The 72,089-nt window shown below is 40.4% G+C and overlaps 2 protein-coding genes across 3 annotated transcripts in view; one reads left to right on the top strand and one right to left on the bottom strand.

The window, feature by feature from the left end:
* The window catches only part of LOC134628583 (ankyrin repeat domain-containing protein 49-like), a 9,371-nt gene extending 1,995 nt beyond the window's left edge, over window positions 1-7,376 (bottom strand). The window contains exons 1-2 of one of the 2 annotated variants that reach the window (XM_063475294.1): window positions 7,168-7,376; window positions 3,850-4,071 (exon numbers count right to left, since the gene is read on the bottom strand). In XM_063475294.1, coding sequence (XP_063331364.1) covers window positions 3,850-4,062 — 213 coding nt within the window. In that variant the 5' untranslated portion in view covers window positions 4,063-4,071; window positions 7,168-7,376. The remainder of the gene's footprint in view (window positions 1-3,849; window positions 4,072-7,167) is intronic. The other variant, XM_063475293.1, reaches the window with a different exon arrangement.
* Window positions 7,377-19,753: 12,377 nt separating this feature from the next.
* LOC134628582 (G-protein coupled receptor 83-like) lies at window positions 19,754-47,298 on the top strand. Its single transcript, XM_063475292.1, has 4 exons — window positions 19,754-20,176; window positions 22,864-22,989; window positions 43,772-43,905; window positions 46,581-47,298. Exons 1-4 carry the CDS (start codon window positions 19,754-19,756, stop codon window positions 47,296-47,298), a joined length of 1,401 nt encoding a protein of 466 aa, XP_063331362.1.
* The last annotated feature ends 24,791 nt before the right edge of the window (window positions 47,299-72,089 follow it).

Here is a 72,089-nt window from a genome sequence, read left to right as displayed (position 1 = left end):
CACCACTGTAACTACAGACAGACAAAAGATTAATGTAGTTACTGTGATGTCACCAATTTTTAAACCTTAAGGTAAGCATATTTGCAGTTGCCATTTTGATTTACTTCAGTTCAATTTAAATGTTTTTTCACCGTATACCTCTTTTACCTAGTGACTGCCAGCAACCGTTGGCAATACACATTTTTTCCTTGCAGCCGGTGGTTATCAGGGAGTTACCAACCTCCTGCTATGCCTAGGTAACTGGAGCCCAAGTCCAACTGCTAAACGCAATGCAATGCACAAATTATGATTTAAAGACAGTAATGTCAGACTGAAAATCACCCTGCAGAAGGAAGCATTGCCGTTTAAATTATATTCACACATGCACTGTAGCCCCGGATCAGGCGTCAAAAGATCTTCTCTCTGCCAGCTTCCTTGTACAAAGTCAGTGCAAGGTCAAACTGAGAACACAGAAGGCAAAAGTTCTGGGAATTTACATGAGTGGGTGCTGTGCATCCTGCCTCCGACACGTTCTACCCAGCTTCTTAGCTCCAAAGTTAAGCTGACTTTTTCCAGAGGCGAGAACACATCTGATGAAAATCTCCTTTTGTGGGCTACATGTACAAAAAGGAAACTCTGGACAGCTCCATGAAATTATTCTCCTGACATTATCAGGAATAACCATCTGTAAACTGCTCAGATGAATTCTTCTACTCACTCAATCAAGACAAAAATCAAGAAAATTTGTCACGACTCCAAATAACTTTGAATTATTTGGGAATTTATTCCACGCACGAATCTTTTTCAATTATGGTGTGTTGAGGGAAACTGCTGGATGTTGACAGTGTTATAATGCACATAATGAACTGTGATTAAATTAGGCTGACGCAAGTTTAATTATCTGCAAGCGTATATTGTTTTTCATTCAGCTTTTGTGCATCTTTTTAGGGGGTTCAGGCTGTATTAAATGCAGCTGTGTTTCTGTGCTGCTTCGTGCCTCATGGTGTACAAAGTCATGAGATTTTTTTATTCCTCGGTGGAACTTCTGCAATTCTTGACATTTAAATATTGAATTTACCACAAGTCTCAGACAGCAGGTTACTCATACAGCTATACTGGTGTATTAGTATATAGTTCTATAGTTTTTAATCTGGATGGTCACTTTGTAAACTCTGACTGTGTTTTGTTTTTATTTTTTATATAACTGGGGAAAAGGTATTGATGCCTTCTGAGTTTTAAACTTTGAAATTCAAATATAAACACTGCTGCCTGTGAAATGTTTACAACTAGTTCATGAGTTCCCATTTGTGGTTAGAGAGCCATGTGTAATTTTAACTAGAAGAAATAATCATCCTGCCTGTGGTCAACGTCTCTGCGGGATTAGAACAAAAATCTGCCAAAATAAAGGATGTATATGATGAAACTGTGCTTTTATCTTTGTATTTATCCTTAAAGGTGAGGTGTAAAAATAAAGTGAATATACGAAGCTGATTAGTTTTGCCTCTACCCTCACACTTGGATGATGTCCAGCTTCAGTCAGTAGGAATTTTATGCAGTTACTGTTAGTTGCTGCTTAGATCTCGCATCAGGCCAGAGATGTGTAAAATCTGCAATGCTGAGATACGCTGAAAAGTTTAAACATTAAATCTCTCGGTGTGCTGTGTTGCTGGCAGTTTCTTTAGCATTCCTTAATGATACGCCAGAGAAAAATAGAAAAAAGTTAGACAACCACTCGATCATCACGGTATAGCACAGCCAGATAAAACTTCAGGAATATCAATCTTGTCCAATTAGAAAACAGAAACTATTTTCAATCAGTTTTAAGTGCTTGGGTGCAAATGAAAGTGATGACGGGTGCACTGCCGAAGCATCAATGACACAATCCCCCCCAAAAACGAGAGAGGTTTTGCAGGTGGCGTGCACAGACTCCTGCTGCCTCCTTCTCCCTACTGACTGCTTTTTTCCTAGTTCATGCTCTTTGCTCGTGTCTTTGTCAGTACCGTAGCAACAGAGGTTAACTGCAGCCCATTCAAGTTGCACAGGTAGTCCAGCTCCTCCAGGAAACCACATTTCATTACCAGCCACACAAGCTCATAAAACTGGAGTTTTGTCCTGTAATGACTATTTTTCCTGACTTCCTCTTGGCATAATGACTGCCTTAAGCGATGTGGGCAGCAGCTGCTTATTTGCATTTAAAGCCACGCACACTGAAACAGTAGAAACGGATCAAAATCAGAGGGACACATTTCATGGGAAAAATGTTTCACTGTCAAATTTGCAAACTTGACAGTGAAACTTACAGAACACTACATAAAAAATGTCTTTTATGTTTGGTTTTATAATACACGTCTGTGCATAGTGCCGCTGCTGAGAATATAAGAACATGCCGTGTGGTCTGTCAGGGAACATATTTGTTTGACAAACATTTGACTTTAATGCAGTGACTTTAATTTGTGTCCCTAAATGCTGTAATTAGTATTTATTCAGCTCTGCTTCTATCCTGAGATGAAGACTCAAAGGTCATGACTGGTTTGAAATTCATAAAGCATCAGCTTGTGCTGTGATTTTTTCCCAGTGTGTGCCCCCAGGACTTTAATTCAAACTTGAATAAATAGTGTCTAGTAACTGACCAAGAGGGACGCTTGGCCGAGAGATTGCAGGAAATAGACGTGGCAGTCAGTGTATCCTGAACTGAAATTTAGGGGAGACATCAGCAACAGCAAAGACCGGCGACTCTATACCTGCAGTCTTCATTTCCCAGTGACCTTTAAAATTAAAAAAGCTCATGCTTTAAAATAACTTAAGTTTCCAGTTTTACTTAAAACTGTTTTAAAACAGTCAACAAATAGTCAGCAGCAGATGCTACATTGGATAGCTCAGTATCTTACAGAGAAAACCAATGACAAAGAAGGAAAAAGAACAGACTGATCCGCTCGCAGCTGCTGACTGCAAAGAGGAAGATGACGGGAAGGGGGCAGGAGTGTGTGGGGGGGAGCAAAGTGTTGCTTTTAAGATGACAGCAAAGGGAAAAATGTATTTTTGTGGTATTATGTTGAGACCACTGCTGTCGCCATTTTCACGACAGGAAAAAGTCATTTGCAGAAGAAGCTGTACTGCGACAGCCGTTTAATCTCGGTACAATAATAGTGTTAACTCATTTCCTGGTCACTTCTGAGACTGCAGCGTATTTAGGTGAACTTTGTATAAGTTTGGTATCTTTAGTTAAGTAAAGGTCATCTACAGAGAGTTGGGATCAAAACGGGTAAAATTCATCTTAAACTACCACAGATTCTGGTCTGTGGCAAAAATATATATATGTAAAAAAAACCTACAGTAGTTGACAAAAGTGAGCTAAACTGCAGCAGCACAAGATGTTCATGTTGATAGATGCCCAAAGGATGAAAATCAAACCATGTTTCAGCTTAAAGACCTAAATGACTAATGATACCGTTTGTGCTGCAACAGATGGAAGAAAAACACAAAGTTTAACTATTCAGGCTACAATATAAGAGAGGATATTATCTCCTTCCTTTGGGTTCTACTGTAGTTCACGTGGTGAAGGAAGGAAATGAGAAGCAAAAAAACTAAACACTTCTTTTTTTTCTTTTTCTTTTTTACATTATCAAAAATAACAAAAATGCTGCAAAAACGAAGATGAAGCCAGAAGGGAATTGGTACCAGGAAAAATTGGCACTTTGTTTCAATAGATTCACACTTCAAATTAGGTAGCCTGTCAGCAAAGACAGTAGATCACTGTAAAACAATATCATAACATAATATCATTTTCACAAATTTCCTTGAAATAACAATAATGATATTATTTTAAAGCTCTATCGCTCACCCCTAAACTGAAAACAAAACTGGACTTACGCGATTGTTTTCCGCCGCCCACAGAATGAGCTCGTTGGGTTCATCTTTGAGAGCTTCCTCCTTTTCCAGATACCACTCCTCACTGTGCTCCCTCTCCTCTGCCTCTTCTTCATCGTCCTTGCTTCCGGTCCACACGCTGCCAGACCCTCGGGGGATCAGGTGTCCGTGTGTGTCAAGAAGCTCGAGCTGGTTAAAATCTTCTGGAAACTCCATCAGTCGCTGCTTTGGACAGAGAAGACACGTCAGAGTTATTAGTTTGTTCCTCGTGTTCAGGTTGAAGTAGGCACAAACACCAGTGAGCCACCCAAAGAACCAATTAATTTCTGCCTAGTGTTTGTGTAAGACGTGATCTACCAGATCTTTAAAATGTAAGTGCGCAACCGACCTAAAGCCTAGTGGCTCATTTATTTCCCCCAGTTCTTTATAGACCACAGTGGATGAAAAATGTCCAGCATCATTAGGATTACAGAAACGTATCCAGCTGCCGTGCTCGGGCTACCTCACTGCTGACATCGAGTCCCTTTCTTTGCAAAACAGTCATTAGAGAAGAATCTGGCATGCACAGATGGTTGCAGAATTATTTTTGTTCTGTTGCTTCTTAAATGTGATATTTGCACCTCAAGAGTAGACAAACAATAAGCCATCACATCTGTTGTTCCCGTCAGATTCTTTCTTAGCTGTAGCACTGACACAATGAGGGAATTACTAAGTAGAAAAATAATTAAAACCTATTTTGGTAACTGGAATATGTCAAATATAGACCTTTGAAGTTTCTCAAATGTGAGCTGTCATTCCATTATTCCTAGTTTGCAATATCAGAATGGTTAACTGACTGGCAGACTTTACAATAGAAACCATTTTATTGTCATTTTTATTGTCATCAGACATTCTCGCATCAGGTTTTTAGCTTTTTTTTTTTTTTTTTCCTTTCTCCCTTTTATGTCAGTCTAAATTAAATCTCTTTGGTAGGACAAAGCTGACTAATCTCAGTGGTTAAAAAAAATAATTAACTGAGAAATTACTGAAAGGGAAGTGATGAAAATTATAATTGTATCGAAGTAAAAACAACGTTTAATTTTTCAAGGTGTGATCGTAAAGCTTTAAGTGATTGCTGTCTATTAAAATAGGGTTAGGACAATAAATCTGATGAGTTCGGGTGACTCAGGATGTTAGAGCACAACCCTGGTTTGACAGTGTAACCGTTGCGGGTGGACTCTCAGTGCAGGATACTGTAAATGTCAGAACAAAAACAAACATGCTCCTGTTCAGGGGGCTTATCTTCAGGCTTTGATGCTGGGAACTCATCATGGGAAACTTCTGTTTGGTCACCCGGTTGTAGCGTGAAGCTCCGCTCTCATCATTAGTGACACTCAAGTTTGAGGAGAGTGAAAGGGATTTCCAGAAAACTGCACTGGAAACGGTCCAGAGGTGCAGAGAAAGCCGACTTTAAGAGGCATCGGGTGTGTTTTTTAAACTGTTTTTTTTTAATAGGTGGAGTGGCAAACCAATCACACCCTCTATTTTAGATGTGTTTATGATTATTCTGATTGCTAGTTAACTCTCAGTGGACACAACTATTTTAGTGGAGTCATTTCTGAACAGATTTAACACAGGAAAACGTTTCTTAAATGGCTCCATTTATGTTCCACCTTACATATACTCTTTGGTTTATCTATGACCTATCTAACACAATCTAATATTAGACAAAGATAATCCAAATAAATACAAAATGCAATTTTTAAATCATGATTTCATTTATTGAGGAAAAAAAGTCATCCAAAGCTACAAAGATGGAAAGATTATTTTAACCCTACACCTAATAACTGGTTGTGCCACACTTGGGAACCATAACTTCAGTCAAGCATTTGCAATAACTGGGAATGGGCTTTGGCTCACTCTTCTTTGCAGATTTTTTTTTTTTTTTTAAATTCCACCATATTATACATTACATAGGGTTTTAGAGAATAAACAGTGTGTTAAGGTCATGACGACATCTCAGTTGGATTTGAGTGTGGATTTTGACTTGGTCACTCCAAACATTTTTGTTTTGGAGCCTTTAAGAGGTGGACTGCAAATCTTTTTCCTGCTGCAGGACTCAAATGTGTTCGAGCTTCAGGGCATGAACTGAGGGTCAGACATTCTCCTTCAGAATTTTCTGGTAGAGAGCAGAATTCATGGTTCCATCAGTTACGACAAGTCGTCCTGATCCTGAAGCCGCAAAGCAGCACCAGACCATTACACTACTACCACCATGCTTGACTGTTGCTATGACGCTCTTTTTATGAAACTTTTGACTCAGTCCATGGAATATTTTCATCAAGATGTTTTTGGGCGAATGTGAGACAAGTCGTCGTGTTCCTTTTGGTCAGCAGTGGTTTTTGCCTGTTTGTTGTTTTGCAACCTCCTGGATAAGTCGTTGATGTGTTCTTGGAGGAATTCTGGTAAGCTGGCCACTCCTGGGAAAGTTCAGCAGTGAAGCTGGTCATTTTTAGACAGTGCCTCTCACAGCAGTTTGCTGGAGTCCAAAACCTTGGAAATGTCTTTGTAATAATTTCCAGACTGATAGATGAGAAATTGTTTCTCAGGAGTTCTCGAGTTTCTTTAGATTGTGACATGATGTGCTGCTTTTAGAGATCTTTAAATCTACTTCACTTTGAAAAACAGGTTCTATTTACATATTTCCTAATTGAAGAGGTCCAGCAGTAACCAGGTCTTTGCATGGCTAGCTTTCCAAAAAATGTGATTAATGGCATTGAATTTGTGACTTAACAAGGTGGGGAATTACATTTTGACAGTGGCCGGTGAGGTTTTTATAACTTTTGCCCTTAATAAATGAAATCACCACTTAAATACTGCATTTTGTATTTACTCGGGTTACCTTTGTATAGTATTAAAATTTGCTCATCGTTTCACTTGACTGTAAATGCTAAAGAAAAAGAGCCCTGTTAACCTGACTCATGTACATTAAAAATGTATCTTCATCAATGCTTCTTCAGCATTAAGTCTTTATTCATGCTCAAGTGCAAAGCAAAATAATGAAGGGATTAGAACTGGAGCTGTAATGCAAGTCAATGAAAATAAAACATCTTTAAGGGGTCATAAATGACCTGACAACTACCCTATTCCTTGAGAAATGTTCACTTAAAAATGAACATGACAACTTTATCAGAAGACCTCCAAAGGTTGATTCTGTTCATCTGGACGTAGCGTTTTCAGTGGGAGAAACGTTTCGTCACTCATCCAAGTGACTATGAGTGAAACAAAGGAGTTAGATTAATTTTACAAGCAGTTCACGACATTAAAATCACACTTACACACCTGAAACTGTTCCGCCAGATCCCGTTGTGATCTTAGGCTGTTCAAACCGTTGTTGACATTCCGCACCGTGACGTATAGTAGCCGTGTTTTGACGTCACACGTCACTCTTGAGTCCACTATTTGTGAAGCAACTCTCTTCAAAGACCACTGCCGCTAACAGAGACGAATGTAACTGCTCTAACTGCTAGCATAGAAGAGCAAAGCGCAGTACGTTTCACCTCGTCCACACAAAAACACGCTGCAGTGAAGACAAGCGGGATATGTAGTTCTTCACCTAGTTAGCGCCAAGCAGACACGCTATTGAAAGACTACATTACCCATAAACGCTCGCGGAGGGCTACTTCTTCTTTTATTCGATATCTGGTAGTAAAACTGCTGCTTCCGTCTGGCAGAAAAATCGGTGCAGGTGTTGTGCCAAACACCGGTGTTATAAATACAGATTTAATAAACAGTTAGTAGTGAACACGGTGGAAGTGTTGAACATACCGATATCGATACTTTTAAACTTAAAAAGGTAGCTAATGTAGGGGAGAGCAGTGTGCCATGATTTATGAGATGAATTATGATTAGTTTGCAAATTCTGATCACTAAATCACTGTGAGTTTTAGTTTTCACAATAATTTGCTAATAAAAACAAACCTGCTTTTGATTTATTTTGAAAATGTATTTTATGGCAGTCAACTAAAAAAATAATTTATTTAACACAATTTAGTGGGCTACATACCCAACTTAGGGGATAGAAATAAAGTATTGATCCAGTCGCACTGGCACTTATCTGTTACCAATACCAGCGTTTGTATCTATAGTGTAGAGTGATCGGATTGAGCCGCCTGATATCTTTGTGTTTTTTTTTAAAGGAGTGAGACTTTCTGGTAATCTTTTAAAGAGATCTTGAACAATAGTTCTCCAGGCTTTCTAAAGGCTTTTCAAAGTTTTTGTTTGGACACTGGCTGCTTTTTCCACTCATTTTCAGTCCAGTCCTTGTACGTGAACTTTTTCATAGGAATGTTTTAACACGGACCTATGAACCATTCAAACATAAAAATGCACCTGATTCAAGGGGTGAACTGGTGTTGTGTCTGTATAAAAAGGACAACTTAGTTTTAAGTTGTGGGAAAAAAATAATCATTTGTTCTAGTTTCTTTGGTTGGATCCATGAGAAATGTCAAAGTAAACATAATTTGACAGGTATGAAATTTTATTTTTGCACCAACAAGGTGATTTCCAAGACCTGTTAGCTGAAAACTTGACATATCATGTGCAAGGTGTCCTAAAAAAATGTTGAGGAAATTGGACAAAGTGGAGCACAAAAGAAAAAGTGGCAGGCCTAACAAAGTATCTACACCAGATGAACAGTATCTGAAAGTCATGTCTTTCACAATGAGTAAAAAATTCAGAAAAAAATCTGACACAGACCCTGAGAGATGCATCTGGCCCTTCAGCTAATCCGTCTAATCATCAGAAATGGTCTCAGTGGATGTGGTGTCAAGGTGGTGGCTGTCAAGAAGCCATTCTTAATGAAAGGAAAAAGAGAGAAAAGGCTAAGGTATGTTAAATCAGTGGTACCCAACCCCTGGGTCATGGCCCGGTACCAGTCCGTGAGTCGTTTGGTACCGGGCCGCGAGAGTTGAGGGTCGGGTGTGAAATTCATGGTTTTCAGGGTTTTTATTGATTTTTAGAGTTATTTAAAAAAAATCACATTTATCATTAACTCTGTTTCCCGGGGTTTTTTCCCATATGTTATGAATAAATCTTTTTTTTGTTACCAGCACTGATTTTATTTTAATGTATTTATCTGTGACACCTTAAAGGTCGCGAAAATATTGTCGGACATAAACTGGTCCAGGCCACAAAAAAGGTTGGGGGCCGCTGTGTTAAATTACACAAGAACCAGACCTAAAATCATTAGCAACAGGTCTGATGGAGTGATGAATCTAAATTTGAAACATTTGTTTCAAGTCTTTTGAGTGAGTATGTAAGGAGAGGTTGAGGAGAGGTACAAAAGTGAGAGTCTATAGCTAACACAGCAGAGCAACAGTAGAGGCTCTGTCATGGTTCTGTCATGGTTTTTTCCCACAACTTAGAACTAAGTTCTCCATTGGCTGCATTTCAGGCAGTATTATTGGAGCTCTCATCAAAACTGATGGAATTATGAACACAGAAAAGTACTGTTAGATATTGATCCACCATGTAATACCATCTGGAAAGCATCTGATTAACAGCAGCTTAATTTTTCACAGTGACCCCAAACACACTGCCAATGTAATAATAAAAAAAAATCAATAAAAACATTTATTTCTATCCAGGTATGCAATGAAAGGATACATGAATAGAAAAACACACAATAACAACCTGTCTGTCACGGGTTGGCCTCTCCAGAGCTCCGACCTCAGTTTTAGTGAAGCGTTGAAGAGCTCTGAATGTCCTTCAAAGAGCCTGGACACTATTCCTGAAGACTATTTAAAGAAATAACAAGAAAGCTTTCTTAAGAGAGTTCACGTTTCAGACAAAAAACAGATTGTGGTAGTTATTATTTGTTGTTCCTGCATTTTTGTTTTGGGGCAGCGGTAAGATGGCCAGGCTGAAACTATCACTGAATGAATGTCTGGCAATTTGCTGTAGGCCAGACCATCAAAGTTTATAGCACTTAATTATTCTTATTCATGTGTCTTCTTCTTCTTTCAGCTGCTCCCTGTAGGGGTCATCTACCACCATCTCACCCTGACCCCTAACATACTCTAGCTTTTGAGGCATGCCTTTCAAACCAATAAACATTTTTTTCTTTTAAAACAGAACAAAATGTGAATGTGCAGATATCAGCTGTGATGGTATAATTTTGAAGTGGGAGTGTTTAATGCTGGAATCACGTTGTTACTTCATAATTGCTGCTTGTAGTCATGATTCAAAAATCTCACATTAGGAGGGTGAAAGATACAAAATAAACTAACATTGCATAAACTGGCATATTTTATCCACTACATTTTACACTGAGCCCCCGTTAAGTTAAATTAAATTAAATGACTGTGAACTGTAAAATTGCTATTTTGTAATGAGATGATGATTTTGTTTTGGGTTCGTGATAAGTGGTGCCAAAATGATGTAATTTCCACTTGTGGCCACAGAGGTCGCTGTTATCCCTGAAACACCGTGTACTCATGCTTTTCATAATACCTGCTGGAATAACTTTAATTTCGAATAGCTATAAATCACCTTAGCAAATTGTCCTAAATATTTTTCTGCTTTTTATTGTGATATTTAAAAAAATCCTTGCAAAAGACACACATTGTGTGGAATAACAAGAAGCTATGATATAAACATAAAGCTCTTTGTGGAATATTAGTTTTAAAGTCATACTATTTCCATAGGTTTTTTTTTATTTAAAAGGGATTATATAAAGTTTCTGTCACAGTATAATATCTCTGCAGCACCAGGGCATTACAAGTATTTCCTCTGGAGCCTTTATAGCATTTAAACCTCAGCCAAGGATTAATGTTCAGCAGCTGCCTTGTTATCTCCAACACACTCTCTCCGAGGCAAAGGTTGTTCATCCAGTCATTCTGCAAATAACAACACATCCTTTGGAGCTCATTTGAAATGTAATGAAATTAAGCCATTCATAGCAATGTCACAAGAATTTATTCTCATTTTTTGACACATGTCAACACAGCTTGAAAGCTAAAAAAAAAAAAAAAAAAAAGACTTCTTTTCCATCCTGTTAAACTTTTTCTGAGGGCATTTGCACTGAGAGTCGCAAATCAATCAGATGGCTCGACAGCAAGAGAAAAAAAAAATCAGAAAATGAAGAAATAGGCCTGGGCTCTAATTAGTCAACAGAGTGAGTGCATTAGCAACAGGTGCACTCAGGATGGCATCACCCTGGAATTTTTTTAGACATGAAAATCAATCAAACAAACAAAAAAAGCCTGAGAGTGATGGGTACAAAATACGTGGTTTGCAACACTGCAGGTATTGGTAAGTACACTCACATGCAAAAGACTGCATGTGTTTTTCATACTTTCTGCATAGTTTTGATCTAATTATGCAAAAAAGTGTGTGTGGGCAACCGTGCTGACAAATATGTTTTAATTGTACACACACACACACACACACATATATATATATGTATATATATATATATATATATATATATATATATATATATATATATATATATATATCTGTGTGTGTGTGTGTGTGTGTGTGTGTGTGTGTTTCCATGCACTGTAACAAACAAATAAACAAAAAACAAAAAAAACCCCATCTAAGATAATACTAAAAGTCTCCCAACCAGCTACCAACACACATTCATAACTGAATGCCAATTAGACGCCACACTAGCTGGATGTGGATGCGAGTGTCTCAGTAAAGTAAGTACAAATGTTTTATGTGTCTACATATGATCTTGTGAGTTGAACTTTGGGAACCTGTGTTATTGGTGATCTGATGTTTGCTTGTGCTTTGGCTGGGAAACTACCACAAAGCTCTGCAGTAATAGAGGAGATGTCTTTGTGCAGCTGTAATGATGCTGCTGATCCCTTGTTAAAGCAGTATGTTACTGCTTGCTCCTGCTCAAAGCAGAGCCAGAGCAAAAACCCAGACGTTACTGTATGCATTATATGATGACAATGTGCCCTCTGTGCAGCACTTCAGAAATGAGATGTTTACTGACGCTGACCCTCCATCCTTCAGTTTGCTGAGAGGTCCCTGTAAACACAGGTGAGTCTGTATCCCTTCTCTTGCGACTCTAGTAGAAAATGAGAACTTAAAAAAGTTAAAATGCCATTAATTGGGCAAAATATAAAGAAATTCAACTCTTAATCTCTCTCCCTCTCACTCTGGAGGTCCCTCTACCAGGTCTGGTATAAAGAGTCAATACGCCATGTTTTTCAAAGGCTGCCAAACATGGCAGATTCACTTCAGAAGGTAGTAAGCTGTTGTGCTGCATTTCTGTTTGATAAAATTTGGTCGAGATACACTTGAGAATCTTTTAGAAAAGGTACAATTGCTGTTAGTGACTCACTGGTTGTTATTTATTCACAGTTTTATTTCTGGTTTTCAGGCAGTGTTTACATGTTTTACTCTGGATTTATGAAAAGGAAGAGAAAATATTCTAAAAATGTGTCTCCTATTCAAGGAGCCCAAGGCCAATGAGTTTGGCCTTACAGTTTTATAGCTGTTTATAACTGGTAACATGTCAGGTGTACATGTCAGGAATGTTAGTTTATAAAGAGAAAAATCTCACATTCCCCTAATTCCTTTGCACAAATACAGCATGTATACAATAATGCCCTTCCTTTTCCACTGAGCAAGTTGTATTTGAGAATGTGAGCATCACATTTTTTTAGCATTTCTGCTGGCCAGTGCAATTAGTTGGCCAGGGAGATAAACAATCCACGCTCGCCAAAACTGACCAGATCTCACCAAAAACAGATGGATAGAAAACACTGGGCCAGAGAAAAAACATGCATAATTTATTTTTGGGTGGGATGTCGCCTTAAAAGAGGATTTTAAAACTTTTTTAAAAAAATTCAGTTTGGCACTGTCATCTTATGTTTTTTTCATGCCGCAGGAGGAAGAAGCCTCTTAAAGATGTTGCTCGGCAGATTTAGTTGGCTTCGTGTAGAGCCAGGTTAGTCTTTCCCCGTGTTTGAAGTAAGATAACAGACGGTTGTTGCCACTTTATATTCAGTGTACAAATGAGAAAGCAGGAGTGGTAGCCTTCTTCTCTCTTAACTCTTTGCCAGAAAATGCATAAATTTACCAACACTTTTGAACTGTTATTTTACAAAAACAATGACAGATATTAAAATGGCTATGAGCAAAATTCCAATAAGAAAAAAGCCACTAAGTGAGTCTCTTTGGTCCTTTACTATTAAGGCTCTTCATATATAGATCAAGACGTGATGTTGCAAAGAACCTTTAAAGTAATCAGTAAAGTCTTATTAATGCTCACGTTGGTCTGGTTCACTAAAGCATTTGATAATTCACTTTATTAGCAGTGATAAATATCCAGACAGTGAGCATCCTTGAGAGGTACTCACTGTGGTGGAGCTCATGTAATAGTTTTCATTGCCTCTTGTCAGTCACTGTAGTGCACAGTCTTACTCTTACCATCCATCCATCCACCCATTTCTGCTGATCCTTTCAGGGTGGCTGGGAGCAGGCATAGGAGCCTATGCCTGCTGGGTGAGAAGCAGGCTACACCCTGCATAGGCTGCCAGTGTATTGCATAGCTGACACACAGAGACAGACAACCATTCACACATGCATTAATACCTATTTGCAGTCATCAGTTAACCTCATTCACTGGGTTGGATGAGATTCACTTTGACTTCCTTCCTGGAAGATGTGCTCCAGAATAAGGGAATCAAACTACTAAATTTTCGCTGGGACGGTGGATGATGTGGTTCTTTTGGTTTAATCAGGTGGTGGCCTCAAGGATCTGAATCAGATATGACAACTGACACATGCAGTTGTGAAGCCATTGTTTTCTACCAGAAAAAGGTGGTGGCCCCAACTTTTTCTGGATGAATTTAAGTACCTTAAGTACCAGGAAATTGACAGACAGATTGATGCAGCATCTACAGTGATGTGGATGATGTACTGTACTGATCTGTAGTGCTGAAGCGAGAGCTGAGAGTTATGTTGATCAGTAGAGCCAGTACTCTTCCACATCAAAAGGAGCCAGTTGAAGTGTTTTAGGTATGTTATGCTGTGAGGAAGCCCCGCGGCAGGCCCAGGATACGCTGGAGCAGATACATGTCTTGGCTGGCTTGGAAACACCTTGGAGGTAGGCAGGGAGAGGGAAGTCTGACTCTGTATAAGCTGTAGAAAATGGCTGGAAGGAGTTAACCTAACATACATGTCTCTGGACTGTGGGAGGAAGCCTGAGTACTCTGAAATGCAAAGATGCTAGAAGGTGCATTCAAACTCAGGATCTTCCTGCTGCAAGGCGACAGCTCTCACTTCCACACTACCACGCTCTTACCACTCTTAAAATATTACACATGCAAGCCATTTACAGGCTCTCTTTGACCATCATCTTTAATTGAATGTTGATTGAATAAAAATGCTAAGAGCATAATGTTCAATCTAAGTGGAGAGTGAAAAAGAACATGCAAATGTTTTGCATAAATAAAAAAATTGAATGATTGAATTAATAGTGAACATCTGGCCCCATGTCCTCCCATTTTCAATGCTTCCTTTTATCATCATTCATCAGTTCCACATTAAGATAACAGATATTTGTGGGAATGAATGGACGTGTGAATGAATCTCACGCCACTACTGCTCTTGTATTATTTTTTTTCCACACAAATTATTACTTGTTCACTTGAAATATGACTCAAATGGTGGCTCATGATGCAAATGAGTGACGAGTCTGTGACTCCTAAGTAAGCCTAAACACTGCGATGAATTTTATTATCCACATCATGTTCATATCTGAGACAATCATACCAGGTTACAGCGTAGCAGCTTTGCAGAACTAATATTTTGCAGCATGTACCGATCAGCCAAACCTTTGAACTAGATGATCACTTCTGCTTGATGATCAAAATACCTGCAGGCAGACGCTGTGTGGACTGGAAGAGTGGAGCTCAGTTTGCTGAGTGCGTGTTGTGATTGTATTCATTCGATATATATTTGTAATGACCTTCCATTTGTAACATTTCCTTGTGCCATTCACACTATCAGTAGAAAATCAAGAAAACTCCTTTCATGGTTCATTTAGTATTATAATATTAGAAATATTTCAACGAGCTCAATAATTTTCTACGTTTTTTTTTCTACAAGAGACCCACCAGCCTGCTGGCTCATATTTATCCTTTCAAGGAGGGACTTTTGTTCTCTGTAATGCATGTGAAAATCATAATACCGCACAGCAAAACCTCCTCAGAAACAACAACACCAAAACGTTCCATATGCAGTGCAAACTGGTTTCTCGAGGCTTTATGTTGAGGAGTGTTAAAGCAGCTTTTTAGCGTTTTACAGTCTGATTCTATGCTCATTAAATTTGGCCTAATAGTGAGGAGTTGCGAGATGGAGACAGTTAATCAGGATTTTGCAATTGCTTTCCAAAACATACTCCAGCCCATCTGCTTTCTACGAGGGCTGGTTCAAGCCTCTGGGGCCACGGGGCAGAAATGAATGCTGCAGGACCCCAGAGACTGAACGAGATTAGCCATCTCTGGTTCTGTTGCATCGATTTAAATCCAATTTTTAAAACTATCCATCCATTACTTTTATTTAAGTGCAGTGCTAATTACCAGGGGCATATGCTGAACTTGAGGCTCCTGCGTCTTGCAAGCCATATACCACATACAGGCTCAGAGTGAAGCCAATTTAATGCCTTGGTATCCTCTGCTCAAGACAAGTCAACTTCTTTTCATGGTAGAGGAATTTAGATAAGTGAAGCAACAGTTCAGTATTTTTGATCATTAATGGGTGTCTTATCCTCTCGTCTCTGACATCTGTTTGTGGCTTTTCGTACTGCTCCCGCCAGTGTTTCTCTCACTTTTCCCATCCTTTCAGCCTCCGACTCTTCTGTACTGAGTGGCATTTAAAAACACTGCAGCAGACACTGTAATTGCATGGAAGCAGACTGTCAGAACACCTGTTGATTTAATAACATTAACAGTTTATTTATTTGATACTTTAATTTTAATCTATTTTTCTGAGAGTTTTTGCAGCACACTGAGCTTATGCACTAAACCAGTACAAATAAAACAAAACTGTTTGCATCTATAGTGTAAAAATCTGAATCTTGTGAGCACTGGAATCTATTTATCACCTGCGTTATGTGTGTTTGTCTTTTCCTGTCCTTAATTTACATATATAATTTATGCTGGTATCCCATTTCTCCTCCCAGCAGTCCAAGCCTCTTCATGGCTAATTTCACTGCTATTATCACTCTCAGCAGGGGACTGCGTTATTTGCTACTCTGAGACTGATACTACTTTATGAGCCAGGTATATTTGACTGCATATACAATGCTTATAAAAGGTATTCACCCCCCTAGAATGTTTCACCCTTTCAATGCTTTAATACGTGAGATCATGGTCAAAACAATGGTCAAGCTTCTTTCATGTTTATAAAATGATGCCAATTAATTAAAAGAATATATAGTAAAATAAACATTTGATCTTTAAAGTGACTGACCTAATTTGTCAGAGGTCCAGCTGATTCCAGCAGTTGGGGAAATGGAGATCACCTGAGTGCATCTACCATGTATCAAGCAACTGTAGTATAAAACCACCTGTATCTGTAAGGTCCAGACTCTGGTTCATCAGCTGCTGCAAAAAGAAAACATAAAGCAACTCAGAAAACTCACAGTCCTTGAAAGTTGGGAGTTGGCTACAAAACGATTTCCAACTCACTGGATATCCCACAGAGTTCAGGTAAGTCCATCATTAAGAAATGGAATAAGTATGGCAGTTGTCTAAATTTGCCTAGAGCTGCTCATCCTCGCAAACAGAGTGACTGGAGAAGAAAAAGACCAGTGATGGAGGCCACCAGGTCACCTGTGTCCACTCTGAAGGACTTAAAAGCTTCAGGGGCATAGATAGAAGAGACTGTACATTCAACTACTGTTGCCTGGGTTCTTCACCAGTGAAAGCTGTATGGGAGAGTAGCAAAGAAGCATGGAAGCTGAAAAAAAGCTTCCATGAAATCTCACTTGGAACTCGCCCAAAGCCATGTGGGTGACTCCAAGGTCAACTAGAAGATGGTTATTTGTTCTGATGAGACAAAAATTGAGCTCAACAGACAAAAATCTCCGCATATCACCACAAACACACCATCTCTACTGTGAAGCATGACGGTGGCAGCATCATCCTCTGGCGTTGCTTCAGAGGAACAGGCCTTTGAAGGCTTGTAAACCTAGAGGGGATAATGAACTAAGAAAATTATCAGGAAAAGATTTATTTTCCAGCAAGGCAACGACCCCAAGCATACAGGAAACGCCACACAGAAAAGGTTCAGACCGAAACATGAATGTTCTGGACTGGCCAAGTCCAAGCCCAGATCTCAGTCCAATTGACAGTTTGTGGCTGGATTTAAAAATAGCTGTTTGTGACCAAACCCTAAAATGGCTGACTATCTCTCTGTTAGCCCTGATTCACTGTCGACCTGCAGGGAACACGATTTGTTCCTACTGTGGAACAGATTCAGTTTACACTGAGGGCCACATGCAGCACACTTTCATCTGAAGTGGGCCGGACCATTGAAACTCTCCTTTCAGTCAGTCTGGAGACGTTTAACTACACATTTAATCTCTGTCTTAAGGAAAGATAAAGATGTGCAAGTTCGAGAGCATGTCTCAGTAGTTCAATGTGATAAATGCGTAAAACTATAGTAAAACTGGATCCTATCTCAGCTATCATAGGGCGAGAGGTGGGATACACTTCTCTAAATTTCTGATTATGCTCAAAACTATCTGCACATTCAGAACATTTCAGACATGTATTTATCTATTTTTAGAAATCATTAACCTCTCAATTATGTTGCTGTAGAAATCCAGGGAAAATGTGGGGTTGACTCACCTAGGAAGGGATCTCAATACTGCATTATAGGCAGAGGTGGTGCAAGACAGTGAGGTTTTTTTAGGGCTGTTCTTAAGCCTTTATCGAGCGACGAACCATATTTGGTGACTTTATTGTTTTCCCCTTGTCTCTCTGCGATTGTGTAGGAACCACACGGCTGTCTCCCATTCAATCAGCAAAGACCAGGCTATGTGACAGACAGTGACATAACCGCATCTGACCAATCAGCAGATGGCCTGAGTATTTCAAACTAGCAATGTTGAGATACGTGTTTGTATAGGAATTTTATAAATCAGTGAAATTTGTGGCACGAAAAATGGTGGCACCATATTTGATCATACAGCTTGCTCAAGTAAAACTAGCACAAGTGATGCAACCATTTTTTTTAGTCATACAGCAGACGCAACTAGTAAGTCAGACTTTAGGATTCTTTATTTTTTATTAAGAAATCACACATTATGACTTATGAGAGTAGTACTCAGTGGTACATAGGATATTGTGACAGGTTTGTGTATCATTATAAAGTAACCCAGTGAGAAATTAACCCATTTAATAGACGTTTTCGTCCTGTAAATAATGAAATGTGTGCGCGACTGTTTCGCTCAGTTTTATGGCCTTATAGCAGTTTTTAATATACTTAAATTGCAGATGTCCGTGTTTGTTTTTACTGTGGGTCTTATTAGAACTATAATTGGTTTAGTAATTCAATATTTCTGATTTGTTTAGTTGTTACTGATTTATAAGAAAAAAGTGATATCATAAGTAATTATAAAGCTTTTTAATGCTTTGAATTATACATTTACGATTTATATCTCAACATCTTTTTTCAATAGCTTCCAACTTCACTGTTACTGAGCCAGAGGCAGACAGAGATGTATCCAGGAGAACAGCGCCGTCAGCAGCCCGAAGACCTGAGGCCACACATCTGGGCGACATCTAAGCGTCCATCCCATCAGGACAAGGACGAAGGGCCCAGATGGGGTGCCCACAGCCAAAGGGGAAGAGTCCCAGTGAACCTGAAGCAGCCGACCCCGCCAGAGGCCGGTCACCATGGCCCCAGACACCCACGAACCACCCGGCATCAGAGGGAGCTGATATCTTCATCACAGTCCTCAAGCCACCCCGGACCAGCGGCTCCAAGAGAGCGGGTCAAAATCTTTTTCACAAGAGTGTCCTGGCCAAGACAGACAGCAGCCCAATCAGTGGAGTAGCACACACAGCCCATTAGTAGCACACACACCAAATCCACACAGGGGTAGGAACCGGCGACAAAAATTAGCAACAAGCAAAAATAATAATAATCTTCAGTGTCATTGAATAATGAATACCTTAGCAAAAGTAACTGTCAGATGTCAGAAACAAATGTAATAATATAATAATATTATTCAGTACTTTTTTACAATTTATTTATTTATTTTTTAGAAAGACATTTACCCTAAATGAACAAGGAACCATATTTGGTGACTTCACTGACCTTGAGTGGCAACATAAACCTGAAAAATCTTCGAAAAAAGCTTATACAAGTAAAAAAGCAAAGTCCTGTAATATCATCTAAGAACTCCCTGGGGTTTGAATTTCCAAGTATTTAACAGAAGGCTCTAAATGGTCGATACATTTATAGGCCATCAGCTTAAATGTCTGTTGCCAAAACAATTCAATTATAAACCACCAGGCGGTTTAATTTGGCACGCATGGAGACCCGAAGCAGCCTTTGACTTGCAAATCAGCCAGCTCCACCCTGCATCACCCTGCAGGTAAACATCTCACTAAGAACGAATAAGAGCGACAAAAGGAAGGAGTCTCTCTCCCTCCCTCTCTCTCTGCTACACACACACAGACACACACGCGACAGGCTGAAGCTTTATAAACAGCAGCCTCTCCTGCTGCTGAGTCGCTTCACACAACTTGTTGCCCACGCTTCAGCCTCTCTCCTTTACTCCAGTGACACGAATGACAGAGAAGCAGCTGCAAACCTCTCATTCTCTCATTAAAACTACAGGCAGAGGGATGCGATAATAACACTGATAATAATAATAATAATAAAAATGACAGCAGTGTGTGTTTGGCTCTCCGTGGTCCTCTGGATTAGCAGGGCAGCAGCGGGACAGAGAACTAACGACTCTTCACTTTCGGGAGAGGAGATACTTTCTTTCGCGGAGCGTTTCATGAATGTTTCGGGACAGAGAGGGAACGCGAGTTCCGGATTGTTTCTCCTGGACTTTGATGAGGGTCTGCTGGAGGGCTGGCGCTCTCTGGCCAGCAGCGGCGGGGAGTCTCAGGACGCTGGCATCAAGGCGCTGCTAGTGGCAGCCTATTCCCTCATAATCGTGATCTCCCTGTTCGGGAACACCTTGGTGTGTCACGTGGTGGTCAAAAACAAGCGCACCTTGTCCGCCACCAGTTTATTTATCCTAAACCTGGCGGTGGCTGATATCTTCATCACAGTCCTCAATACACCCTTTACTCTGGTAAGACCACTGTGTGTGTGTGTGTGTGTATGTGTGTATGTGTGTGTGTGTGTGTGTGTGTGTAGGTGTGTGTGTGTGATGGCTATGGCAGCACTTATCTTTACACATAAATGTTTTTAATAACAACATTTGTAATGCACTGCAATAATTAAACTAAGTCAAATTAGGGGAACCTGCTCAACACTCCGAGCACTGCTCCAAGTACTGTATTAAACTGCTACCAAAAGATGGCGCTAGTGGTGTCATCGTGATGCCTCTCTTTGGCTGGCTGTGTTGTATTATTATCTCATGTGTGAGTGGGGTAGTTACTTTAAAGCAAAAATCATCACACCCTGTTTCCATTACCAACGTAATATTAAAAAACTACTTCATAGTTGAATGTGTTTTTAGCTGGGAGCTAAACCGTCCCGTCAGGTAGAAAACTGTTTAGAAAAATGAGCATTTAATAGGTTGAAAAATGTGTCACTCCATTTCCTGCTTTGAATCATCCTCGAGCCTGCAAACTCACAGCTGACATTGAGTTTGGGACTTACTCTGAATGCATGAAATGTATTTATTAAAAATGCTATACGCTTTAATCAAACGTGGGCAGCTCACCACCTCCAGCCTCCGACCTCGTGTGGGAGTCCACGAAACAGAGTGCATTTCTGAATATATGCTAATTGAGTCTCTCCATGCAAAGGGTTTTTTTTTCTAACAACCTAACCTACTTAGCATTTTTTCAGTTTGGACTTGTGTTTTTGACAGTTGTATAGTGAAACCCCGAACACATGGAGTATTTTTCCCTTCCCACTCCTCATATTGTTCAGCAGTAAAGTGCCACACATATTTGTCACACTTACAAATTTAGATAATCAAACAATAATATTAATATTATATACAGATAACCAGAGTAAACACAAAATGTGTGAAAAGTAATTGCCCCCTAAACCTAATAACTGGTTGTGCCACTCTTGGCAGCAAGAACTGCAGTCAAGCATCTGCAAAAACTGGCAATGAGTCTTTCACTCATCGCTGTGGAGGAATTTTGGCCCACTCTTCTTTGCAGAATTGTTTTAATTCGGTCACACTGGAGGATTTTCAAGCATGAACAGCCTGTTAAAGGTCATACCAAAGTATCTCAGTTGGATTTAACTCCAGACTTTGACCAGCCCACTCCAAGTGTGTGCCATAGTGTTTTGAATCATTGTCTTGCTGCATTACTCAAGTGCACTTAAGCGTCAGGGCACAAACTGATAGCTGGACATTCTCCTTCAGGATTTTTGAGCCTTTGTGTTAGTTTTGGTCAACAGTGTTTTTTTTTTTCTTTGGAACTCTCCCATGGATGACCTCTCACCAAAACTGAGACAGGTGAGACTGGCAGTTCTTTAGATGTTTTTCTGGGTTCTTTTGTGACCTCCTGGATGAGTCTTTGAAGTGTTCCTGGAGTAATTTTGGTGCACCGGCCACTCCTGGGAAGGTTCAGCACTGTTCCAGGTTTTCTCCATTTGTGGATAATGGTTCTCTGAAGTGACAAACCCCTAGAAATGGCTTTGTAACCCATTTCAGACTGATAGATATCAATGACTTTTTCACACAGGGCTGGTCAGGTTTGGAAAAGCCCTTTTCCTTAATAAATGAAATCACTGTTTAATAACAGTGTTTTGTATTTACTCGGATTATCTTTTTCTAATGTTAAAATTTACTTGATAATCTGAGGTCAGATTATCAAAGAGATCAGGAATGGGACAAATAATCTTTCAAGGCACTGTAGCTGCAAATGACAGAGAAAGAGAAAGCTTGGTGTTTGTGCATTAGTGGGGCTGGAGCCAGCAGCTCCAGTTTGAGGACTGGCAAGTGTTATTACGGAGATAAAAAAAAAAAAAAGCTTCACCTTGAAAGATCCCTCTGTGGCATACCAGGCAACTCAATATCACTCTCCATTCTTATCTACCCCAAGGATCACTAAACAACTCCTGCCTCACACACCCTCACCCCACCTCCCCTCTCTCTCTTTCCGACAGATTTTCTTTCAGCACTTTTTGAAGTAGTGCACTTAGGCTTAGAGCTGGGGTTAATTTAGAGAACATTTGATCATATGTGCCGAAAAATCTAACACGATGTCTGTATCCTGCATGACCTGCACAGCATGTGTCACCGTAACTGTGATTATAAAGACTAGAAGAAGCAGGAGCACACCTCAAGTGGAGATGTCTGACAGTGCAGGTTATAAACTGTAATCTTGTGTTACAGCTGTGTCTAAAATTGCTCCCATCTTTGCTGACATTTCCCCACCTGAATCAGAACAGTGTAAAAAGTTGCTATGCTATGAAAGCCTCCAATGGAAAAAAATCTATAACAAAGCAAAATGTTCCCCACATGGCATACACTATTTTTAGGGGTCTACACTGAACTGCAAGCAAATTACTAATAATTCTGATTCGTCTCATTGGTGCACTAGTATTGCAGAGCTGTTACTTAGAGTTAAGGCTTATTGTTGCTGTGGGAACTAGTGTATGAACATGGTTAGCTCATGTCTGTTTAGTGGCTGCTAATCATTATAATCATATAACATGGCTGCTCTTAGAGTACTTCTCATTTTTGCAGTTTTAAAAGTTGACCTTCCTCCCAGTGTGTCTACCTGATGAGAGTGGGTAACCGTTGACATTTCTCATTTTGGCCTGCCCTGTGTTTGTGCACTCCTTTAGGTCCGCTTTGTGAACAGCACCTGGGTGTTTGGAAGAACTATGTGCCACATCAGTCGCTTTGTACAGTACTGCTCACTGCACGTCTCCACCCTCACGCTCACCGCCATCGCACTGGACCGACGACAGGTTTGTCTATAAGGGAGTTGGGGGGATGAATCTGTGCAATTTTTCAAATTTTAAGGATAGCTTAGGAGCTTCAGAGAGTCTGTGTGAGTTCTATGATGCACAAAAGCAATGGTAAAACAGCAGCAGTTGGTGAAAAGTATTTGAGTATAAAGCATAGTAAAGACAGAAAATGATATGCTGGGAAGTCACCATTTTCATATTGTCAGCGCACGAGATAATTATTCAATTCAATTCAATTTTATTTATATAGCGCCAAATCACAACAACAGTCACCTCAAGGTGCTTTATATTGTACAGTAGATCGTACAATAATAGATACAGAGAAAAACCCAACAATCATATGACCTCCTATGAGCAAGCACTTTGGCAACAGTGGGAAGGAAAAACTCCCTTTTAACTGGAAGAAACCTCCAGCAGAACCAGGCTCAGGGAGGGGCGGCCATCTGCTGCGACCGGTTGGGGTGGGAGAAGGAAGACAGGATGAAAGACATGCTGTGGAAGAGAGACAGAGATTAATAACAGATATGATTCAATGCAGAGAGGTCTATTAACACATAGTGAATGAGAAAGGTGACTGGAAAGGAAAAACTCAATGCATCATGGGAATCCCCTGGCAGCCTATGTCTATTGCAGCATAACTAAGGGAGGATTCAGGGTCACCTGATCGAGCCCTAACTATATGCTTTAGCAAAAAGGAAAGTTTTAAGCCTAATCTTAAAAGTAGAGGTAGTACTCCACTTTTATTATGACTGGTACTTTCGGGTGCTCCCTTATTTCCCAAGTGGTAACCACAGTCGATGGATTCGCATATTTGATTTGGAACAGACTTTCTGCTGGATGTCCTTCTTCACGAAACCTTCAAATTTTTCTGGAATCAACACTCAAGAGTACACTAGTTTGTGACCCCATGAGGCTCAGTTTGTGTCTCAGTCTATATTTTTATTTTATTTTTATTTTACTTGCTATAATAAATCAAAGAAGCAGACAAGAAAGTTTATCTATAAAGGGCCATTAGTGTGTGTGTGTGTGCGTGCGTGCATGTGTGTGTGTGAAATACATTGAAAGGTATTTCTATTTGTTTGAAACTGTAATGTTTATTGAACTTTCTAAATAAAAAAGTAATTTTACATATATGATTTTTATTTTGTATTGTCCTTGCTATGTTTGGAATTGTGGTGCAATTTATTTAGGTTTTTCTGGAAAAAAATCACACTGATGATGTAGAGGTCTTGAAAGCTCACAAAAAGAAATGTATCAAATTTTATATACTTGGCAGGGTTAATTTTATACAAAGTGCTATTGCTATTTTTCTTGTCATTTGATTACTGGAAATCTCGTGCTTTGGGCTTGAACAAGTGTAAATGCATGGTGGAAATGTGAAGCATAGTCACAGCAACAGCAGATGTAAGATCTGTTTTCCATTCTGCATCTCAAAGCTCTGGAAGGTCCTCACCTTTCTTCTCACAAAACCTAAATTTCTGCTTTTAGATTCAACACTGTTTTGGCTGTCATCTGGTAGATGTGTGGTAGCCTATGTCACCATGTACTGCCTCATGCTCTTCCAAAAGTGCAATAAAGTGTCTTCGATTCAGTGCTTTTTCCTCAGTGAACAATATGGTTAACCTTTAGCACTGACTTAGACAACACGTGTTGGTTGCAAATATGCAAAAAGATACAAAAAGCCGCCCTGGGTTCATTTTATACGCTTCCAACATTTTTCCCTGTCAGATTTTAGTGCCTTTCATTCAGTGCATTGCTGCCAGCTCTTCCATAATCCCAAACTCTTCTGTTATCCCAAGTACAAAGACGAGTAACTGGACTGTGTCACAGCCCAGTATAAAAAGAGTAAAAATTGCTCATTTTATTTTTCAACAGTCACTCCACATTTCCCATAAAATCCTCAATCAAACTTGTTACGGTTCACCCGGAGAGGGGCATATTATCAAATGCTTCTTTTGTCTCAGAGTGGCTTACGGTGGGTTTGTAGGAAATCACAAAGCTGGTCTCCACTCCATTCCTGGATTTGTAAAGCTTGGTGAAAAGTCCTTGCTGCACTTGCAGCATTGCTAGCAAATGGTCAGATGTGCATTTTCGCTCTGCATCAGTCAAATTCAAATTGTAATGCTTAAACACAGCACTCTGCTCTTTACAAAGTAGGCACTCACTCTTCCTGACTTAAGTGGTTAAATAGTTAAAATCCATATCTTGTTAAAAACTCTTGACCAGCAAACTCACATCTCTCATAAATGTCAGTTCTAACACATTTATAGTGAAGCTGAATTAATTTGCACGCATGTACGTACATAAACTGAAAACAAATTTGTTTTATGATTTCCCACAAAAATTGCAAAAATAGTAATTCTCCTCTCCGTGAATCGCTACCTTATTGTGGTGGAGGGGTTTGTGTGTCCCAGGGATCCCAGGGGCTATGTTGTCTGGGGGCTTTTGCCCCCTGGTAGGGTCTCCCATGGCAAATTGGACCTGGGTGAGGGACCAGACAAAGAGCGATTCAGAAGACCCTTATGAGAAAAACATCGAGGGAACAGTTTACCCTGCCCGGGATAGGGTTACCGGGGCCCCGCCCTGGAGCCAGGCCCGGGGAGGATGCCCGAGGGCGAGCGTCTGGTGGCCGGGCCTTAGTCCATAGGGCCCGGCCGGGCACAGCCCGAAAAGGGGACATTGGCCCATCCTCCCGCAGGCCCACCACCCGCAGGAGGCGCCGTAGGGGTCGGTTGCATTGTGTGCTGGGCGGCGGCCAGGAGCAGAGGTCCTGGCGGACCGATTCTCGGCTACCAAGACTCGCAGATGGGACATGGAATGTCACCTCTCTGGTGGGAAAGGAGCCTGAGTTAGTGCATGAGGTTGAGAGGTACCGGCTAGATATAGTCGGGCTCACCTCTACGCATGGCTTGGGGTCTCGGAACCAGTCTCCTGGAGAGGGGCTGGACTCTGTCTCAGTCTGGAGTTGCCCCTGGTGAGAGGCGGCGGGCTGGGGTGGGTATTCTAATATCCCGTTGGCTTGCTGCCGGTACATTGGGGTGAGATGAGAGGGTTTGTTCCCTGCGCCTTAGCGTCGGGGAACGGGTCCTGACTGTCATCTGCGCTTATGCGCCGAGTGGCAGTTCAGAGTACCCAGCCTTCTTAGAGTCCCTGGGTGGGGTGCTGGAAGGTGCTCCACCTGGAGACTCTGTTATCCTACTGGGAGACTTCAATGCTCACGTGGGCAACGGCAGCGCGACCTGGAGGGGCGTGATTGGGAGGAACGGCCTCCCTGATCTGAACCCGAGCGGTGTTTTGTTATTGGACTTCTGTGCAAATCACAGTTTGGCCATAACGAACACCTTGTTTGAACATAAGAGTGTTCATAAGTGCACGTGGCACCAGGACGCTCTAGGCCGCAGGTCGATGATCGATTTTGTAATCGTATCACCAGACCTGCGACCATATGTTCTGGACACTCGGGTAAAGAGAGGGGCTGAGCTGTCAACTGATCACCACCTGGTGGTAAGTTGGATCAGGTGGCGGGGGAGGACGTTGGACAGACCCAGTGCACCTAAACACGTAGTAAGGGTGTGGTGGGAACACCTAGCAGAGGCCCCAGTCCGCGAGATCTTCAACGCACACCTCCGGCAGAGCTTCAACAGCATTCCGAGGGAGACTGGGGACATTGAGTCCCAATGGACCATGTCCAGCATCTCCTTCGCCGAAGCTGCTGCATTGAGCTGCGGCCGCAAGGTGGTTGGTGCCTGTCGTGGTGGTAATCCCCGAACCAAATGGTGGACACCAGAGGTGAAGGGAGCCACCAGGCTGAAGGAGTCCTATCGGGCTTGGTTAGCCTGTGGGACTTCGGAGGCAGCTGACAGGTACCGACAGGCCTAGCGGAATGTGGCTCGGGCAGTGGCTGAAGCAAAAACTCGGGTGTGGGAGGAGTTCGGAGAGGCCATGGAAAAAGACTTTCGGACTGCCTTGAAGAGATTCTGGCAAACCGTCAGGCGTCTCAGGAGGGGAAAAGCAGTGCTCTACCTGCACTGTGTATAGTGCTGGTGTAGCGCTGCTGACTTCGACTGAGAAAATTGTCGGGCAGTGGAAGGAATACTTTGAGGACCTCCTTAATCCCACTGACACGTTGGACACGCTGGAGAGATTATATCTCTCGGCTGGCCTGGGAACGCCTTGGTGTTCCCCCGGATAAGCTGGAGGAGGTGGCTGGGGAGAGGGAGGTCTGGGCTTCTCTGCTTAGGCTGCTGCCCCCGTGACCCGGCCCCGGATAAAGCGGAAGAAGATGGATGGATGGATGGATGGATAGTAATTCTCTGATGGGAAGTTTATCAAAGAGTCTAAAGTGTATATTTATTTACATTTGAATTTTAATTTCCCATTGACCTCCACTCAATGGGACAACCGAATGGCCAGATGTGATCCAAAGGCTTTACAATGCCCAGGTGAGTCTAATGTGTTTACTACCAGGTCAAATTTCAATCAACAGCATTCTGTGCTCTCATCGGTGAATGTTTCAATCACTTGCCTGGAAGATGGAAAAGTCTATCTTGTGACCTGCCCACTTCGTGTCACTAGTAGTTCTTTTGCCCTTTGTGACTTGAAGTTTTTCAACTTTCTATGGTCTGGGAAGGTTCACAGCATTGTTACATGTGGTGTTGTCAGTGTAATCATGCATTTCAGAGTTGATTTGAATTACAGATATGCACATTTTTTTTCTTTGTTGTTCCAAGTCAGAAGTTTTTGATTGGGTTGGTATTTGACCCAACACAAGATTTTATCCAAACTTTTAATATCCCAAATGCTACTATGCATTCAAAGGGATAAATAAAGTAAAACATCCATGGCAAAATGACATATCCTCAGGCAGTGCAGCAGCATTAATGAGAATGTCAGCTCCTCAGCAACTGACTGTGGCAGACAGGCAAGGGGGAGTGGAGTGGAGATGCCATGAGCAGAAAAATCTATATATATATATATTTTTTTTTTTTGGTTTGATGCAGGTTGTTAAATCTCTGATATTCAGAACACAATTAAAAGATGCATTTCAGAAGTAACATGAAAGAAAAGAGAGGTGTTGCTGTGCAAGAGCATACATTGTTGATAGCAGCATTGGTGTTAAGAGGGGGTTTGTTTTGTTTGAATTTCAATAAGGCAGTGAATTTAGTGAATTCATTTAAAGAAAGCAAAACATACCTCTTGTTTTAGAGGAATGTCTCAATGAAGACAAAGAAAACATCTAAATTGCCTGGTCAATTTTGCTCAGGGGGCACCTATATACATCTAGACTGTTAGATTAGTCATAAATAACACAGTAACGCAGTAGACATGCAGAGAGGAGCTTTTTAAAAATGTCAGGCTGCAGGGGAGTTCATATCTTTTCTTCTGAAGACTCATGATTTTCAGCAATGCAGTTTCTCAAAGGTCCGGTTAATTTGGCCACCTCTTGGTGCTTACTTGGGAAATCAGTCAAATAAATGATGTCATCTGACCTGCATTAGATAAACTGCTTTACACGGTGGGATGATTCAACAGTGACATGGACTGTTGAAAGTTTAAATTGCATGAGGACGGAAAGAAGTGTTTCTTAATGCAGTTTTTATTAGGATTTAAATTGGCACCCTTGACCAAGAACGATCTGCTGCAACATTCGGAGCCATCAGTGGGAGAAGAGGAGGAAAAGGGATGAGGAGTGCGAAGTCTTTAAAATTAAACTAATATGGCATTCATATAGCATAATATAGCATAAAATTTGAAAAGAGTAAAGACGTGGAAGAAACACCTTTTAACCATCTCATGAGCGTTGAGGTTGCATAGTTTGTCCAGCAGAGAGCACTCTGCAACCTGATGGCAACAGGTGTTTGGAACCAACAACCACCTGATCCGAGAGGGCAGAGCGTGAATAAGCCATTCACAACTTGTTGTGGCATTACAACTAGATTATTTTTAAACTGCACCGTCATATCATTTTATTATGGATTCATAAATAACTGCACATGTCAAATGTTAGGGAAAGCTGTTTATTATTTGTGTGTCCTAAAGAAAAAAAATCTACTGATATTCATACCTGATGTTCTGCGGTTCCTAAACGCTGATAACGGCACTTTTTGTTTGTGGAAACAAACATTGTTATTGTGGAATATCTAGGAGAGAAGAATATTCACAAAGTGACTAGCTGTTGTGGAGCGGTTAGCACAGCAAGGTCCTTGGTTTGAATCCAGTCTGAAACCTTTCAGTGTGGAGTTTACATGTTCTCCCATTGCTCTGTGGGTTGGTACTTTAGCTTCCTGCCACAGTTCAGAGACAGGCATGGGTTTGGTTGACTATAGGGGTGAATGGCTGTCTGTCTTTCCTGCAAAAGACTGGTGACTCGTCCAGTATGTACGTGCCTCTTGCCCAATGACTACTGGAATAGACTAAATATGGTCATACCACACTGACTTTGTGTATTCTCAGCTCCACTGCTCTGTCAGTGCCTCAAAGTTAGTGCAATAACCACAATTTTACATATGTCAGGCTTGTGACAGCAGGAAACAACTGGGCTTAACTTTTCGAATTTTTCTGTCAGAAACGCAAACCTGTGACACACAGCAAACACAGTTCCTGCCATGTCCTCCTCTGTCGTGTTTAGCTATCACTCCTATTGGCGGTGCAAATACAAACAGGAAAAAAAGAAGTATGTAGCACCCCAGGCAAAGCTTATTAAGTGATAACTGCAGAAAAAAGACTAAATCCAAGTGCTTTGTGCCAGAGGAACCAAGAGACAGCACAGGATATAGTCGGATTTGGTTTGCTTATTATTACAGCTTTTCTCCTTCATTTTGTCAAACCCATATCTGAACAGAGGCCAGGACATCAACCTCATCCAACAAAATGGTCTGCAGTTCCCAAGCCAGGATTTTAGCCTGGAGCTCACCAAAGATTTTACTGCCCAGTTATTTTTTGTGGTGTGGTTTCATTAGTAGCATACAGACACTGATTTAAAAATGTAATATTTTTTTGTCTTACAAAATATGAAAATATTAATTATAACTTAGATTTTAAGTAAAACTTAGAAAAACTCTGTGAGCATACAGATATGAACAGAAAGTTGGTGTCTGCTGAGAGACTGAAGTAAAAAGGTTTTCTTAGCTTAATCACTTGCGATGTTCCTCCGCTACTCCTTTCACCGTCATGAAATACTCAAAGAAGCTATAAGCTTCTTGTGGAAAAAAAGGACCCGGACCAACCCAGATGTTTGTGCAGCTTTTTTTGCACAAACCAACCCCGGCTCCAGCCTGGCTGCTACTGAAATAGGAAAGGCATGATTGGATGATGCTCACCAGCTACAAAGATCAGCCTCCCTGACACCATACCCTGAACCCACTGCCCCACTCCTCCCCTGCAGCCGAGCCGCCAACCACACCCCCACTTCCTGACTTAGGCTGCGGACCCATCCGGCCTAGTCTACTCTCACCCTCCACCAGCGAGAGAGGAAATCAGCCACGATCATCTCTGCCCCTGGCCTATGGACCACTTTTAACTTAAAAGGCTGGTGAGCCAGGTGCCACTGTGTGATCCAGGCATTGGCATCCTTTATGTAATGGAGCCATTGCAGTGGGGACTGATCCAAACAGAGCTGAAAGGGCAGCACCGGAGGTAATGACGGCTGGCCTTCTCCACAGTGCTGTACCTGGCCTTCCAGTCTGACAGTCTTCCAGCTGATGTACTCCACTGGGTGGTCAACCGCGTTTACATGCTGGGACAAAACGGCCCCAAGCCCTCTGTTCAAGGTGTTGCTCAGCAGAATAAAAGGGAGGAAAAAGTTAGGTGTGTGAAGCAGAGGATCCCCATGGACAGGCCTCTTCACCTGCACAAACACCGCCTGGGACTGCTCTGTCCGCTGGACCAGATCTGGGAAGTTGGTCAAGGGGCTGGTTAGCTCCACAAAGCTGGGCACAAACCGTAACCAACCAGCCCTAGGAACTGCATCACCTCCTTTTTGGTCTTGGGACACGGGCAGGATGCAATGGTTGCTGTTTTTTCCATCTGTGGATGCACCTGCTTGCTTCCCAACTGGTACCCCAGATACTATACCACTGCACACTTGTTTGGTTTGGCCGTGAGCCCCGCCTGCCTCAGGAACTCCAGGACGGCGGCCACCGCTTCATATGCTCTGCCCAGGTGTCACTGTGGATGATAACATCATCCAGATAGGCAGCGGCATATGTAGCCTGTAGACACAGCACCCTGTCAATGAGGCGCTGGAAAGTGGCAGGACCTCTGAGCAAGGCAAACGGAAGTGTGTCGAACTAGTACAAACCGTACAGAGTTTCCTTGGACCATCAGATAAGGGAATCTGCCTTGGTTAAATCCAGCGTCGTGAAAAAACGAGCAGTGCCTAACCCGTCTAGGAGCTCGTTGACCCGGGGGCATGGGATAAGCATCAAACTGTGACACTTCGTTCACCTTGCAGTGTCAACACAGAACCGTATAGGCCTATCTTTCTTCACCACAAGAACTACGGGGCTACACCAAGCGCTGTGTGACTCTTCTATTATTCCTAGCTTTAGCATTTCAGCCAATTCCTTTTGCACAATTTGTCTCTTGTGCTCAGGTAACCTGTTGGGCCGTGAACGCACGGCAGGAATGGTGGAATTTGGCACCTTTAGCCCCAAGTCACACAGATATATCCCCTCAACCTCCTTAAAGCATAGAGAAAGCCTGAAACTGCTTCTCTGGAGAACCTGCTTAACCTGTTGGGCCATGAACATACCGTCCTTAACCAGGCTCACTGAAGAAATAGTTTCAGGCTCACTCCATACTTTAAGGAGGTTGAGGTGATATATATTTGTGTGACTCCTCCCTGTCTCACCGTACGACTTCATAGTCAATGTCCCTCACTAGCCGTGTGACCACGAAGGGTCCTTGCCACTTGGCGAGCAACTTTGAGCTAGAAGAAGGGAGTAATACAAGCACTTTTTCTCCCGGTGTGAGTTTAGCCCCTCTATTGTACAGGTGCTGCTGACATTCCTGGGCCTGGAGCCAAAATTTTCTTGTGATAACCTTCCCAACGTGTGCAGCTTTGCTCTCAGGTCCAGGACTTATATTGAATCTCTTTCTTGAACTTACGAATCATGGATTTTAACGTCTTATTCAGCCGCTCCACCAGCCTGTCAGTCTGAGGGTGGTCCAAATAGATTTAATTCCCAGTAACTGTTGATTTCTTTTACTGTGTGAGACATGAACGATGTGCCATGGTCAGTCAGTATCTCTTTTGGGATGCCGACTTGGGAGATGGCCTGAAACAGTGTCTGCACCACACTCTTTCCAGAACTGGTGCGCAGCGGCACTTCTTCAGGATATCATGTTGCACAATCCACCAGAAATTATACAAACCAACCCCGCATGTCCCTACCCACTGTAAACACACCCTGACACACTGTCCCATTAACCTACTGTACCTGGGCCATTCTGTTCCCAAAATTAAGAGGTGTATCAGGCGTAAACTAACCAGAGCCTTCACTCTATGCATTTTCCCTTTATACCTAATTTCCAGCGGAACCAAGAGATATTTATGGATGTCCCCACGCACGCATCAAACCTCTACCTACTCTGCCTACAGCAATGCCCCTGGATGAACCAGGGTTTGGTGGACCAGGGTTTGCGTACAGCTTGAATCCACCATAGCTTGACATGCACCCCCTTGGCACCTTACCGGTATGCATTATGCGTTTCCTGGACTGGGCGAGGGTTTCAGAGGTCTAGTGACTTGGAACACCTTTCCCAGCTCCATTAACAGGCATTTTCAGCACAAGTGCTCTAGTCCTGGAGCCAGGACTAACTCGCTGGTGGCCACTCCACCAGGTGGTCATCTGCCAGTGTCACCACAGCTTTGAGGCTCGCCGGCTTGTGACAACGGAACCATTCCACTGTCCTGATCGGGAGCCACTCAACAAACTGTTCAAGGACCACTGTGTTGAGCAACCGAGTCTCCCCCAGCGTGGGGCCAGGCTGTAGTTACCTGGCTGTGGGGTCGTGCAGCTGGCTGTGAAGATCAGCCTCAACTGACACCACGCCCTGAACCCGCTGCTCCACTCCTACCATGCAGCCGGGCCACCAACCACACACTGCCACACACTTCTATAAAGAAGCTGATATATCCAACAACCTTGCAGCTTCTATACTGTAATCTTTACAGATGTGTCTGAAATTGCTTCAAACTTTCTTGACATTACCTTGCATGACTCAAAACAAGAAAAAGTACACACCTTGAACAGCTCCCAGAACAAAAAAAAAACAATCGTTATTTTACATATTGCAGCTTTAGCGTTGGATAATCATGATTTAGTACCTTGTAGCTCAAGCTTACTGATGTACCATGGGAGTTTTTATATTCTAGTAACACATGTTTTGAGTTTCAAAGGAAAATTCACACTTGTCTCAAAATTAGAGGCTGTGAGTCTTGTGTTGTACTTAAATAACTTCTCATCCATGTTGGTTTAAATAATTAGTGACCTTTTTAGCTTCATGGTTCGTGGTAGATACTTGAGAGCTTCTTCTCACTGTGTCTACTCAGGAAAACTAACTATGTGCGGGTAACAATTTGATCTGGCCCTCTTGATCTGGGCTCTCTGATTCACAACTGTGTATTTTTTCTGCCTCCCTTCTCTATTTTGATTGAGTATTTTCCAGCACTGGAGGAATAGTTCTTAGATTTTTAAGTCTACCTCTTCGCTGTTTCATAAGAAAATGTATGATAGTACTCAAGCATTTAACATTTCTAACTAAAAAGGTTTACACAGTTGACTCAAAATAGCTGCAAAACTGCAAGGTCGAAATGAACAAACTGAACTGTCATTTCTGGGAATTTTAAGCACAATAAGCGTTGTGAGTTTCTATAGCGCAGACTGAACCTTGAAAAATCTCCAGCAAATGCTGGTATTTTAAACAACAACCAATTAGTCAAACTTACCCAGCCTGTTATAAAAATATTTACTCGCAGCTCAGTCAAATTTAAATCAATAGTGTATAAACTGTGGCTCATGGGTCAAAGCTGGCCCATACAGGACACCGTATAGCTGACTATTAAGTCCTTAACTTGGATTCCAGTGTGTTGGAGGAAGTAACATAACAGATCCTAATTCACTACCAACTCTGTTACTGTTTTATTTCAGAAAATGCCAATTAACAAAAACATGTAAGAAAATGATCATGAACAAATATGAAAACAAAAAAAACCCCAAGAAAAAGCATAACAAAAAACCCTAAGGGTCTCCAAGGCAAAAACAACAACAAGAACAACAACAAATGCCAATTCTTTCTAGAAACAAAAGGAAAGCTGTCAAAAGTGAAATATCAGAGAGACCCTGCTGAAGACTTCATTCATACAAACACAGAAGAATAAGGACCCGGCATTCAAAGGCTTGTCACGAGTCTCTTTCAGGAAATGCATTTCAGGCTATATTGGACAAACCCCAGCCTAAAAACCCCAGTGGTCAAATGACAAGGAACTTGTCACAGTTCTGGGCCATTTTGATCCAGCATTTTGAGTTCTCATGTTTAGGTTTGATTTTGTATTTTTGGTTATTTTCTTGATCTATTGTCAGGCGATGATGATGATGATGATGATTTAGTATGTTCCAGCTTATTCTGGTTTAGGTTTAGCTCTGCCCGTGTAAAGTCCGTGTTTCTTAGTCTGCGTCTTTGTGAATTATTTCCTGTTTTATTTTAAAGGATTATGTCTTATGTCAGTGTGTCTAGCTTCGCTCCCCCTGTCTCGTTAGCCCTAATCTCTCCCAGCTGTGTCTCCCTCCTGTTTTCCATTCCCTGATTACTCCCCTGTGTATATAAGCCCTGTGTTTGCCTTTGCTCTCTGTCGGGTCGTACCCTCAGATTGTGCCTGTGTGTTTCTGTTCTTTGTGTTCATTGTTTCAGTTCATGTTTTGTTTCTTCGCCAGCAATAAAGCTGAGGTTTTCAGTTACAATTCAGTCTCCGAGTCCTGCGTTTGGATCCTCATCTCCGCCTGCCTGCACACAGAGCCCTGACAGAACTGCTGCAGGGGTTACATATTTGCTTTCATTAAGAAGTACAGTGAAGTTCAGCCATGATGCTGACTAGACTAATAAGTAGTCATCTAATTAAATCTGAGGTGAGTAGTTCAAGATTCATGATTAGATGTTACCTATATTTTTATTAAGTGGTAAATAAACAAAAGACATACTGTTTTTTGTCGACTTGTTTGGTTTAACTCCTTAACGCTTAGTGTACCATATTTGATACACACATTTTTTTCGTGTGTTTTTGAGACTTCATCATCAGTGTGATTTTTTTCCCCTCCTGAAAAACCTAAATAAATTGCGTAATACATTTTTAAAGAATTTTTTTAAAAAAAAATCCAGATGTAGCAAATACGATACAAATGAAAAGTCATTCATGGAAATTTCTCAGATGGTTCAAAATATTAAAATTTCCTGAAAATTATTTCATGATTCATGCTTTAAAGGGTTAAGCAATAAAAAAAACTTATTAGTTAAAAACTACAGAGGTAGTTTTGCTAAAAGATCATGGTTTGGATTAAAATACAGTTGTTGCTTCTTTTTTTTAAAAGCTCTGCTGTCTTAGTTGCCATGGTGATGGTCCCTGCTTTTTCTGCTTCCTGCAGAAATGCATTACTTACAAACTTATGCTCAGTCTCACCAAAAAATGTGACAGTTCGTGTCCATGAATGCGAAATGAATGCAAACAAATAAACAATTTGCTGAGTGTGTGTCCTGAGGCACAAACAACAGGTTTCTTATTCTGTTTATTCTTGAAAATTGAAGAATGAAATAAAAATGGCTGCTTTCACTGTCAGATAGGATTTAAAATGTCACTCCCTGTAAAAATGGGCAATGGCTGCAACGTTTGTTACTGGAGCTTTTCAAACACCAGACATCTAGTTTCCTTTATGTAGTGCATTATGGGAGCCTAGTGTCCATCAAAGCCATCTCAAAAAGTTAAACAAAAAGAGTACTTAGCATGCACGCACAGTGAGTGCCCTAAGGACATTTTATTTTTTTATTCATTTTTTTTATTCATTTTCCCGTGTGAACACACCAAACATTCAAAACCTGATTAGAATGAATATTAAATATGGGGGTGGGACACAGCTACAGTGTGCGTCTCTCAGTGTGCTGTCAGTGCTGGTGAATTTTATAACTCAGAGTAATATGTGGTCACATTATGCGCTTTACTTATTTTTTATGCTTTAAATGTTTTTCATTTGTAATTTTGTTAAATAAGGGTCCTAACTCCTGGATTCAGTGATAGATCCTTCATGGACTGATATCCCAAGTTACACCACAACAGGGCACCACCTCCTCCTGAGTACGACAGTTTAGTGTGGTATTAGGTGTCTGTGAAGGTTCTCAGTCATCCAGGTCATCGTAGTCAAAGGAGTTTGCAAAGAAAAGCGTCTGGACTTCTTTGAGTTGCTTGAAGACGTTTCACCTCTCATCCGAGAAGCTTCTTCAGTTCATGAAGAAGCTTCTCACCTTTGACAGTGTGGTATTAGCTTTTGTCTTCAGACTTTGGCAGAAGCCAAAAAAGGAAAGCACACTATATACCTTACTTTTCGGGGCAAAATGTAACCTGTTTGCAGGCCTTACGTTAGGGGCCTGGTACAGATTCTTGGGGACTTGCCCAGGATCTGCTCTCCTTGTTGGTCATGAGCTAATCCACAGTCTACAAGACATGCGACTGATAGAATTGGTGGTGCAATGTAGCGTGAGGAGATGAGCTGTTTGTGGGAAGCAAGCTGGGACTAAAAAAAGAAGAGATGTACCTGAAAGTAAACGGCTACAAAGGAGCGAGGAAGTTGTTGTCATGGCAGACTGCAAGAGGAAGAGCCCGCTTCCCCCGTCATCTAACAGGCTTTTCCAGATTCCTTCCAATATTGTGCCTGTTTCTGTCAGTAATACTGCACAGCTTATCGGTGGAGATGTTGAGGGGTGCTTTGATCATATCCACACTTTCATGTACAGCAAAAACCTGCTAGAGGTATAAGATATTATCAATGAGGTTGTTCAGTCTCAAAATGGTGTGATCCTACTTACTGAGTCAAGTGTAAATGTAGAGCCACTTTTCACACTTGTCACTGCCACTTCAAGGAGAAGGCATTTGACCGTGTCACTCTGGGTATCCTGTTGGGGGTGTGGTTTTGTTGGCTTCATTAAGCAACAAACTCCAGGTCACACTGTGGAGGTTTGCAAGCTGGAGGTGAATCAAATGGGATGAGAGTTAGCATCTCAAATTCTGAGGTCATGGTATCCCAGGTGGACCATTTGGGGTTTTGTTCATGAGTGGAGAGAGATGAGCGCAAGACTGACAAACTGAAATGGCGAAATATAGGACGAAGAGTCAGAGTGGAGCCTCTATTCCTCCACATTGAAAGGAGTCAGTTTAGGTGGTTTCGGCATCTGACAAGGACGCCTCCAAGGTGCCTCCTATTTGAGTTGTTTTAACCATGTTATGCTGCAAGGAAGCCCTGGGGCACACCCAGGATATACTGAAGAGCGTACATCTCTCGGCTGGCTTGGAAATGCCTTGGAGGTAGCCGGTGAGAGGGAAGTCTGAACCTGGATCTAGTTTTTGCCTTGGCATCTGCCAGAGCCACTCTATGCTTGACTTGTCAATAGTAGTAGTGCTAGTAGGCAATAGCAGTTTTGTTTGTACAGCACCAATCCTGTACATATAAATAAGTCGACGAGTTCACAGACTATTTTGCAGGTGTCTCCAATAATTATTTAAAGTTAGTCACTGTAATCTTAATTCTGCTATCTCTGCTATATTTCTGCAGGGTTTCCCACTACACAAATGTGCTTTTAGCAAAGTGCAAATCAGCATTACTGTAATCCTGTCAACCTATGTGGAAAATGTTTAATTATTGGCTCTGAGTAACAAATTAAATGCTTGTTGGTGTTTATATTATTTGAGTTTATATTCCACTTTATTCTGATTTTGGTAATGTGAAAGATTAACTCCAAGATGCACTTTCAGTACATTTGGAACACATGAATGTGAATAAAGAAAGACTTGGCAGAGGTGAGAGATGAAAACACACTATCCTGTTCTTTTCAGGGCAACGTGATTTATTGGTAGGTATCATACTAGAGGCCAGTTACAATTTGATGGCAGAGACATCAAGCATTCTGTGAAACCACAGAAATGTGTTTACCTGTCAATTTTAATGTAGTCTACAGCCAGTAGAAGTGTCATAGCCTTAAATGGTTAAAGCGTTTTTCCTATGCTTTGGGCCAATTCTAAGACAACTAAAAGAAAGCCCCAAAGGACAAGGCTGTGACTGGAGTATGTCTAAGACCAGTGTTAGCCTTGAATTTTTATGTTAACACAGAATAGAGACATGTCTTCGTGCTTTTTATTTATTGCAGCAGTCGACACAAGAATGATTTGGAAAGAAACGCTCTAAAGGACCAGTGTTCACTCACCAATCCAGGACAAAGATAACACACTCGATGCTCACTCTGTCTCTTATTTTTAGGCATGAAGAGACAGCAAGGGCCACTTTTGGACTACTGTCTAAAACATATTCAGCTTCTCTCTATCTCTGTGCTCTGCAGCTTACTGCCTCAAAGAATCCATTAACATACATGTGACGCTGCATTAATGACTTCAAACCAACAGTTTTAACATCTGTGGTCACTGAGTCATTCAAGGATCACACTTGCATACCTGAAAACCTGATCAGCTCCGCTAATGTACCCCTAAAAGTGTGTATACAGGGCCAAAGGACCTGCTTACGATGCAGTGAATCATCACAGTGCTAACACTTGGAGTTATCTGTTTATATACATTTCGTTTATGAACTTTTATCACCTGAAATCCAGTTAAACTTCCATAACAACCACTGGACATGAATATTGACCCTCTACATCATGAAAAGTATAAGCAGCATCTTATTAACTTTAGGACACATTATTAAAAACAGCTCTGATAAATAATGTGACATATGCTGCTGGTGAAATGAGTCTGAAGTATATTTTTTCTCTGATGAATCGTGACTCTACATATCTCAGTGATGAAGCTGAGGGAGTCTAAAAATTACCCTCTGTAATATTCTTCTTAATTAACAAAGCCACAAGCTCCTTGTGGTTCTTGTTTTTGCTTTAAATGCATTTAAATGAATGTAGTATTTCTACATCTCAACAGTGTTTTCTCATTCTAATTGCAATATTTCAATCATTAATTTATATGCCATTCTCTTTGTCACCAACTTTACTCCCAGCTGTGGAGCTAGAAAGATTGGAGCTGTGCAGTCATAAGTTCAGATATGCCTGTTAGTTCAAGGGTTATTCAGACTTTTTAATTTAGTACCCACATGGTAGAGCAGTACTAAAGACTTGAAAGCTATGTGCCCTATACGCCTGCTGTTCAAATGCTGCTTCTATATCTGATGCTCGGCTAATCAGGAGATTGCTGACTTAGATGGAGGGCAGCTGAATGAAGGCCCAGTATGACATAAAGAAAGATTATTTTGACCTGTGAATCATGCAGCGCTACTGCAGTGCAGTGTGAGAATAAACAAATGGAGTTTGATGTAACAGGTTCTCTTTAAACAACGCAAAATGTTTTTGGATTGCCTAAAATAGCCACCATGTGACAATGTCTCAACCAGTTTTATGAGACTGTGACTTGTATTTACTTTCAATTAACAAATGAGTTCAGCGGTATGTGGACAGTTGCATGTAACCCAGCAGTGAGACGTGGCAGGTGTGTGAAGTTCCGGTTTTACAGTGGAGAGGGGGAAATGACTCACTTGGAAATAAGTGACATAGTATTTTTATATTGTGAACTCTGGTAAATTAGTTTTCCACTGACTGACCTGTGCTGCTACTGGTTCTCAGGTTTACTGCATTTTGTGGGTTTAGTCAGTTGCATCACGTTGTATGTTACATAAACTGTCATGGCTGAGTGCTATTAAGTCAGTGCTTAAAAAGACTGGACCTCTTTATGTCCATATAGACATTTCTCCTCTCATCCAAGAGGTTTCTTCAGTTCTAAAACAACTGGCGGAGGGACCCAGGGTGGCCAAACCCAGTTCATCCCAGGGACAAAACATCCAAATGGCTAAATTAAGCAATATATTGTATGTTGTCCAATGCAGTGAGGAATGCTCCTACTTTATAGTAAAGGAGACCGACAAATGCATTGCACAACATGGGAGAGCCAGCTCGACAGGCACATGCATTTAAAGGAGAAAGGATACTCTTTCAAGGATGTCAGTGCTCAAATTTTGGACCACGATGACAGAGAGGAGTTAAGGTGGCAATCTATGACCACTGTGAATGGTCGTAGTTGAGCAGAGTTGGTGACTTCTGACACCTACAGTGCAGTTTTGAGATCTGTTTCCAGGCATTTCAACCCTTACTCACATCTGCCTCGGGTGACCTCGGTAGCTAAAATGATTGTCGAATGAGGCAAATTTCCTAATGAGGCTGTACACTTTGGCCCTAGTGATGGTAAAACCTCGGCTCGTGTGATGGACCACCTCCAGAGAGTGTCATTGTCTGGGAAGGCTCACGGTTTTTATGTTTGTCTTCCTTTTCGTCTCACTTGATTTTTTAGTTTTCTTTCTCCACACAGGTGAAGTGGTGGGAAAATGCTTCCATGGGTTCCCCCTCAGGCGTGGCCCTCTCTCTGATTCCTTGTTCTGAGTCTCCTCATCATCCAGAGTATTTAATGGCCGGAAGTATGGCAGATCTTCGTCAGATCGTTACACCTCCCATGGTGGTAATTAGGCTATCCATGTTTGCTTTCCATCCGAGTTATTTACATTTATTAATTTCATTTCTCCCTCTGCCTTCTGGTTGCCTGTTTGGAGTTAACTCCGTGAACCTGATTTCTTACTTACCTGCATCCCCTCCAAGTTTCACTCAAGCCCCCAGCCACACTCACCTGCATAGCCATGCTCCACGCTGCTCGTCTTGCCTCTCTGGGTGCCTGCTTGCTGTTCCATCAGACCATCCACAATTCACATCTGGAAAATCCGAAGTAAGGCTTATTTATCTTACCTTCACTCTAAAGACAAAAGATTCTTAAGAGAATCAGAACAGCTTAGTGATTTGTCCAATAAATCTTTTAAAACTGTGAGCTAAGACTGTGTTTTGAGTCTGTCCCCTGTGTTAATAAGATGGGGGGATAATCCTCACTGGGCTTCAAATACAAAAGGCTCTCCAACAGTTATCACTCAGGCTCATGGATGAAAGGTGAAATGCCTTGGTGAACCTAAAGAAGTTGCCATCTTTTCAAGCACTAATAAAATTAGTGCAAAGGTAGAATTTGTCCTGGCACTCATTAGCCATGATGAAATAGGCACTTATTCTGGAAGCTGTTTTGACACATTATCTAAATTAACTTTAATTTCAGTGGTAAAAAGAAAAACACATGTACAGACTACCCAGTAAAACCTGATTTAAAAAAATATATTAAATGCAGACTTTGCCCAAAATATAGTTTTAAACTTTTTTTTTTACCTCTTATGTCTCTGCTGCTACTCATGACCTCATCTTTAAGTAACCACAGTCTGTCTGTGTCAACGTTACCACAATGCTGCACAATAGCCAGTAAGACCTGTACTTATTGTCCCATGCACGTTTGCATTCGTTACAAAAGTCTTTACTCACACCCCTTCAGTGGTGCTCGCTAAATGCTGAAGTACAAATACTGCAACTTTATTGACATCTGTATGCATGAGAGTGATGACAAGAAAAAAGGATGCTTGCAGAGTCTGCAGGTGGCACCATGGGATGACTTTACTTTCACTGATGAATCATCTGGAAGGACTAGCAGGCATCAGCAGATGAAAAGTGAACTGACTGATGGCATTTTTTATTGTATTAAACTGCCTGTAAGATTTTATTAGTCAAAAACTGAAGGTGTTTGAACACTATTTCAGAAGGTCTCAGTCCACATTAATAATACTAAAATGCCTTATTTATCCAAAAATCTAGAAAGTTACTGTGGCAAATAAATGATATTAATACATTGCAGAGTAAAAAGCTAAGAAAGGTAAATTAAACTGAAGATGTAGTTTGGGGGTAAGAAGACCTTTTTGCCTCACAGCAAGGTCTTAGGTTCAAATCCAGTTTGCATGGTACTGTGCACTTGCTGCTTACACAGTTGGAGCTGGAGAAACTGGAGAGTGGGGTTTAGGTTAATTAGCAATTCTAAATTGGCCGTAGGCGTGAATGTGAGTGTGAATGGTTGCATGTCTCTATGTTTAGCCCTGGCAGATTGGTGTACCTCTCATCTCTCCCTATGACAGCGGGGGAAAGGCTTCAACTGAATTGGATAAGAGGAGGGGTGGTGTAATTGGGTAAAAGATCATTTTTTGAAAAAGCGATTAAACAAACCGAAATTTAAATATGACATAATGAAGAGCTTGGGTCTAAAATGAATACAGGCATTATTGTGTGAGATGGTGTAGATTTTCTCTATGTATCCTTGTGGCAGTGGAGCTGAAGCATATATTAGAGAAAGTGTTCAGTTGTACGTCCAGTAAGTGGTGGACTTACTGGACGTAAGTCCACCACTCCAGTAAGTGGTGGACGTACAACCACTTACCCAGGAGTTATGCCATAACTCCTGGGTATACAGCACATTTAAGCTCTGCTTAACCACAGTAGTTAAAAAGAGCCTTTAAAATATGCAAAGACAAAAGACAGTTGATTGGTATTTTAAGACGTAACAGTCAGTGAGTTTGGAAAAAGTCAGTTATGAAAATTTCTTTGGGTGTGGTCTGAAAAAACATCAAATAGAAGGGAGTCATATTAGATATACGAATACCAACAATTACCTCTGCTGCAGAGAATGACTTCATCAGAGTTACCAGGCTCAGAAATTGCCAATCGCCACAGAGTAGAGCTCACATAAATACTTCCCAGAGTTTAATTAGCAGGAACATCCAAACGTAAGGTGTTCAGAGGTGATTGTAAAAATCAGGCCTTCATTGTTGAATTGCCGCACGGAAACCAGCGCCGGGGGAGAACAGGACAATTATAACTGCTCGGGCCGAGAAACGCGAACAACTTTAGTTTGATGAGCCAAAATGAGAGATTTGCTCCCAGCTGGCATGTCTTTATGAAACACATTGAATCTCCATAATATGGGTCCCAAGATAAAGCATGAAGGATGAGATCTTTATTTTGAGTGGGACTGTATTTGTGTTTGCAGCAGCTTAATGAGCCAAACCATCTCTGTACGCTTTGCAAGGACTTTTTGACAAAGAGGCAGCATGACTGCCTAACTTGACCAAAATAAAACTTTAATTCAAGGAGGAAAAAAAAGTGTATTTCAACAGTTATGTCGTGCTTTTTGTTGTGGAGAAGGCACAGTATCTGGCCAGTATTTTTAATCTTATTGAACTGAAGTGAACAAAAAGCTTTTTTTCTCTTCCCTTTTCACTTGCTCTCCTGACTAATCTGTGTATCAGGGACATTTCGTCTCCTCACTCACATATCTGCTCATCACTAAATACACACCGAGACCTTCCTCTTCTGACATTTTAGTATCTTATGTTCCACACTGTAGTTGGTAGTATGGCACAAACAAAAACAGCTAGAGGCTGAGAAACAGCAGTTGGTTATACTGCAATACTACGCTGTTTTCGACTAGTTGGAGCCACGCTTGTTAAAAAAAACATGCTCTAATCTTTCTTTCTACTTCCCTGGGCACAGACTGGTGATTGATATTGATCTGAAGTGTATGCATTTGCACTGACTTTGATCTGTGTGTGGTGATTCTCAGGTGATTTTGCATCCTTTGAGGCCTCGCATGTCTCCTGCACAAGGTGGTGTTTGGGTCGCTGTCATCTGGATAATGGCCAGCTGCTTCTCCCTCCCACATGCCATCTACCAAAAACTCCTGACCTTTACATACAGGTAAAATGATTCACAGTCATTATGTAGAGGCACAATTCAGTGAGGTTAGCTATGGAGATGGAGGCTCTCTACTTTATATGCTGATGGATGTGGAACAGGTTTGCTCTGTGTCAGATTTAAAGAAAAAAAAACAAAAAAGAAATATTGGCCTGATTTAAAACGAACGAACTTAGTCACAAGAGTTACAGAAAGTAGGCGAAAAAAGTGGCCAAAAGTCGACACAACAAAGTCAAAGAAGCAAAATGAAAACTGGAATGCTCAACTTGGTAGCACAAAAGCAGTCTGGCAAATTGGAAGAGCTACACAGGAGTCATATCTACAAAGGAGACTGATTAGCTAATTGAGAACAAGTCACACATTCCCAGAGTTCGGAATTCAAAGTGTGTACAAGCAGAAATTAATCGTATACAAAGATTTTTTTTTTTTAATCTCTTAGTATTTTCCTCTGTGAAAATGTATTTATCTTTGCACTGTCCCTTTTCACCCAGTTTTAGGCTCTTATCAAATTTCTATATGCATTTTACACACAGTGTGGTTGCTCTCTGACCTTTTAACAAAAGAGCATCAAATTCCACTGGGCTTTGAGTTATATACTAGTGAGAATCAGAGCAAACACAGATGGAGACTTGCCCTTAAATACACCAAAGACTTTGTGGTTGTGAGCTTTCTGTGGGGTGTGAAGCAAGATCACAGCTGAGTTCTTAATGAATTCATTAACTGGTGTGACCAGTTTTTCCTCCAAATTAATGTGGATAAAACCAAAGAAATGTTTGCAGATATTTGTCAGAGGTCCCTTCCCCCTGCACTCTTGTCTGATTAAAGGGGAAGAAGTGGCTTAAGTATTACTAATATATGTACTTGTACCCTATATTTCCTGCTCTGATTAATGTTTATCCATAATTTTAGTATAAAATTAAAAAGTCATACACAATATGATGAATAACTAACTCATAATTAATTACTGAGTAACTATTTTTCTTTACTCTTTGGTTTAAAAAAAAAAACATCAGATAACAATGAAAAATGAAGAACTAGAATAACTTTAAAATAACTATGAACTAATAAACTCAGTGGATCAGAGACAAATGTTTTTTTAAAATTCATACTTCTCTATGAAATAACAATAGCCAATGATTATTAATATACAGTACTGGGTAAAGGCTCGAGCTGCACCACCAGTCAGACTTTCTTGTAAATTTAAAGTGCTTTTGAGCAATAGCTCTCCAGGCTTTCTGTAGGTCCTTCAAACTTTTTATTTGGATATTGTCAAGGCAAGGCAAGTTTACTTATATAGCACAATTCAACAGCAAGGTGATTCAAAGTGCTTTACAGAGACATTAAAAAACTAAAACAAATAAAAAGCATGATTTAAAATGGAAAAAAAAAGGAGTAAGTTTTAAAATTTAAGCTTAAAAGTAAAACAGTGCGGATTTGGTGCTTTATTCAATTGCAGCTGAAAACAGGTGAGTCGTCAACCTGGATTTAAATAAACTGAGTGTTTCAGCTGATCTGAGGCTTTCTGGGAGTTTGTTCCAGATATACGGAGCATAAAAGCTGAATGCAGCTTCTCCGTGTCTGGTTCTGACTCTGGCTGATTTTTCACTCATTTTCAGTCCAGTCCTTGTACCTGACCATTTTCAGAGGAATGTTTTTGTATTTGTTACTTAACACTGTACTATGAATCATTCAAACATATAAAGGCACCTTACTCAACAGATGACCCAGAAGTGTATCTATACATGAGAGACATTAAGAACAAAGAACCAATTTTCAATTGTATTTTTAGGAACTTTATTTTATTTTTATTTTAACTAGCACCCTGTCACAAGAGTGCATCATGTGTTTTATTTTCTTTAATTGAATCGGTTAAAAATGCCAAAAATAATAATATTTGACAGACATAAACTACTATTTTTGAACTAGTAATGTGATTCATGGTGTGTCCTTAAAAAAAATGAGAAAACTGGATAAGAGTAAAAAAAAGTGGCAGGCCTAAAAAAAACCCATCTACAGTAGATGAGTGTCAAGTCCTTAAGAAATAGGAAAATCTCTAACAAAGACCTGCTGTTTTACTGTTCATGACCTGAGAGATGCTTGTAGCCCTTTCAGTTACACTGAAGTTCACTGAAGCCTCATAAGAAAATGGAAGGGTGGCTGTCAAGAAGTCATTCTTACTGAAAGGATAAGGGTGATTTGGTATGCCACATTACACCAGACCTGCATTGAAAATCAAGAAACCCAATCAGAAATTTTGGGTTCAAATCGATGACTTATAGAAAAACACTGTAAGTCATGGATTGGCCTCTCCAGAGCCCAGGCATCCACATTGTTGAAGCAGGCTGGGATCATGGTGACAGAACAGCCAACATCCAAAGAGGTGTTTTAAATGTCCTTCAAGAAACCTGGAGAACTATTCCTGAAGAACTTATTGAAATTAGAAAAACCTTGCCCAGAGAGTTCAGGCTGGGTTAATGAAAGGTGGTCATACAGTCAATCATTGACTTAGAAGCTGGTTAAAATTTTACAACTTCAGGTTTTTTTTTGCCATATATATTCTGTATTCCTATTTATGTTGGCACATGTTGATAAATCATTGTACTTATTTCCCATTTTTCCTGACAAAATATAAAGATTTCTGGAGAGTACTGTAGTATTTTCTGTCTTTCCCCTGACAGTAAGGAGAAAGAGCGAAGCCTGTGTGTCCCAGACTTCCCAGAGCCGTCAGATGTCTATTGGCAGTACATTGACCTGTTGACCTTCATATTGCTTTACCTGCTGCCCCTCCTCATCATCACTGCCTCCTACACCATAGTGGCCCGTCGACTGTGGCGCCACAATGCCATCGGTGACACCACAACAGCTCAGCATGCCACGCAGAGAAGGAAGCGCCGGAGAACACTGGCGATGTTGCTTCTGGTGGTCGGAGTGTTTGCCGTTTGCTGGTTTCCCCTCAACTGCTACGTGGTGCTGCTGTCCAGCCAGGCCATCCATTCTTCTAATGCCCTTTACTTCTGCTTTCACTGGCTAGCTATGAGCTCCACCTGCTACAACCCTTTCATCTACTGCTGTCTGAACCCCACTTTCCGCCAGGAGCTCCAGCTCCTCGTTGACAGGTGCAGGAAGAGACGACGAGCAGTGGTCGGGTTGGACCCGGAGCTTCGCCCTGCAGTACCTCACGCTCCATGTCACAGAACTGCCTGGCCCGACAACCAGGACTCCTCGAGGCCAAGGAACGTTTGGTCACACCCGGGCCAAGCTTCCTCACAGCAGAGTCACCCTTCTTCAAGTCAGTCTCACAACCTGAAAGATGCACATGTGCTTTTCACTGCCCGGCAGGCGCTCACAGGGAGGACCGACATCCTCTCAGTGGAGCCCATTGTGGCTGTGAGCTGACTGGAGACAATCCTGGACTGAACTGAGTTGTTTAAATCTCTTTTAGGGCTTCATCATGCTCCAAAGAGGGCAGAACATCTGGTAATATCAGATCTGTATGCCTGGGCCAGTAATTTCAAAAGCAGCAGGGTGTGGAGAGAAGGCTTTTGTGGTGACTGTGAATTGCTGAAAGATGTGACTCTTTGTCTCCCCTGAAGCTTATAAAGCAACCGCTCCACATTCACACGCGCTTTTTCTCTTTTCACTCCAGTTTTTTTTTTTTTTATTTCCCTTCGTGATGCACTGTTTGTTAAAAACAATGTCCCCGAGCCTTGACAAATGGATAAAACATTCATTACGTTACTTAAACATCTTTTTATATTGTATTGTGATGGAAAAAAAACAAGAAAACCTTCACAGACTGGATGGCAGGGTAGCAATGAAGTTCAGTCTCTGTAAAAAAAAAAAAAATCAAATTTTCAAGTTTAACAGGATCAGTTGCTGCAAGATATGTCTTAACAACCTTGGTTTACCATTCAGGACACAAGGATGGATTCTCAGAGGGAAACCGAACCCACCTTAGCGTGAAAATATCGTCATATTTATCCGCAGACCACCTGAAACCCATCCTGCTGCAGTATTTTTCCTTGGTTTTCCTTTGATTTGCTGTCATCTAGCCAGAGGATTTGTAGAATATGCACAGAGGGGAAAAAAAGAAACAATTTTTATCTTACTTACACCAGAAATTGAATTAATCCAAAAGTGATTTTGGGTTGTGAGAGGTGAAAACACATTAAAAACAAACTATCAAAGATCTAAATAGCACTGTGACATGACGAAAAATTGATGTTATGTTTGTCTCATGCATACACAGGTCAAAACAGGAAATAAAAAAAGTTATCATGCATAACTTTTTGATTGATTTCTTGTATTTTCAAACTAGAAGACTTCTCATCCCATATTTTTTTTCATATTCACTGCATAATCTGGCATGCTCCAGTAGACACCGCACAGTGTGAGGCCGATGATGACCATGATTAAATCCATCTCATGCAGCAGGAGGTGTATTCAGTTTAGGTGGGGGGTCGGGGTGGGGTGGAGACAAATAATGAAGAAATTAGCAGCGGCGCGGTGACCAGAGACCATGGGCGAATTGAATCGATGGCTGGGAAACAACTGTAATGCTGACAAAGCCTTGTGGGACTGAAGGAGGCCACAGACTGATGAGAAGGGATGCATGCACGCGAGGGTTATCTATGCAACCAGAGCCTGGGATGTCCACTAGACACCAACTGTCTATTTGGACAGGTGAACTGAAATATGGACATTGTGGCATCACTTTTTGTTGGCATTTTTCATGCTTTTAGCATAAAAAATGTTGTGCAATAGGGTGACAGTTGTGAACAGCACAAGCAAAACACTTTGCAGAATTTTGTTAATGCTTCTTAGGGTTCATCTGTGTTTTCTTACATGTGTGTGTCCTTCTCTGTCTGTCTTTGCTCCTCTTTCTCTTGGTTTATTCAATTTCCCATCTTTTTGTTAATGGGTTCTTTCACGTTGCTTTTACTTTGTCTTTTTCTCACCTTTGTTGTTCCTCGGTTCCAATACCTCATGTATAAGCGTTTCAATCAGGTTGAGGTCTGGAACACAAACAAATCATTTGTGTGTACAAAACACTCTTCTGGAACAAATGATAACAATTTCAGGTGTTTTCTTTGTTCATTTATACGTTATAATAAATATATTATCAAGTTAGCTTTACTTTGCTCCATGGTTTATCTCAGTGACTGCAAGGTGCCCAGGTCCTGTGGTTGCAGAAGAAGCCTAAAACATTACTCTTCTAGTTGTTATGCTGTGTTTGGCTTTCTCCAAACATGGTGCTGCACATCATAGTCAAACATCTCCACTTTGGTCTCATCTATCCAAAGACATTGTTCCACGGGTTTTATGGTTTGTTCAGATGCGACTTTGTAAACCTAAGCTGTGCTGTCATGTTCATTTTAGAGAGAAGAGGTTTTCTCCTTGCAACCTTTCCAAACGAGCCATACCCGTTTTTTAAAAGTCTTTTTCTGATTGTACTTGTACAATTGTACATTTAACCCACCAACGTGAGCTGTAGCTCTTGTTTTTGTTTTTTCCTTAATTGCACTGTTTGACCTCACCTGAATCCTCCAGAAAAACAAACTGCCAAAACTCCTGCTTTTATAAAGGTGATCACATTTGCTAGCGATGCCTGGCTGCTCTTACCCTTCTAATTCCTATGGAAGCAGTGAGGCTGTACTTAATTTTTCACAGCACTGCATAGAGTCCTGTGAACACACAGATAACTGTATCAGCATATCAGCAAGTTTTGGCACAAGATGGAAAACATGCAGCCAGTTTACATGATAATGGGCATTCCTAATTGGTCACACTGATCATTTGTTTACATGAGTCATGTAAACAACAGTAGGTCCAGTGGATCGTATGCTAAAATAGCTAACAAAGAAAGCATTGGACAGCCTTTGGTTAGTATTTAGAGAATTAGATCAGCTCTTTTTATAGATGACATTTAGATGTTTTTGGGCCACTACACTCAGGAACTTTCAGAAGCAAAAGTGACTATTCAAATGCAACCACAGCCTCTCCCTCGTTCTTTTCTGTGGGCCCTGACTTCATTTCTCTCCTGTGATTCATACCTGTTTTTTTTTTTTATCTGTGTTCCCTTTAGTTTTTGCTCCTTTGGTTGTGTTTTGGATTTATTTTTAACTTGATTTTATCTTGATGTGTTTTTGTGTCAGCTGTCTTCATTAAAGCTCGCCATTTACTTGCCTATATTTATACCCACTTTTGTCTAAACAAGAAATCTCCTTTCTTTTGTATTGGTTACATGTTTAAGTCAACATATGCACTGAAATTGTGAAAAAAGAGAAAGAAATCACTTGCTAATCTCAGGTAGACAGGTAGAAAGTATGGAGACTAGGCTAAAAGACAGCAATAATCTCAGTGATGTACATTCAAAGACAGTCATACAATCTGGAAAACTCACATCGACCTTGAATATTCTCAATGTTGTATTGAACTTTAAAAAAAACCCATATACTTACTTTCTGATGCATTCACAGCCATAATTCATGTCTGCACCTTTGGTAGGTATTAGCGTTACTCTGGCAATGAAAGGAGGCAAACTGTGTACATAAAATATAATATGTGTTGGTCACGCATCCTCACCAGCTGTTCAGCTTTGTATTTAGATTCGTCGTCTCCTACTAAACATAATCTCCATCATCTACACGCACGCTGAAAGCATGTTATTGCAGCACCACAACGTTGCATAGACATTTTGTGCTATGTTGTCATAGTGATCACAGGTAAAACAAAGTATTTTGAGGGAGATTATATGTCTCATGCTTTCAGCTTTGAATGGTATAACATTGTGTACCAGCGTTGCTGAGTGAAATGGTTTAGGAGACTTCAGTGTTACTCTCAGGCACTCTGAGACTCTGTCTGATGTGACATTTCGGCGTCAGCACATGCGGCCGCAAAACCTTTGTGTTCAGCGTTAACATATATATATTTTAATGTTCCAGAAGGTGAAAATAGTAACGTGTGTACAGTTGCATGTAGGTGTTATTGTATGCAAAAGTAAAACTGTGGCCTGTTGCTTGATTTGAATGAGCTTTGTTGTGGTTTGTTTGCTGCCTCATGGGCAGAAATGTATTCTGTCTGTTTTAATAATGTTTTGTTATTTTGTCTGAATGTTTCAGAAATGCGGAGCATGGATATGCTGTTTATTTGGCTGTCCTCTGTAAAAGTGTGGCCTCCATGACATAAAATACTGTATATTAAACACGCACAATTAAACTTGACACTGAAGATTCAGATTGATTTTTTTCTCCCTCGGAAGGGAGGTTCTGTGCAATCGGTTCCATTTGTTCGTCTGTCTGTCCATCCACAGTTTTCAAGATATCATTTTTAAACATTTGAGTGATGGTAGATATCAATAACGGTTGGAACTGAGTTAATTTAGGTGAAAATCAGGTCAAGGCTAAGCCAAATGTGAAGATTAGTAAAAATTTGGACCATCTTCAAACTTCAGACCAATATATTAGGCCTTGAGGGGCATGTGTACCTACTAGTTTGGCTAAACGTTTGACATTGACTTTCATTGTTAGCATCCAAGGTCAAAGTTAACCTTGAAAAACACTTTCACAAAATCATATCGAGTAAGATATCATATGAAAGGGCACGCAGAGAGCTGAACAACACTTTATGTCTCAGTATGACTCCCTGATGTCACAATGATACCATAAAGTTTTTCAAATGAAAACGCTGCATGAAGGTATCTCAAAATCTCAACTTTTTACAGCTTATAGAAGCTAAAGATGGCAGCCCGTGTGGAGAGTGTGTAGAGGACCCAGGTGCGAACACAGACGAGGAGACGGAATTGACTCTAACAAAAGGCGAGCCTTTATTATGGCTGATACAGGGGCAACATAAAGCAGCAAGGGCAGTGGCGAAACTAAACTAGAACCTACACTGGGAAAACTGAAAACTAAGAAAACTGTGACTTAACTATGACAAAACTAGGCGGACTGGCTATGACTGTGAACAGGACCTTGTGCAGAGTGCATGACAAAACTATGAAATACATAAATTACTTACAGGAGCATGAACTGCACAACAATCCTGAAACCACTTAACCTGACATCACATGAGGGACGTAACACAGATGACGAAAAGAACTAAAAAACAAAGGACTAAACTGCAACCTAGAAATTAACTAGATGAGCTCAGCTAGAACACAAATGAATACAAAAGATACATAAAAACTCAAACACTGGGTCACATGACCAAAGTGCCGTGACAAAAGATTTCAACCAATTCTTCTCCAGTCATATGGGTAAAGATAATAAAATACACAACTTTAGTATGTAATGCTTCATGATGATAGATCAAAGGTCACAATCACACGAGTTAGGTAAAAGCTTTAGTTTCCAGTGTATCGTCTCCAAACTTTAAAATAATATATTAGTCATTAAGAGAAAATGAGCACTTTCTGTGTTTGAGCTCTTTAAAGCATTATGTTTTCAATACAACTTTATAATGACACAAAAAGATGAATATATACTACATTAGATTTCCATATTACCAGTGCTAAAATCAGCACAAAACATCAAAGCTTTAGGATAGCACTTGCACTTTGTGTTGTGCTCTCTGGGTGTTCTTGTTTTCATTTTTGGAAAAAGGCAAGAAAAACTGTCATGGTTTTTGTTTTTCACAGTCTTGGTTCTTATTTTTTTGTTTTGACATCACTCGCTGTGTTTTATAGCTCTGTTTATTCCTTGCTCGTTTGTTATTGTGTCTCCCTCCCACCTTTACCTTTGAGTTTTTCGTGTTTTCCCTGGATTCACGAGTTTCATCAGCTCCGCATTAAAGCATTCAGTGTTCCAGCCTCCTGTTTCCTGCATTTGGGTCCTCAGTTTAATAAAACAGCGGCTCGGATTATGAGTATATTGCATGCAGTGTCAGAAAAAGGCATTTCAGATAAAATGCATCTTCAAAAATAATAGAGACTGGGTATTTCATATGATCAATACACTCGAGGCATGCTGCTGCAGTATTCAGCAGCACAACTAGGATTACAAAAAGTTTTCTGAGAAATGTTTTCCCTTCAAACAGACCACAGAGCCACTTCATATTGCACATAAAATGGCTACTGGAAGCTTTCTATTCACTGGTGAAACAGGGTCCATACATTTCAATTGAAGATAGTTATTTAGTTCAGGCTCTGAAAGCATTTGAGTGACAGTCCAGGGAGAAAGCCTAGAATAAAAGCTCCAGAAAGGTGATCTATGGCCGGATCCAAGTAGTCCACTTGTGATTCACCATGTACCATTATGTACTCGAGATCTCCTGATGAAGGAAACCAAACTTTTTTGTCAAAGTTTAAATAAATAAACGTTTAAGGGTGGATATGTAGATGGAAATAGCTTGGAAATAGTTTATGACACCCTGTTTTGATGCCTCAAACATTGGAGCTGTGGAACTGGATGTGATGAGAGAGGAATCTTACTAAGAAAGTCAGGCAGGGAAGCAAGCTGTCGAGGTATACTCACCCTAAAGTATACTCAGCTTTACTGTCTATAATTTACACAGTGAACATCATTTTGCATTAAATAACACTTCAAACTAGGCTGTGAACTCAGGAGTGTTTTACTGTGTGGTATTAAACCATTGGGGCCCCTTTTATACTGGTTTATATCCAACTTTTATAAATAACCTATGCCAGGAGTCGGCAACCTTTCTGATGTTGAGTGTCATCTAAAATTTCCTCAGATGTCAGTGTGCCATGTGATTGCATTAGCAATAAATGTAATAACCTCTATATTATTAACAGTTACACAATATATAGAACCACTTTATAGAATTTGTTCGCAGATGTTGGCATACAACATATCAGCTGTTTTGAAAGAAAAAAAGACACTTTTTATCAATAACAAGAACTCCATAACAGCAAATGAACTGTACAACAGAAAATGCAAATGCCATTTATGGTCTCCTCAAAACAATGATAAGAGACACAGGTCTCCGAGTGTCCAGCATTCAGACAGCTACCTGAGGACACTCTTCGTGTGAGAGAAAATCTGCTCACACAGATATGTAGAACCAAATACTGTCAATAAGGCCTCTGCAATGTTCTGAAGACAGTTAAACTTGTCAGGTAGTGATGTCCAGCAGGTGAAAATGCAAGCTCCATGAACACGCACAGCTGTGGATTCCAGCTGCGTTCGTAGTTCTGCAAACTTTGACCCCCACAGAGTCGAGCTTTTCAGTTCAGTCAGCTGCATTTCGATGTCATCTGTGTCCAGCTAGTTAATGCGAGCAAAATCCACTTGCTCATTAAAGCTTTCTGGTTTGATCATAAAAGAAAACATTGGTCCATACACGCGAAAGTCCCGAAAACGCATTGTGAATTTCTGTCTCGAGTCTACGGATGTATCCGTGTGTGTCCGCGGTGCTGATGCTGCGCTGAGCGGACAGCTCCTGAAGCATCTGAAGTGTCGGAATGTGGACATTTCAACATCGCTTGAAAAAACTACCAGCTAGCAGCGTCCCTCTCACCGGTAGGTTACGTTATTTTTAGCCAATTACAAGTTGAATCTGGTACATGGGGTTGTTAGCTAAGATACCGTCATTAAGAAGCAGCACAACTAATGTGTCCATGCGAGTTAAAATGTGCAGATTAATTCACTGGGCGTCGTGCCATCAGTTAACCCTTCGCGTGCCAGCTGTGTGGCAGGAGTGCCCAGGATTGCCGACCCCTGGTCTAACCCATGCAAAATACAGGGCTGCAAATTCCCCTCTTGTCATCTAAAACTATTGCCTATTAATGTCACAAGGGGGCGCTTTGATGCAGTCTTGCTGCGTTACGACCTTGCGTCTCGTGCGCAGGAAGCATTGGCTGGCTCTTCCTGTGAGATCTTCGCAATAATGGCGGTCAAGTGTATTTTCAACAAAGTATGCAGTGCTGCAAACTAGATAATGAGACCAAATTGTTTTTTACATATCAATGCTAATAAGCTACTCTGTTATTAGGCCCCGAACTCTGACCACAAAGGGAATAACGTGTGTCGAGTTATTTGTCCCGGTGAGTCACTCGCTTTCGTTAGCTACCTGTTAAGTTTAGACAATATTTTCCCCGCCGATTAAACTCAGAAACATTTGGAAAAAAAAAACATCAATACAATCGGGAGCTGTGAGAATGTAGTGTGTTGTTTTACTTATCGTGTTGTTCCTTACAGTGTGGTATAAGTGTTGATTGTTCTAAGCTACAGATGTTACTGCTAATGCTAGGTGTGATGCTATAGCTGCTATGTGCGGTTACTCAGGGCTCAGGGAGGGGCGGCCCTCTGCTGCGACCGGTTGGGGTGAGAGAAGGAAAACAGGATAAAGACATGTTGTGGAAGAGAGACAGAGATTAATAACAGGTATGATTCAATGCAGAGAGGTCTATTAACACATAGTGAGTGAGAAAGGTGACTAGAAAGGAAAACTCAATACATCATGGGAATCCCCAGCAGCCTACGTCTATTGCAGCATAACAAAGGGAGGATTCAGGGTCACCTGGTCCAGCCCTAACTATATGCTTTAGCAAAAAGGAAAGTTTTAAGCCTAATCTTAAAAGTAGAGATAGTGTCTGTCTCCCGAATCCAAACTGGAAGCTGGTTCCACAGAAGAGGGGCCTGAAAACTGAAGGCTCTCCCTCCCATTCTACTTTTAAATACTCTAGGAACAACAAGTAAGCCTGCAGTGCGAGAGCAAAGTCCTCTAATAGGGTGATATGGTACTACAAGGTCATTAAGATAAGATAAGGGCTGATTTTTTAACACCTTGAATGTGAGGAGCAGGATTTTGAATTCAATTCTAGATTTAACAGGAAGCCAATGAAGGGAAGCCAATACAGGAGAAATCTGCTCTCTCTTTCTAGTCCCTGTCAGGACTCTTGCTGCAGCATTTTGGATTAATTGAAGGCTTTTCAGGGAGTTTCTAGGACTTCCTGATAGTAATGAATTACAGTAGTCCAGCCTAGAAGTAATGAATGCATGAACTAGTTTTTCAGCGTCAATCTGAGACAGGATATTTCTAATTTTAGAGATGTTGCCCAAATGGAAGAAAGCAGTCCTACATATATGTTTAATATGTGCGTTGAAGGACATGTCTTGCTCAGAGAGGGGCGGCCATCTGCTGTGAGCGGTTGTGGTTGAGGGGAAGACTTCTTTGAATTTGATATTTTAATCGTTGTGTTTTAATTGGCTGTAACCTCCCCTGTGTTTCTATGTCTAGTTGAGTGTTAGCCTCTTGTCTCTGTGTGTAATTAGTTCAGTTTCTGTTTTTGGTTTTTTGTCTCTTGTACTTTGCCTTTAGTTTTATTTACATGTGCTCTATTATTTAGATTGAGCTCAGCTGTGTCGTCTTGCACTTATTCAATTCAATTTCAAGTCAGTTTTATTAATGTAGCGCCAAAATCACAACAACGGTTGCCTCAAGGCACTTTATATTGAAAGGTAAAGACCTGACAATAATGCAAAGGAAAGAAAGAAAGAAAAGCCCATGTCACAAACTGGAAATGAGAGTGCAGTTGGACCTAAGAGCAGACTCAATCGCTTGAAGTATTTACAAGATTTATTAATGAGAGGAATCAACTTAAACAAGAGCACTGTCATAAACAGAAACTCTGCACAGGTGCCGTGGGAAACCAGGGGACAGAGAAACAGTCGGGCACGTGGAACACAGGAAGAGCACGGGCTGGAACTTCTGCAACAGAGGAGAGAGGCATCACTGGACCGGGAAACGAGTGAGAGAAAGCAGAGTGAGAGAGACAAGGCCAACTTTTACAGACAGGTAAGAGAGCGCAGACTGTCATTAGCATCACAGTGGATTGTTTTGTCACATGTTAGGTGATCAGTCAAACAGCTCTGTTAAATTTATGGAATTCGCATTGAGTATAGATGGATATTAAGAAATAGGGCTAGGTATCGTCACTGATTTCTAGAATCTATTCGATTCCGATTCACAAGGTCCCGAATCGATTCGATCCACGATTTGTTTCGATTCGATTTGAATCAGGGAAATTTTGCCTCAGACAGTCAGAAATAGGGCTGTGCGATATGACCAAAATCTCATATCCCGATATAAAACATCTATCGTCCGATAACGATATAAATTACAAAAATTTAACATTTTCTGTAAATTCTGTGAATCTCTCTTAGCTGAAGTGTTTCCAGCTGGGCATCGGTTAATGTTTTAACCGATGCATGAAACTATACATTTTTAGACATAAGTTGTAACAGCCGCCGTTTTCTTTGTGAGTATTTATTACACAGCGTGCTGCGGGGGAAAGCCTGTTCTAACGTTTGAGTCTAAGGTTTATTTTTTAGCACCTGACTGCTCTTTTTTGCTTCTCATCCATAAATACTCTTCATACTTTTTCACGTGATTCAGTTTATTTTGAAAAGTCTCAGGATCTTGAGCTTTATTGTGAAAGGTTTATGTGGAAAATAAACAAGCGGACATGCGATGGTTTTACCATTGTTGTTGCTAACGACAACGCATAAAAACAGGCGCTTGTCCGTCTGTAGTGTGGTTATATTAAATATAAGAGAAAGAGAGAACTTTAACAAATTAATATAGCCACTACAGTGACCATCAAAATAATGAAAAAATATTGCCGTAAACAGTTTATTTTGCGACACCACGAAACAAACGATAGCGTAAAATGAAACGATAGACGTTTTTATATCGTCATCCGATATATATCGTTATATCGAACAGCCCTAGTCAGAAATATTATAATTCTGATCACTTATCAGTACATATCTATATTTTTATGTCTATAAAAAGAAAGCTGACACTTGTGAGACTTTATCAAAGGTGTAAGCATCACAACAGATTCCTTTGTGTCAAAGTAACTGAGGATAAAACACAGAAAAACATGAAGGCGGTTTTCCTGGTCTGGGTTTTTATAGCAGATGACCTTAAAAATATTGTGCAGTCAAAAACGAAGTGAAGCAGAGCAAAGTTACAGAGGTTTGATTAGAGACACAGCTAAGCATTTTGCAATTTTGCATAATTTTAAAAAGTTTAAATTTGTTCAGTATTGAACAGCAGAAATGAGGCTTTGTTGTCAGAAGTAAGTAAAAAACACACAAAAAAAAAACCCAGCGGCCGATACCGTAGACTGGTGGGTAATAAGCAGGGGTGGGTTTTGATTATCGATTTAGAGAGAGAGAGAAAGCTCTATATGACGTGTGATTTCATCGTGGTGGAAGCAAAACAGCAAAAGTAAGAGGAAATTCGCAACGATGTTTATGTGAAGTGAAATGTGAAGCGTAGTTTGGATCGTCTTTGGCTGCTGGTTCAGTCAATATTGTTTGGAGAGAGATAAAACCTGCAGCTTCAGAATCTAGCGCAAAAAGGACGTAAACACAAAGCGCGTGTCCTTGTCTGCGTACGTGCCGGCGGGTGAGAAAGGCGACATCTTACTGATTATGATCCATCGGCGGGTCCGCGTTTTGTATTTACGTCTTTGTGCAGAATCCATGTACCTGCTCTCATTTACTGTTTTAGCTGTTTGGTGGTTGTAGAAATTTTGTGAGGTTTAACCTGAGATTCTGGCGTTTCGGGCAAAATAAATTTATATTTAAAAATCGATTCAGGATTTTAATGAATCGATATCACGTTATCCAAGCTAGAATCGATTTTAATCGATAAATCGATAATCAAAACCCACCCCTATTAAGAAATATAAAATTTTCACTATTGAATGGACATTAATGATTAAATTCAACCTTAACTATAGCAACAAATCACATCTGTTGTCTAGAGGCACTTTACATTGGAAGGCAGAGACCCTATACTATTAGAAATTGAATCCCACCAATCAGAGAGCCCACTATGAGCAAACAATCAGCAACAGTGGGAAGGAAACTGTTGCAACCTCTGTTAGATCCAGGAAATCTGTTGAGACGCATTAGAGGTTAGGGCAACAGATGCAAGTCTTCAGAGCAGTGACAGTGTGACTTTCTTTGCACATACTTTAACCTGATTTAGTTTTCAGTTTTCTTACTTGTCAAAATGCATCATGAGTAAAAAACAATCCTTAACATGGTAATGAAAGAGCATTCTCAGCAAAGTTGAGTTAAACAAGTTTTATTTTGATGGAAGTTTAAGTTAAATGTTCTGATCTTTACTCATTTTTATTTGATTACATCAATGTATTTTATTACCATTAAACTAATCAAATAAGGCCAATTTTGATGAAGCTCCTGACCCAGCCCAAGCTCTCTATGAAGACGAGGAAAAACTCCCCGGGGGGCCAGAATGATGGGAAGAAACCTCGGGAAAGCCAATTCAAAGAGAGATCCCCTTTCCTGGGATGGCTGGGGGGGGGGGTTACAGGAATTTCAGGAGAGCAAAATTTAGAATAGGCCAAAAAAACCAAAAAACAATCTTTTCCTGTTAAAAAAAACAAAAAAATGAAAGAAAGACAAAAAAAGAAAGTTAGGTCATGTACCACACTTATATGATAAGTTATGAATTGTGTGTCTGTGTGTGTGAGAGAGACGAATTTATCTGAGCCAGGGGTGACGCTGGAGGTCCCCCAGCGTTGGGCGCTTCGCCGGGACATCGGCTAAACATGCGTCCAAGAAATTCCGGCAGTCTGGAAAGAAAGGAAGGAGAAAAAAGATGAAGATGATAGTTCCAGTGATCCAAGCCATCGGTGAATCTTGAAGTGTGATGTTTTCTTACGTGGGGACAGATGGTTGTTGAATTTCAGTTCCTTTTCGAGGAACATCATGGTGTTAAAGTCCCCCACATGAAGCGCTTCATACAGCACCACTCCCATCTGCCACACCGTGGTGGGTCCAGGCCTGTATTTTTTGCGGCAGCAACATTCGGGAGGGGTGTGGATAGGTGTACCTAATAAACAGACACAATTACAATTTCTTCTAAAACAAAAGGCACAAATTGCTACATCTGTGAAGAGCAGGAGCTGAATATGTTACCATAGAAGAAGCGGAACCGCGATCGCTCCGTAGCAAAGCAGCTCAGGCCAAAGTCGATGATACGAACACGAGGCACATCTGAGCCGGTCTCAATCAGAATGTTCTCACTCTTGATGTCACGGTGAAAGATGTGTTTCTCCTCCAGGTCCTTTGCTGCATCAACCAGTTGTTTCAGAATCACCTGGAAAAGATGAAAAAGACAGTAATGAGTCAACGGGTTGATGCTTCTCTGATACTCTGTGCTTTGATTGAATGCTGTACAGTCTAAGGCTCTTCCAGTCAACTTACCTTGGCCTTTTCCTCTGGTAAACATCCTCCATTTTCCGTTATGTAGTCATGCAGGTCCACAGCGGGGACAGGTCTCTCCTGCACCAGGATCAGCTCTGTGCCGAAGTCGAACCAGTCCAGCAGAGACACGGGTGCAGACGTTCCCACTGATCCATTTGCTTCAGCTGCAAGCTTCAGCAAAATGGCCACTTCCACCGAGACCTTCTTCCCGTTTTCATCCTGATATATTACAACAAAGTGGATGATGAGGAACAGACGTTCCACAGGTGAACGCTGCACTCAATCCAGGAATGTAAAAACAGTTCAAGTGTTGCACACTTACCGTCACTTGGATGGGGATTCTGTCCTTTGGAATGTGTTTGATGGCTACCTAAAAGACACAGAGCATTGGTGAGCATTTCCTCAGTATGACATCATTAAAGGTGTAAAACAGCACGTGTCTCAGCTGACGATATCATCTGTTATCTGCGTTACTGCCTGTCTTACTCCCACCATCTGAACACTTACTGGGAAATGATCTGTTATCCTGTAGCCAGCAAACACTGCTCCACAGCCGCCTCCTCCTAGCTGGTGCTCCTGCACATATCTGGCTTGGAATTCCCCTGAAAAGACACAAATGTTGTTTTGCTACAGCTGTGACACAAATTACTCTCTGCTGTACCCTAAATGTTCATTTTGCTCTTCACCCGAGTATAAAAGCCAAGCTGCTTGCTACTTACGTTGCTGGTCGGCTGCTGAATTTTGGACGACGTTTTTGGTTTTGTCCTTTTTCTTTTTCTTGGGTGACTCTTTGCTGTCTCCCGCAGACTTTCTTCTGCCATTTTTTGTGCACCCCTTTGTGTTTTGACTGCAGTCTGCAGATGTGGAAAACACCAAAAGCACATCAGCTTATTAGATCATACACACAAATATCTCCCAAACACTAATATCTTAAACCAAGCAACCAGCTGTGCACTTAATCTACCCCTCACTCAACTAATTAGCCTACCTTTACCAGCGTCCACGGAGGAAGACGCTTGCTCCCTGTCACCGCTCGTTGGCTCCGCAAGTTTAATCTTCTTTGGTGGACTGGTTGTGCCCGCTCCATCTTGCTGGGCCTTGCGCTTCACTCCTTTGGCCTGATGTGTATCTGTGCTGGTGGAAGGAGCAGCCTGCTCAGTCACCTTCCTTCTTTTTACAGGGGTCTTCTTTTCAGGACTGGCCTTTCTTTTAGCCATCCTGCTCTTAGAGTCTATAAACAACAACAACAACACAGTAGTGAAAAAGAGTGCTCGACATCAAGACTGGAAGGATTTTGATGGCATTTTAAGGAGTATTGGTTAAATTATAATAACAAGTTTATCCTTTTGATAAAAAACAGAGCAACACGAGTCCATACTAGGTCTACTAAGTCTTAGATCTTCATGACACTTGTTGATCTGTTTTTACTGCTGAGTCCAAGAATAAACTTGTCACATTATTTTACCAAAGACAAAGTGCCCCAGTAACCTTTCTTTGATTAGACATGTTGTAATTATGCTATTTTCAGTCAAACATAGGATTCAATTGTTTCATTTTATACACAGAGTGTCAACATTTTTAGAAATGTAGATTCTGTTATTTGGGGGATTTTACCCAGATTTGATGTATTTGTTTACTTACTTTGATCTCCTGGATCTTTCTTATCTCCTGAATTTGTATTTTTTCTTGTTTCCTTTCTCATGTTAAGTTTTTGAGACCTTTTAAAATGGAAAATGTCACCGTAATGAGGGAATACTTCTTCAAATGTGTTTGCTTGTCTTTTCTAAGCTGTTTAAGTGAGTTCCGTAAGTGAGCTTTCAAAATAAACTCAGGAGACTATGGCAACAGAACCTTGCCTTTCAGTGACATCACTGACTGCCAGTAAAAGTGTTCCTAAGTAGTTTAAAGAAAAACACAGTGGCAGACAAAGCCATAATAATTCATATAATTCAATAAGAAGTCGATATATCTACCTACAAATTTTGTTTGTTAAATTGTGCATTTATTCTTTATATAGTGTAACTACTAGACCTTATTTCTCTTTTTAAATCTAGAGGCAACCACGTTTTTGAGGTTGTATCACCTTTCCATTTTTCTATTAAAGTATCTTAACTCATGTGTACTTTTTTTTCTAAAATAAAAACATCATAGTTACCCAACACCCCGTTGTTGTGTGAATAGCTATGGGTTAACTAGCTATTGGTGTTAATTTATTGTTTAACTTATGAAACACATGCTCAACTTACTGAAAAAGTCCCACAGTGGCTTCCATCCTTATGTTGGTTTGTCCAGTTTACGGCAGAACACATCAAACTTGGGGCCCATGTCACCCATACTTGCAGCTGTATATTTAAGTGAAGAAATATAAAGCAATTTGACACTTGAAGTTCCTTTTTTGTTAGGGAGGATTTATTTGTTTTTGAGTCCAATGTTAAAATATGTTCTTAAAAAAGCAAAAAATCTAAAATTTCCTCAGAAGTCAATGTGCCATATGATTGCATTAGCAATAAATTTAATAACGCTCTATATCAACAGTTACACACTATATAGAACAACTTTATAGAATTATCTTTGTTTGCAGATGTTGGCATACAACAGATCAGCTATTTTGAAACAAAAAATACACTTTTTTTTATTAATAAGAAGAACTCCATAACACGAAATGAACTGTACAACAGAAAATGCAAATGCTATTTATGGTCTCCTCAAAATAATGATAAGAAAAATAAACTGGGCCAATATGGCATGTTTGTTAATACAGGGATACACATGTTAATGTGATCTCTGGTCTCCCACTCAGAGACACAGGTCTCCGAGTGTCCAGCTTTCAGATGGCTACCCGAGGACACACTTCGTGTGAGAGAAAATCTGCTCACACAGCCAAATACTGTCAATAAGGCCTCTGCAATGTTCTGAAGACAGTCAAACTTGTCAGGTAGTGATGTCCAGCAGGTGAAAATGCAAGCTCCATGAACACGCACAGATATGGATCCCAGCTGTTTTATTTGTGTTTTGACTTTGACCTAATATTTCATCTATTCGTTCGTTCGTTCATTCATTTATTGTGTGAATCTCTAATAAAAGTGAATAGCAGGGTCAGGGTTTTTCTGTTATCCTTGTAAGGCAAGGCAAGTTTATTTATATAGCACAATTCAACAACAAGGTGATTCAAAGTGCTTTACAGAGACATTAAAAAACAAAAACAAATAAAATGCATGATTTAAAATTGATAAAAAAAACAGTAGATAAAATCAGAACAGTAGCTAAAATCAGTAGTTAACATGTAAGTTTTGAAATTTAAGCTTAAAAGTGTGGGTTTGGTGTTTTATTCAAATGCAGCTGAGAACAAGTGAGTCTTCAACCTGGATTTAAATAAACTGAGTGTTTCAGCTGATCTGAGGCTTTCTGGAAGTTTATTCCAGATATATGGAGCATAAAGGCTGAATGCAGCTTCTTCATGTCTGGTTCTGACTCTGGGAACTGATAAAAGACCAGATCCAGATGACCTGAGGGATCTGGAAGGTTCATACTGGGTCAGGAGGTCACTGATGTATTTTGGTCCTAAACCATTCAGAGCTTTATAGACCAGCATCAGAACTTTAAAGTCTATCCTCTGACGGACAGGCAGCCAGTGTAAAGACCTCAGAGCTGGACTGATGTGGTCCACTTTTATAATTGGGAGGTTCTGCTCCTGTGGAACTAGCTCCCAGTTTAGATTTGGGAGACACATGCTGTCTCTACTTTTAAGATCAAACAAAACTTTCCTTTTTGATTAAACCTCAGGTGACTCTGAACCATCCCTTAAGCTTTGCAGGCTCAGAGTGCAGGATGCACAGAGGTTCTCCTCCACTATGTATCTCTCAGTGCTGTCATCTTCTCTCTTCTCTTTCTTTGCATCTCCTCAACCAGTTACAAGCAGACACCTGCCCCACCCTGATCCTGGTTCTGTCAGAGGTTTCTTCCTGTTAAAAAGGAGTTCTTCTTTCCATTGTTGCCAGTCACTTGCTCACAGGGGGTTATCTGATTGTTTGATCAGTTATGAATCTGCATTTGTGTGTGTAATAAATAATCTATTCCATATTTATTGATAGTAATTTAGTATTTATTCAGTAAAGTTAATTGTCGTTGTTATTACGGTGATTAATTTTTATTTATTTATACAAATACAATTAAACATTTTAAAAAATATTATTTTTAATTCAAGTTAAACCTTACCTTTGATCTTTGTATTCATTTATTTTTAATATTGATTCCATCTATTAATTTTGCGCAGTTAGCCAATAGGCATCAGTATAAATAACAAAAATATCTTAAGAAGTTTCTTATGCTTCCACAAACTGTCACAAAAATATCACCAAATTTTAATTTGCTATTTATCAGTGAAATCAACAGAAAAAATTCCATTCATCAATTTGTAGCACAATGCGAGTAAGAATGCAAACATACTTTTGGATCTGAGACGGGCTCAAACCTAATGGAGGTCATTAAACATGTAAATCAACAAAAAGTACAATTACATCACTGACCACAAAATGAAGAGCCACCAACACACTGTAGAAAAGTTTAATTCCCTTCGTCCTCTCAAAACAACAACAACAAAAAAAACAAAACCCAGATGAACCAGGCCGTCCACTTGTTTAAATGACAAAAGTAACACTTTAAAAAAATTACACTGAGCACATTAGATCTAAAGATGAGACCTGTTGCCATCCTTGTGTAATTTGGCATACTTGAACCTTTTTCCATCTCCGGTCTTCACAGCCACCCTTCCACTTAGACCATTTCTGATGAGGCATCAGTGAACAGAACCTGTTTCTTAAAGACATGACTTTCATAATAGTGTTCTTTTCTTCCATCTCCTTGAACTTCCTCAATTCTGTTCATTGTGAGATGGACAGAATCAACTATCTGAGGCATGCTGAGATATGTTAGCATTAGGTTAATTTTCAGTTTACTGAGCTACTTGGGAATTACCTAAATACGATTATGCCTTTTAAACTGTGTAACCGTTGGCATTTTTCATAGATTCAACAAATGATGTGTTTTCATGACAGGATGCTACTAACAAAGTGCCAAAGATACAATTTAAAAATGGGTCTTTGCTAAGTTGTCTGAGTGTAGACAAAACACTGGTTCATCCCTTGAATTAGCTGCCTTTGAATTACTCATAGGTCAGTGTTAAGTGACTTCTAAGTGACCTAAAAGAAACATTTCTCTGAAAATGGACTGGACTGAAAATGAGTGTAAAGTCACGCAATGTCAAAAGAAAAACAAAAGAAAGCCAAGAGAACTATTAGTTAACACAGCGGTCTGTGCCCTAATGCACTGGATTATAGCATTAGTGAGAGGTACTGGTTACTCCCATCTCATCAGTGCTTTGGTATCTGATAGTCTGGTGTTATATTTTGCACCGCAATGAGAAAAGGTAATTAAAACTGACCATGGACCAGCTGTGCCACTAGCGAGTAGATTCACAGTACACTTCCATTTTTTTAACCAACCAGAATAGGTCAAGGTCGGCTGTGCAGCTGGCAAGAACTGGACCTAAAACGCCAGACTTAGGAAACGAGGTAAACTTAAAAGCAGCTTTATTGCTTAGCTTTTACCAAAGCACAAAATAATAACAGCTCAACTAATTCTCATTCACACAATGAGGAGGGACACAACCATGAGGGAGAACTTGACAAAGAGCAGATTGAGACTAAGATAATTTGTCCACACAGGGTGATAAGGAAAATACTAAAGGTGAGCAGATCCATCCAGATATTGACAGTATTAATACCAACACTGGAAGTGGTATCAGACCGAGAGTATCGTGATAGGATTGATCCTTTGTTTCTATCTTCTAAGTTCAGCATGTAGCCCACTGAATGTCTTCAATTAATGGTTTTTAGGAAATGAATAGATATACCTCAGACATGCACTATGAAAAATATCTGAACCTTTTTGTGTTGACTGTCACATCTAGTGCTGGGCGATATGGAAAAAATATTTATCACGATATGAATTATTTTATATCACGATAACGATATATATTACGATATACGACCTGACCTGTGGTCATCTAGAAAGTACGCAGTCTGTAAACAGCGAGTGCCGAGGGTGCAGTCTTTGTTTTGAGTTACCGTAAAGTATGTCGCAAATCCGGGTGCACGCACAGCAGCACCAGCTCGCAAACCACGAGACGGAGTTTCTTTGCGAAAAATATCATTTTTTTTATACTTTATTTTTTCTTGCATAAAGTTAAGAGCATGTATAGTGAGAAGGCAACACTAATATATTTGCCACAGGTTATTTAACCCTTTAAGACCTACCATAGAACCAAGTCCGCCAGAGCTTATCTTTATGTTTTTACATGCTGTAGTGCCACTTGCGGGAGTATTTCAAGTTTCGATATATCAATACAACCGTTATAGCCCAAATTTTAATAATATGTATGCATTAAGTCCATAGTAACTACATAAATTGCAAAAACTTGTAGTGCAATAAACTACAAAAAAATTGAAAATCGTTTTTTTGTTTTTTACATATATTTCTAGTTAAAAAAAAATTTAAGCGGTGTATCCCTCAAAACTGTAAATACAAAAGTTTCCAACCACGAGAAATTTATTTTGAGTGTCTTCATAGTTTTATTTTTGAGATACACTAATTTTTATATCCTACAGGAAAAATGAAAATAAATATTATAATGCATCAAAATAAACTATTTCCAACAGTGTAATTTGAGTTCTAAGCATCCCAGAAACGATACAGAAAAGCATAAAGTCAAACATGTCTTTTAAAAACACCAACATAGGCTTATAAGGCCCTTTCACGAAAATGACGTCACTTCCGGTTTCGGGCAGGTAATGGCGGACGTGCGATAGTTCACGCTGACGTATATGCCAACGTAGGAAGTCTTATGAACGTTGGCAAAGCGTGTTTCTGGAATATTGTGTTTTTGTTGCTGCAAGTTTGGAATATTATGTTTTTGTTGCTGCAAGTGCTTCTTATGCAATTTTTGCAAAGTTATATGTGGAAGGAAACCGTGACCTTGGACAAGCTAATGGAATAAGATGTAAGTACAACTCCTCCGGTTTCACATGCAAAAAAAAATATTGCACTACCTTACGTGGTTCCAGTTCTACAGGGATTTAAAAATAGTTAGGTAAAACGGAGTGTACCTGCTCCGACCAGTAGTAAAGGGTTAATTATATATTTTATGTAATAATTTATAAAATTTGGGTTAGTACGATATAAACGATAGAAGACAAATGGCACGATAGACACTTTTCTATCGTCCACACGATATATATCGTCATATCGCCCAGCACTAGTCACATCTATTTTATTTATATCCCATAGAACAGGGGTAGGCAACCTTTCTGATGGCGAGTGCCATTTAAAATTTCCTCAGAAATCAGTGTGCCATATTGCATTAGCAATAAATTTAATAACGCTCTATATGAACGGTTACACAATATATCACAATATATAGAACCACTTTATAGAATTATATTTGTTTGCAGATGTTGGCAGCTATCAACGAATACTTATCAGCTATTTTGAAACAAAAAAAGACACTTTTTATCCATAACAAGAACTCCATAACAGCAAATGAACTGTACAACAGAAAATACAAATGCTATTTATGGTCTCCTCACAACAATAATAAGAAAAATAAACTAAGCCAATATGGCATGTCTGTTAATACAGAGACACGCATGTTAATGTGATCTCTGGTCTCCCACTCAGACACACAGGTCTCCGAGTGTCCAGCATTCAGACGGCTACCTGAGGACACTCATGTGAGAGAAAATCTGCTCACACAGATATGTAGAGCCAAATACTGTCAATAAGGCCTCTGCAATGTTCTGAAGACAGTTAATAAACTTGTCAGGTAGTGATGTCCAGCAGGTGAAAATGCAAGCTCCATGAACACGCACAGCTGTGGATTCCAGCTGCTTCGATGTTGCATTAACTGGCATTAACTCAGCCAGTTAATGCGAGACAAATCTAGCTGCTCATTAAAGCTTTCTGGTTTGATCAGAAAATAAAACATCGGTCCATACACCTGAAAGTCCCAAAAATGCATTCTGTCTCGAGTCCCCCCTCTTTGTGCCCCCCTCTCCCTGTTAATGCCCACCTGGCCCCCCTGGCAAAACTTTGCTAGACCCGCCCCTGCACAGTTACCAGCTGTCAGCTACGTAGAAAAGGATCCTGGTGTTATTTGTCTCTCAGAAACAGTTCATAACTTCCCTTCAACTCATTCATGTCACCTAAAAGGTAAACCTGTTTCTCCATCACCTGTCCAGCTCTGATGATTCAGTAAGGACATCTCCTGGTTTCATCTGCATGTTTCCCTCTCACCAGATATCCAAACCGACATCATGACCAGCAGCTTTACAGCTGTGGCTCCAGCAAACATCAGCTGATACTAGAAATTAATATTAAATAAATTCTAACAACAGCTGATCAAGCTTAAACGTGCTGCTGTTGTTTAGCGCGACATCCGGCGGTTTCCTCTTTCTGGCGCAAAGTGGGCGATAAACAAACAAGAGAGAAAAGCCAATCGGCTGATTATTGATCAGTTTCATGATTGAAGTAGCAACAGGAGAGAGAGGAGAGAGAATGAGAGAAGAAGAAGAGGCAGCTGTGCAGCGTAATGACAGAATAAATCCACCCTTGTGTCTTTTTCCATCCTAGCTGAAATCGGGGACAAAAGCGTAATAATTTCTCTGAATGCGGGACGATTCTGTCTTTTTACGGGACGGTTGGCAGCTCTACTAACTAACCTTATGAATAAAATAAAGTTCACTATCAGTAACATCATAGCACCGACCCAGCTGTATAGAAACTCCGTCATGCTAGCTAGTACGACGTACAAGTTATTGTAACTGATTGTAAAAAGTCAGCACAACGAAAATAAACTTCACCTAAACTTGGTTTATATCTGACCCAGATAGACTGCAGGTCATAACTTCTTACCTGAAGTTCAGTTCACCTGACACTCGGACCGGCGGCTGCCTCGGGTCTCTGCTCCTCCTGCCTCTCCTTTCCCTCATCCACCTGCTGGCCTCCACCACTTGTTAATTTTACTGAATCTGTGGAAGCTCCGCCATAGCCACCACCAAACAACTGAGTTATTTTTACACACCGGCCAGCATCTGGCCAATCCACTACCTTTCATTGTTTATACCGTTACAAAAAAAAAAAAAAAAAATCATCGGGCCACCGAGCAAATGCCCGGTATGCCCGATGGTCAGTCCAGCTATGGTTGTTAACCCTTCAGTTAACCCTCCGCGTGCCAACAGTGGCACGCGTGCCTAGGGTTGCCGACCCCTGCCATAGAACATTTAAACAACAGAAGTTGACCCAAAGTGCACGTTTATATTTCATGTAAAAAACAAACAAACATAGTTTTCAAATACATGAAAAGCTGAATGGTGTGTTTTGTTGTGTTAACTAATTATTGTGGAAATTAAAAATCACAGTGACTTAGTGGTTGTTAAAATTTAGAATTCAATGCAAATTCATGATGATTCATCTCATAAATAATTACTCACTGCTCTTTGATACATAAGCTGCTTTTTAAAAGTTAAATGTATCAGTATTGGTTTTGGCAATACTAGCCATTTTATTTTATTTTGGTATTGGATTAATACCAAAATTTAAAGTATCACACACCATCACTAAATATAAAGCACAAGAGGCCACCAGATGAAAACAACTACCAGTGAGACCAAGCCTAAGACATAATAACTTGACACAGAAAACACAGAGGCAAGACTGAACGAACAGAATGGGTATGCAACAAAAACCATTAAGGAGCTAAAGGCACAGATACAGGTAATTGATGTGAGTGAAGTTGCCCCCCACCCTCTTCAAATCAAACAAAATTGATGTCAAATGTTTGTGCTACATTTGTGTTGAAAATTTTATTATTATCTTTAAGACAAAATCCGCGCAAATGAACATTTTTGCACCACAATCATAGCACAAAGGTTTGACATCAATTTTGTTTGATTTGAAGAAGTTGGGGGGGCAACTTCACTCAGGGACCATGGCCACACAAAAACATACGTTGGGCGGTGTTGGATGTAACGTTTTCCAAAGTAACATGGTACTGTAATCACATTACATTTTTCAATAGTGTGGTAATGTAACAAATGCTGTTTTTCAAAGGTTTTTCAAGTATCTGCATGGCAGGTGAATAGAAAGAAAAGAAATGTTTGCCCTTTTATTTCTGCTCACTTACACTACAATCAGCTGATTTGAGTCATGTGCAGGAAGGAGGAAAATAGTGGAGCAATCGTGAAACTTGACGTGTCATCATATTATGAACTGGACTCTGGCCTTTTGTTCTGACAGCAGCTCTTTTGGTCCACTTTGGAAAAGGACACTGGGTAATGTGTATCCACCTGCTCAGTCTGTGCTAAAAACAAGTACTCTGCTAAGCTCACCACTGGTATGCTCGAAAATCTGCCCTCACACAGCTGCCTCTGAACACACATAGCTATTATGTGTGTTCCCACAGATCTACCTCCACTCATCTATCATACAGTCCTCCTGTACAGGTTTTTTAAAATGGCTCATTTTAAAGGCTGGTGGTGGCAATGTGTTTAAGATACATGCAGATACAGCCGCTAATAAAGGACTACAGTTCACCTCAACTGCGTCTCAGTCAGTTGGTCCTCTGGTTACCGCCCACAGACACAGCAGTGTCTCTTTCTCGCTCTGGGGTGCATGTAATGGCTACTTAAATGCAGAACTGAGGACTGATGCCCTGATCTGAAACTGAGTCTTCCTACCTATCTGTAATCAGTAGAGGTGCGTTGACAATAAAAATATGTGGACGCGGAATTTTATAGTCAACCTGTTATATCACTAATATCACATAAATGTTTTTGTAACTGCAACACCCTACAGGAAGTCGTCTTGATGCATACTCAATCATCCAGGTAAGTAAATCTCCAAAAAACTTTTGGAAACCCTACAGGAAGCCATGGGGGCAGTATCGCCTATATCTTCTTTCAAGACTGCACTCAGTACTTAAGTTAATTTTATGTATCCTTTATTTATCTGGGAAAAAAATGTCAGTGACATTAAAATGTGTTTTTCAAGAGAGATCTAGCCAAGAGGGCAGCAGAAATTGTAACGAATATAACATCACAGTTCTGTAAACTTACTTGAAGTGATAAAAAGTACTGGATTGATGGTAATATTGGTACAAAATATGCAGGGTCATTAAGATACTTTAAAAACAGGTAATTTCTTTATTTTATATATCGCATCTTCATAAATCCTATTCACAACAGGCTATTAATTAATATAAGTAACAATATTAGATGTAAAAAAACAAAAAACAAAACTGGATCCGTGACGTAAACAAAGAGTGGGTCAGGTTTAGAGAGTTGGGTTGATACCTTGTTTATATTCATGTTTGTACAGTAATTTTTATGTTAGCTTATCTGTCGGAAACTTCTCAGGTTGATACTTGCTTAGTGAACACCATTTCAGTTTAGCTGTGTGGCAGGAGGACCCAAGTGCAAATGAAGGAGTAAATCCAAAATGGCAGCTGGAAAACTTCATATCCAAATATAAAGCAAAACTAGAAACAAGAAACTCAAGCTAAAACACTAGAAAATAAACCAGGAACTGAAAACTAGGAGTTGACTTGGAACATGGAGGGAACTACCAAAGTAAAACAGGAAGTACAATTGACAAAAACGCAGACTAGAACCTGAGACGTGAAAACATGACAGACCTGGGAACAGAGGAAACATGAAGCACAGAGACAAAAGTGACTAGACGTGGAACACCGTGAAGGCACAAAAACAGAACGGAAAACCTAGAAACCAGAACTGTAATTACAATACAAACAGGAAACCATAATCCAAAAAGTATAACTTAACTCGAAAAACACAAACACTGGGTCACCAGAACCAGTGTTGACAAATGCAATAATAAACCATTAAACTGGAGTAGCTACACTTT

This window comes from Pelmatolapia mariae, linkage group LG6, assembly GCF_036321145.2.
Source record: "Pelmatolapia mariae isolate MD_Pm_ZW linkage group LG6, Pm_UMD_F_2, whole genome shotgun sequence".
Taxonomy (NCBI): domain Eukaryota; kingdom Metazoa; phylum Chordata; class Actinopteri; order Cichliformes; family Cichlidae; genus Pelmatolapia; species Pelmatolapia mariae.
Note: the sequence above shows the minus strand (reverse complement) of the source record. Positions and strands in the feature narration are given on the sequence as shown.

Excerpts from the sequence above, each read along its gene's own strand:
- LOC134628582 (XM_063475292.1), top strand. The coding sequence starts at position 19,754 with ATGACAGCAGTGTGTGTTTGGCTCTCCGTGGTCCTCTGGATTAGCAGG. Across the intron at positions 20,177-22,863 it reads TCAATACACCCTTTACTCTG|GTCCGCTTTGTGAACAGCAC; the intron begins GTAAGACCACTG and ends GCACTCCTTTAG. Across the intron at positions 22,990-43,771 it reads TCGCACTGGACCGACGACAG|GTGATTTTGCATCCTTTGAG; the intron begins GTTTGTCTATAA and ends GGTGATTCTCAG.